Consider the following 59,854-nt stretch of genomic DNA (forward strand, 5'->3'; position numbering starts at 1 on the left):
TGGACAAGTATTGTTGGACGAAGGGAGCATCTACTAACTTTCTTACCTAATCGCTAATTCTCATAATCTCTAATACAGAGTCATGTCCTCGGTAAGGTACAATATGCATGTCATGTCTAATGACATCTCGCCAATACTTATCCAGCATACCTCTATTTCTCTTAAGACCCACTATAGCCAACTCCTCACACCTTTTCACTGGGATATCCGTACATCTTTTATTCACACTTTTTAAATAGAGTTAGTATTTATAGATTTTTAATCGATTTCTTTAGGACAAATACACAATTTGAGCAAAAGTTACTAGTCTCACGTTGACACAATACTTCAAAGTTATATCTTCCCTCCTTATTTTCATCATCTTATCCACCACGTAAACTACTCTCACCTTTATCATCTATATATTCATTCCTAATATACATCCACATATCCATCTTAACGGACTCAATTCCACTATTTTCACCTTTTGAACATGGCAAATCAATCCACCTATACTCTGTCGCATATATGTAAGATGTATATATTTTTGGTTCCTTTCAATACAATGGTGAAAATCGAGTGCAGTACTTTGCTCGTTTTTAGCAGACAAAGAATCAGCGTTTATTACAGAAGTAGTTTCCAACACAGGTGGATGACCCCAAAAGTTGACACGTGACTAAAATTCAAATACATCCACATATCCATCTTAACGGATTCAATTCCACTATTCTCACCTTCTGAACATGGCAAATCAATTCACCCATACTCTGTCGCATATATGTAAGATGTATAGATTTTTGGTTCCTTTTAATACAATGGTGAAAATCGAGTGCAGTACTTTGCTCGTTTTCAGCAGATAAATAATCAGCATAGTTTCCAACACAGGTGGATGACCCAAAAGTTGACACGTGACTAAAATTCAAAACAATATGCCTAGAGCTAGAAGTAAATTCCCCCCAAATTTTAATACGCCACAGCGGTGGCGCAGCCCATTTCCGCACCATAGAAAAAGGAGTGTAGTATTTTTAGGAAAGGAAATAAATCCTCGTCAGCGCGGCTTCGATGAACAAAAAATAAAAGGGATACCCAATGGCTCCCCAGTTGGTCCTCTTTTCACCCAAAAATCCAAAATCCTAGGGTTTCAACTGCGGCCGGCAAATCATTTCTTCCCTTAATCGATTCCTGTCACTCTCTCGGGGTCTTGTAGGACTCTGATCTCCTTCATCGGGGAATCGAGCTTAGCGCTGCATCTTAAGCTTCGCCAATTGGAATGGCGGGCTCTACTTCACTGCTCATTGGTCAGCTTACCATTGATCTTCCGGTAAAGTTCTTATTCCCATTATTGGTTGATTGTTTTTTCAATTGACTTTGAACTGAATTATGAATAAGATTGATGATTCTTTGTTTTGATGAGCATTGTATTTTGCGCTGAGGTGAGGGCTATCTGTGTTGATTTTATTGCTTCTAAGGAGCGACTGATCAGCCACGCTGTTTTTCCTAGAGCTCATTCCAGGCTGACGGCTATTCTAGTTTCTGGAATTAGGAGTATATGGTGCTACATTAATGGGATTTTGCGTCTAATTTGAGGCTTTGTCTTTTGGTTTATGATTCCTTGACCCAGTGCTGTTTGTGTTAATAGAAAGTAAAGATGCTTGGCATCTCTCTCGGACTTTACCTGTTACCAGACATATTGATAAGTGCAACAGCCCAAATTTAAAGTAAAAATGGGAAATTTTGCAGGAATGTAAGGGATCAACTACAACATACCCTATGTAATTGCACAAGTGGGATATGGTGAGGATAGAGTGTACGCATACCTTACGCTTACCTCTTACAGATAAAAAGATTGTTCCCGATAGACCTTTGGCTCAAAATTAAGCATACCCAAACAATTTGAAAAAGAACACATAAATAAGAGTAGTAACAACAACGAGATACTGTGAAATGAAGAACAATACACAACATACATAGAAATGAACCGTATGACAAAAAAATATTGTAATATCCGAAGCACAAAAACTCATATGATACCCAAAGGAGAAGAAACTACGAGTATAATGCTAATACAACTATTAAGAAGGGAGGTCTAAGAGCCTGTTTGGATTGACTTTTGGCTTTTGACTTAGGGGGTGTTTGGATTGGCTTTTTAAAAGTAGCTTATAAGTTATAAGCTAAAAGCCATAAGTTGGTCAATACCCAACTTTTGCCTTTCAACTTATTTTTGTGTTTTTTTGGCCTAAAAATAGGTTCTTAAAAACATTTTTGTCTTTTCCAAACACCTACAAAATTAAAAAAGAATTGAAAAGCCAAAATTTACTTAAAATAAGCCAATCCAAAACCCTCATAGGCCTAACTTATGACTTTTGACTTATTTTTACCACTTTAGCTTAAAATCAAGTGCTTATAAACACTTTTTTATTTACCCAAACACTCGAAAAATGCTTAATTGTTATTTTGACTTAAAAACACTTAAAATAAGCCAATTCAAATAGGCTCCAAGTATGACCACCAAGCTTATTCGCGAGAAAGCGAGAGGACAGTCAACTTTCAACTAACCTTCTATCCTAATCCGCGAACTCCAAACCCTTCTATCTAAGGTTATTTTCTCAAGGTTATTTTCTCGATAAGCAAAAAATGCGCCATGTTTTATCTAATTACCTTCCTTCAATATTTCCTCGACCTACCTCTAACTCTCTTGATGCCCGCCACCGCCAACCTCTCAGACCTCCTCAGAGGGGCATCTACATTTTCTCCTTTTACATGTCCTAATCATCTCAGCCTCGCTTTCCTCATCTTGTCCACAAGGGAGGCCATTCCTACCTTGTTCCGAATATCTTTATTCCTAATCTTATCTCATTTAGTATTCCCACACATCTACCTTAACATCCCCATCTCCGCAACTTTCATCATTTGAGTTTTTGACTGACCAACACTCCGTCTCATACAACATAGCCGATCTAACCACCACTCTGTAAAACTTACCTTTAAGTTTTGACGGTACCTTCTTGTTAAGACTGTGGAGGCAAGCCTCCATTTCGTCCACCCTGCACCAATCCAATGTGTAATATCATTATCGATCCCCCTTTACCTTGAATTAAAGACCTCAAATACTTGAGACATCCTCTTCGAAGATGACATAAGCATCAAGCATTACTTTCAAGCCAACCTCGCACATAGCATTACGAAACTTACACTCTAAGTACTCAATCTAGGTTCATCTCAACCCGAACCTTTTGAACTTTAGAGTTTGTCTCCAAACCTCTAGCCTCACATCAACTTTGTCGCGAATCTCATCAATCACTAGTATGTTATCTGCGAATAAGATACACCATGATCCCTTACCTTGAATATGCTGCGTCAGTACATCCATAACCCTTGCGAAAAGAAAGGGGCTAAGCGTCTATTCCTAGTGCAACCCATCATGATTGGGAAGTGTTGTCAGTCCCCTCTCACTGTTCTCACCCTAGTCTTGACTCTATTGAATGTGTTCTCAATCGCCCTAGTGTAAGCCACAAGCAGACCCCTAACCTCCAGGCATCTCCAAAGAACCTCCCTTGAGACTTTGTCGTAAGTCTTCTCTTGGTCGATGAACACCATATGTGAATCACTCTTCTTGTCCCTATAATGCTCCACCACTCTCCTCACAAGATGGATGACTTATGTGGTAGATCGCCCCTGCATGAAACCAAACTAGTTCTCAGAGATACAGACACCCCTCCTCACCCTCATCTCCATCATCCTCTCCCACAAGAATGTAAGGGATCAAATAAAGAATAATCATTGAACAATCACCTCATGAAAGGCGGTGAGAGGGAGAGAGAATCAAGACAAGACATTTCATGTTTTACAAAAAGAGAATCAAGAGAGATAAACAATATGACTTCTTGGTACCTGGTTAAAAGGGAGAAGGGAATCCCTTATCAACTAACTGATCTGGGGAAGGAAGTCCCAGCTAACATCCGAAAACTAACTATATTTGACTACTCATCCTTTATTACCCTGACTTCTATGAGTTGCTTCCAATTGCCTTGTAGGATATTCTGGTAAATCACGCTGCAGTGGTAGTAGGATTGTGCTTGTTAACCTAGGATTTTTGATGTGCTGAATATATCCATAAAAGAAATTTGGTTACATTAGTAAGTGCAATTTTCTTCTTGTTCTCTCTCGTTGGTCTTTCATTTCCATTTGATTTCATAGAGTATGGTGGCCTTTCCTGTTTCTTGATTGGACTTATTTATATTGGAGTGAACCTTTCCTCCAAGTATAGTGTTTAATACTTGACAATATTATTTAAAACCGTTGTTTCATCTCTTAAAGCGATGCAAAGCGAGGATCATAGCTTCATAGCTGAAGTCATGAACTTCAACAAAGTGTAAGCTTCCGAGTTGTCATGATTGGTGAATTGCATTATTTGTAACTTCACTTCTTCCATTTGGTTAGGTGCTGATTCTTTTCTAATACAATCCCTTATCATTCTCTAACAGAAAAAAACAAGGTGTAAGCTTCATATAAACCACACTGACAATTGAGTTGTCATAATGATGGTGTTGTCGGTTTTTTGTGCTTTTTGCTTTTAAAAATACTAGCAATTGAGATGTTACATTCTCAAAGAAAACCACGCCAGCAATTGAGATGTTACCTTCTCAAAGAAAACCACACTGACAATTGAGTTGTCATAATGATAGTGTTGCAACAGTTGAGGTTCGAACAAGACACCAGCCCTAAAAAAATGGCAGTGTTGGAAGTTGTGTGTGAATAGATTCATAGTCTCTTAGTCTTGGTGTTCCATTTTATTACCACATCTGTTGAAAATTGGTATGTAGAACCATAATTTCTGTTCCCCCAATATCTTTCTCATAATTATTTCCCTATTCTCAATTCCTTTCTGCTCACTGCATTGTCCTGGTGGCTTGCACTTTTGGCTTCGATGTCAGGAAAACTATGTGTCGATCTTATTCTCCGTGTTTGTCATTTTCTTGTCACCCTCAGTTATATAGTTATATTTCCTTTTTGTGACTTGTTATGTCATCCAATGCTATACTGCTCTGGACAGATTGATGTACCTGAAGGAAAAACTGTAGAATCAGTTACTGAATCTTTGAAGGAAGAATTTGCTTCTAAACGTGCTGATTATGTAAAGGTGTGTTTTACGAATTGTTAGTTTTCTCCCACTTCCCCCCAATGTTTTGTTGTGTATTTCGATTAAGGTGCTTTTACAAGGTTTGAACAACCAAGGAACTGTTTTGTATACTTCCAGAAAAGGAGAGAAGAGAATGCACAAAAGTTGTATGATGTGACGAATAATCATTTTAAGTTGTCAACAGAAAGAAAAAATCTTATAGTTCATGGTGCGGATGTTAGCATTGATCTTCTGTCTAAGAGACAGCATGATGCAATTAATATGCAAATTGGGATTGGTTCCAGCAATGGAGATAATGATAGCAATAGTTGTGAAGATGATGGATATGCCTCTTCTGAAATTCTTCCAGGATCTAGCATTGCCGTCAATAATGCTGGATGTCCCATTATACTTCCTAAAGTGGAAAGACTGCCTCGATATACTACATGGGTATTTTTGGATAGGTATGTTAAATTACCTTGATTGAAAAGTCATGTGGTCTTCAAGTTTGATTTGTGCCTGTTCTTTTCCTTATATACCCAATTTAGCTTGCTTGCTATCTAAAATTTGAGGTTCTTTCATCACTTCCAGTATGGCATGCTGTTGAACCTCATAAATGTCTAACCGTATATTTCTTGATAATCTTTAACTTACAATTTATCAATTATTTTCCTTATGGAGTACTTTTTAGGTGTTAACTGTTGCATCTGATCGTACAAGGTATGTATTTAGTGCTATTTTGAATCACCTGTGCTAACCCTTTACAGAGGCTTTGGTCTTAGCATCTTGTGTTTATCATCATCGGAATTTAATACCATGTTATACTTCTGTTATTATCTCTCTATTATTTTCTGTACTTTGATTACTCTATTTTATCTGTGTCGCTTTCGTTATTTCCATTATTTGCGTTATTCGTTATTTGCTTTCCCATATCGCTTTGAACTTCTTAGCCTTATCTGACCTCTTTTTATGCTTCTTTTGAGCCGAGGGTCTCTTAGAAACAGCCGTCCTACCTTGGTAGGAGTAAGGTCTGCGTACACTTTACCCTCCCTAGACCCCACGTTGTGGGATTTCACTGGGTGGTTGTTGTTGTTGTTGGTGGAATTTAATACCATCTGCTTCTGGACTTCTGTATAATTGCTGATCCTCTAGGCCTTAGAAATGTTTTATTTTGCACTATGGGATTTCATCTGATGCCTGTTCCCAGAAGGATGTCAGTTTGACCTTCTTGATAAGTATGTCGAATGCCATTTAAATGGTTTCCTCCTCGGCGGGAATAACTTTGAATATGTCATCCTTGTTTTACATATTAGTTTTAGTTTTAGCTGATGACCTATTGAGTTCGCCTCAATGTCCCCCTCTCTCCTTCCATAGCTTCTTTCTAATGAGGGTGGAAGTCTTCAGTTTGGTGTTGTCTTTTGATTTTAAATTTCCAGTAACATTGTAAATCACGATTCTAGTACTTGTAACGATCCAAAATTTCATCATTTTTGTTGAAGATTATTTTTCTCCTTTAACGTATCCCCCCTCCCTTGTTGTGTGGAAGACTCAGACTTAAATCCCTAGACTATAGCCTTGACGATTGTTGAAGATTAATAGTTTTCTTGTTATTTTGGAACTGTTCTGATCCTACTTTGATTGGTGTAGAAATCAGGGGATGCCCGTGGGTCAATCAGTGGTTGGTCGTAGTAGAATTTATTATGACCAGAATAGTGGAGAAGCTCTAATTTGCAGTGATAGTGAGGAAGAATTACTTGAAGACAAACAAGAAAAGAGGGAGTTTGTAGAGTCCGAAGATGTTATGCTGTGGTTGGTATAATTAAGCTACATGAAGTACAGGATTTTTTTTATTGTTTAGAAGTACTGGATTCAATTGTGCCCTCCTATATTTTTGCTTTTTCTACTGTAGTAGAATCATCAATCAGAACATTCTTTGCTCATGAAACTATGGTGTCATGTTTCTTAGAGCAGCCAACTTTTTCCACCTCATGACAATCAGATAATTTTTTTCCTGGGGTCTAGCTCCATATTCAGATAGAGATATTCCGTACTAGATACGTTATTTGCTATTCCTGTCTTTCTTTAGCAGTAGTGTTACCTATTATTTGCCCAGAACTATGACCTCACTACCATTTTTCAGATTACACTGTCCTAACTGTAATATAGATCATTGTTCAGTTGATGTCAAATACAGATCTCTTCTGTTTTAGCCTTTTCTCTTGCCATCCATCTTTGTGATCAATTAATTTTAAAAAAGCAGTTTCTTAAAAACTTAATTTCTTTCACAAAGATCCCCTTTGAAACTTATTTCAGGAGGTTTCAACTTGTACATATGAAATATATTTAGATCTTTAATTATCTGGAATATAGCATGCCATATGGAAAGGGTTCACATGGTCTTGAGCTTGGAGCATGGCTTATAAGATTTTCATTATGGTCTGCTATTTCTTTCTGGATTGTTTGCTAAATGTTTTTTTTAATGCCGGTAAAGTAGATTTTCTCTGGCAGTTCATATAATGTGCTATCTAATCCAATATGTGGCTAAGATGATGTATCGCTGTTTACTTATTTGCAGTTCAACTATCCAACAAATTGGCCTGTCCGATACAGTGTTAGAATTGCTAGGGCAGTTCTTGTCTAGAAAACCCAGTGAAGTCAAGGTACACACTTCGTTTAGAGGATAATTACTCTTTGTTATTCCTTTATAAAAAAACAAAACAAACTACACTCTGTTATTAAGCTCTCATTATCGAATAAAACTGCTCACAATGCGAACTCTTGTCCAGCTGCTTCCCATTTGTTTTTTTACTGGCTTTACAGAGATAAATCACCATCAAATGTCTATCTTATACAGGCAAGATATGAAGATCTTGTTAAGGACAAAAATGAATTCTCCTCAAAGAGTGAGAACATCCAAGGGACTCCAAATTCATTTCTTGACGAAGATCTTGATGCTGCTCTAGATTCTTTTGACAGCCTATTCTGTCGTCGATGCCTTGTATGTATATATCTGTTGTTTTAACTCTTGGCTGGTTCTGCTTCATACTTTTCCTTCTGAATATACTTTTTTCTTTTTTCTCGTTTTGTCCTCACTTGCAGGTTTTTGATTGTAAATCACATGGATGTTCGAAGGACCTGATTTTTCCGGTATGTAAATGGCTATTTAACCAATGTTTTAGTATCTCAGGACTTTGTACTTCAAAATGGATTCTTATAGTGTTTATTACTCCTTACATTCATAAGGCTGAAAAACAATTGCCATGGTGCCCTCCCGACGTGGATAAGGAGCCCTGTTGTCCCAATTGCTATCGCCTGGTATCTTGCTCCTCTTATTTTTTGTAATTTCTGTTGACATCAATTTTGCCCTGACCTGAATCTTTTACTTTATAAACAGCTATCATTTCTTAGTAGGGGTATGTACTTGTTCCTTACTCCTATTGTGGCAACAATACCTACTAACCTTCTGAGTTCTTTTACTCATTTATGGCCATCAAGAAGGAAAGTGCAGCTGGATTGACTTCCCCTCAGTTTGCTAATCATGGAGAAAACCATGTCCAACCATCTGATATTGCTAATAATACTCAGGTGCCTGGTACGGAGCATTTATCAAGGACATTACATTCTTGCGAAAGCAAAAGTGTTTCATCGAATGCGAAGAATATCTCTGAAAATATCGATTCAGAGCTTAGGCTGTTATGTGACATCACTACTGTTCAGCGTTCTGCTTCTCCATCTAACAGAAAATCTGATAGTAAAGTGGGGAAAACCAAATCAAAATGCAAGAGAATAGCTGAAAATGTTCTAGTTGCCACTAAAGAGCGGCGAATAAATATGATGGCTGTGGAGTCTGGCTATATAGCTTCTGGTAGTCTAGTGTCCAAAGACTTGAATCTCCAGTCTAATTCACATAAGGATGTCAAAGATGTTAGTTCATGTTCACAAAAAACACAACAATCTCAGTGTGATAGAAGGTCTAGGAGGGAAGTCTCTCCAGTATTGCACAGTAAAAATTCTTTGCAAGGTGAGGGTTTCGGTTGCCAATATAAAGAGGCTGCCAGTGATAAAAATGGGATGAATTATGCCTGCATTCAAGATATAGATGGTGACAAACCATGGAGACCACTTGAAAAGGCTCTCTTTGAAAAAGGTCTTGAAATGTTTGGTCGGAGCAGGTCAGTTAACTTCAAATTACTCTTTGCAATTAAATCTACTCCTGCTGTTGTCAGTTCTTTGACTTTGTATACCTTGTTTCTCAACACTATCTCTTCTGTAATATCTTCATAAATCATTCACTCGAATACTGGCTTACTTTTGTCTATAAAGAAATTGTTGTGCTAGCTTTTTAATCAAATTCATGCTAGTTCTCAATAGGCAAACTAGAACTTGCAAAATTTTCCTCGTTAAGTTCCTCCGAACTAAGTTGGAAATGGCAATTGGACTTCTCATGTTTGATGATTGTGTGTGCATTCATTTCCTGTTTTACTTGTCAATGCTCTCCTAGATGAATGAAAAGGCTAGACTTGTATTTTTTCACAGCTGGGATTATTTACCCGACTTAAGCACCTTATTTGTCATACAGCTGTATGATTGCTCGAAATCTGCTGAATGGTTTAAAAACTTGTTGGGAGGTGTTCCAGTATATGAACAATTCCGAGAATAAGCTATCACTAATAAGTGATGGGGTGAATGGAATGTTTCAAGGCTCTTTTAAGGGTGATGGCCATACAGTCATGGTTAGTATATTGACTTTGTTCATCAACATGTTTCTTTGCGTTCTTGTTGAACAGTAGTAATATTATTATTACTCCCACTTAAGTTGATACTTTTTTGAATTCAATGTCAGGGTAATCAACCACGGAGAAGATCTAGATTGTTACATAGAAGAGGTAGAGTTCGCCGCTTAAAATACACAGGGAAATCAGCTGGATATAATGCACTTAGGAAAAGAATATCTGAGAGGAAAGACCAGCTTTGCCGTCACTATAATCCATGTAATTGTCAAGCACCTTGTGGAAAAGAGTGTCCTTGTATCGTAAATGGGACCCTCTGTGAAAAATATTGTGGGTAAGACAGCATTCTTCTCGACAAACTCCAGTGCATTAATAATGTGGGATCTGGGCTGTAAATTATTCTTATGAAATCCACAGTGCTAAACCATTTTTATTGTCTTCTGGGTTTTGTCTGTCATTTTCTTTTTCTGTCTCTTAAACATCTCTTTAATCACAGTTTTGTACCTAAATTAATTCTGGTTCTACGCTTTGTCCTTATATTCTAGATGCAAGAGTATCAAGAATTGCAAGAATCACTTTCGTGGTTGTTTTTGCATAAAAGGTCAGTGTAGAAGTAGACAATGCCCTTGCTTTGCTGTAGACAGGGAATGCGATCCTGATGTTTGCCGGAATTGTTGGATCAGGTGAGCTCCCGGTAGTGCTATGCATTTATATTCTGTTTTTATCTAGTTCCTGAAAATTGGTGATATAAGTTTGCAGTGTCAAACTGGAAGTATTTCTAGTGCCTATGAGCATCTGTGCTTTTGGATTCCCCATCTTTAGTGTACCTTGTTGTTAGTGGTTGCTAATTTCCATTCATCTTGCATTTTTGAGATATCTTGTATCGCTCCTCCATGCTCTCAGACTTCTTTATTGACAGCCTAAACTATGATTTTCAATTTGCATGTGCCAAGCTAAAACACTAAAGGGTTTGTTTGGTTCGTGGACTGGTTATGCAAGGCTTGTAATGTATGAATTATTACGCATTGAATAATTATGAAGGGTTTGATATGCGGTGCATAATTGTGAAGAGACTGCTAGTCCGTGGATAGTAATGTCAGATTGTTAGCTGAGAACAATAATATAGGGGTTGTTATACAATATCTATTTTAAAGGTAATTTTATTGATATATACTCTTATTGATGTATTGTTAATATGGGTAGTCTTATTCTAAGTCCTAAACTACTACGCCTCAATTCCTACCAGCTTGGGATTGCCAGTATGAATCCTCACCGACCCTGCTGGTCCTATCTTAGACTATTCCTCCCAGGGTGAAATAATATTATAGAATTTTGTAGAGTTTATTACGGAAAATCAAATGCAACATTGGTTATGCAGAAGTTTATATGAAATTTTCAGAGGTTATGTTAGTAATCATAATTTTGTGATTTTCTTATAATGGTAACATTCTATATATTAACAAGTATACTATAGCAACCGTATAGTCCCCTTACAGACAATTATAAAATAGAGGAAACTTCCCATCTATGTTCGTGTACATGTAGTCTAAAACATCAAAAATATCTTTAGTTTTTACTAAACATTCCTGTTTACACCAAAAATAATAAAGGGTTAAGCAATTCATCTTCAACTTCTAGATATTGCATTGCTATCCTCAAAACACCTCTAGTTTCTCTCTACGCATCCTACCAAATACATGTTGGGACAATCCTCTATCTCTCATTTTGGTTGGATAAAATTCCTTCTCATCCCAATTGTCTAGTGCCTCCTTAACTCCTTTGTGTTTCTTGGCATTGGCATCACCTATCTGACCCCTTCAAATTAATGAAGATTTGCCAAATATATCTGCCCACTTGTAGCGTAAGAAGCATAATTTTATGTTGCAAATTAGACATTGTATTAGTTATGCAAAACTTTATTGTTGTGCGATCAATCGATTCCTAAAAGCATAAGCTATTACGACAAATTCACCGTGTTATCTTCATCTACCATACTTAACCAAACATTCTATGTAACATTTCTTTAGCTTTTTCTCTCCCTAAAATGAACAACCTTATTGATTTTTTTGATGGTTGATAATTATTTATTGCTGAGCAAGTGACAATTGACGGGCAAGCTTTTCAACCTCGAGTGAATATTGGCATCAATTTATGTTTCATAAAGAGTTAAAAGGTCGTTCTGTTGTAGTATTGGAGTAGTTAATTGCGACATAAAATCTCGTATAAGAAAATGAAGTGTTTGGTTGGCTGCGTAAGAAAAATAATCTCATTACTAATGCAACGTTTGGATGGTAGTTTTAAATTATACACGTATTAAGTTATGCAGAAATCTATTCATTATCTACACGGGACATAATTTGGAATAAAACTACATGTATAAGCAATGGGGATTAACCCTTTTAAAGACAAAAATGCGCTTTTGAAGTAAGTAATATATGTATAACAATCCCTCCATTATTAATCAACTTATAACAACCCTTCTTTATTAATCACCACATATAAACAATCGTTTAATTTTGTTCATTTCAACATCCTTTATTTTTTGTTATAAAGCTTTCACGTCTGTGTTATTTGGCTCTTGCAGCTGTGGTGACGGGACTCTCGATATTCCTCCACAAAGAGGTGACAATAATGAATGCGGTAACATGAAGCTTCTTCTCAAACAACATCAAAGGGTAATTATCACTATTTATTTGTGAAGGATAGTTTGTTATTTTTATCCAAGTTAGTGGTTGCCACTAAGACAAGTGATTGTTATTTGTTGCTCCCTCTGTTCTCCAAGGTTAATTAGATGGATAAAATTTGAATTTGGCATTATCAGCTTACATGTTCTAGTTTTACCAATCTTTTTAGTTGAACCTTTGATTCGTGTCAGAAGTTATGTTTTCTTCTAATGTGGTGTTGAATTAAACGAAGCTTTTTTCAGTATTTTAGGGTATTTCTTAATAGAGGAAGTTTCAAGTATGTTGGGTCCATAGTTCAAAGACGGGAAAATCGATGATGACGTTGCACACTAGATTGGAGTGGGTGGGTGAAATAAAGGGTTGTATCCAAGGTTCTGTGTGATAAAAATGTATCACCAAGATTTAAAGTGTAAGTTATAAAGAGTGGTAGTTACACCAACATTCTTGTATGGAGCAGAGTGTTGGCCAGTCAAGAACGCTCACATTTAGAAATTTGGGGACAGGAGTGCAAGTGGAAGGAAAGGGAAATTAAGGAGGAGATAAAAAAGGGCGATGGATTGTTGTGCGGGTGATAAAGCCTTGTGTCTCGATGGTTTCTCATTGACTTTCTTGAGCACTGTCAAAACTGATGTAATGGACACTATTGTCGAGTTCCATGAAAGAGGTGATTTCGAAAATGTTTGAATGATTCTTTCGTTAGCGCACTATAACTTTTTGTGCTCTGACTTTTGTTATTATCTTTCTATTACTTTCTGTACTTTGATTACTCTATTTTATCTACGTCGCTTTCGTTATTTGCGTTATTCGTTATTTGCTTTCATATAACGCTTTGAACTTCTTAGCCGTATCTGACCTTTTTTTATGCTTCTTTTGAGTCGAGGATCTCTCGAAACTCCGTCCTACCTTGGTAGGAGTAAGGTCTGCGTATATTTTACCCTCCCCAAATCTCACGTTGTGGGATTTCACAGGGTGGTTGTTGTTGTTGTATGTGGATGAAGGATTAGACTTATATGTCTAGTAATAAACATTTGTAAGGTTATTCCTAAGGTGCTCTTTATTAGAATTAAAAATGTGTTGGATAAGATGGTTTCTACTTCACAGAATGCTTTTGTTTAGGAAAGACAGATTTTGGATGCATCTCTAGTGGCAAATGAAGGGGTGGATTCTAGGAGAAAGCTTGGAAAGCTAGATGTGTTGTGTAAAGTTGATCTTTAAAAAAGGCCTATGATCATGTGGAGGTTCCTAGATTTCATCATGTTACAAATAGGGTTTGGCTAAAAGTGGAGGAAATGAATTTATTTTTGCATCTGCTCTATGAGATTTTCTGTGTTAGTGAATGGCAATTCGTGTAGTTTTTGTGGGAGCTCGAGAGGTTTGAGACAAAGGGATTCCTCTTTTACCGATAATATTTATCTCTGTCATGGAAACTTTGAGTAGGATGATGGATAGAACTATTCTAAGAGGTTACTTGGAAGGCTTCAATTTTGCGGTTAGGGGTGCAAGGACAGTCTTGGTGACACACATGTTTTCAAATGACACCTTGTGTTTTTATGTTGCAGTTGAGTCTCAGCTGGATTATTTAGGCCAAGTCCTTGGTTTCAAGCGGGGCACGCCTTAAAATTAATTTTGAGTAAGTGAGATTATTCTAGTGGGGATGGTGAATGACATTGGAGTTCTTGATCAAGTTTTAAATTGTAGTGTAGTGGCTTTGCCGACCACCTATCTAGGAGTTCCTCTAGGAGCTTCGAACACACATCTTGTGATGTGGAATTCAGTTGTTTAGAGGGTTGAGTAGAGGTTAGTAGGTTGGTAGAAAAGATACTTGTCCAAGAGAGCAAATGAAGTGTTCATTAAGACTATTCTTTCGAGTATTCCCCCTTACTATGTTTTTGTTTCTTGCTCCAACTTGATCACATACAAGTTGGAAAAGATTCAGACAAATTTTCTATCGGATGCTGCAGAGAGGACTTGAAATTTCATTTGGTGCGGTGGGAAACCTTTACATCTCCCAAAAATTGGGGTGGCCTTGGAATTAAAGATTTAAAGGTTTTCAACTATGCTTTATTAGGTAAATGGCTACGGAGGTTTAGGTTAGAGACACAAACTGTGGAGGGGGGTAATAAAGGATAAATATGGAAATGATGGAGAACTAGAGACATCACTTTGCCTTTTCATTGTGGTTTGAGGATGAATCTTTTGAAGGAATGGGATGTATCCCAGCTACATGTCATTGAAGGTCGGAGATGGGGCTGAGGTTAATTTTTAGGAAAATAGATGGTGCGGGGGTCATTTTGAAAGATGATTTCCTGCTAGAGAGATGGCAGTTCAACGAATTAGGGGGACATAAGGTGGAGACTTTTTGGGACTTGAACTTTTTTTAGAAGTTTGTGTAATGATTGGGAAGTAGGTGTGAGACTAAAGGTAGGGTATTATGCAAGAAAGCCTAGTTTGAGGGGGTCGAAAGGTTGAGCGTGGAACAGTTTCTTATTACATACTTTTTTTGGCTGTGTTTTTTTTTCCTGCCTAGCTTCCACCCTAGTAGAAGTTCGGATAGAATGAACTATAAAGGCCATCGTCTAAGGATCTGCCAGATTGCTGATCTCACTTAAGCTTTCGATGTCTTAAATAACAGTAAGAAGAGGTAGGCCAAGGAACACTCACATCACGACCTGCAAATTCGATGGGCTCAACTTCCACTGAAAAGAGAGGCTCGACCTCAACCGTGGATTCGAAGCCTGATGGTAGCTTCTTCTTGGTAGTACGGCTCCAAGACTATCTATCCCTTGTGCATTCATTGGGCTTTGGCATGCCTTCTCTTGGGCCGATTGTGGGCGAGGAGTTATTCGAGCCCTCCACACCCTAGTTTATGGCCATGTGCTCTAATTCTTTGAATTATAGGCCCTAACACTGTCTCCACTAGATCTGTTTTTGAGGAATTTTTCCTCTCCCCAACCATTTCTTGTTGAAGAATGGTGCGTTTCGAGGTGTGAAGTGGGAGAGAAAGGACATCACAATTGAGGTTTTGAATAAAATGACCTTTTGATTTTTGATTTTTTTCTTTTTCATCTTGATAAAGTAATCAGAATGAGAGGTATTAAGCTTTTTATCATCCTGGCACCGAGCTAATTTTTCGCAGGACCTTTCCTACAGTATTGTCACCGCATTAGAGTTTAACCACCAAGTTCGAGATGGATGTTAGTCTTATTACATAGGCAAGGCAACCTGGTTGATAGACGCATGATGGTGGAGATCGGGGAATAATGGCGTGTTTTCTGTGTAAACTTTCTATGAGAATCTGTTGGTTAGGGAGGAGCAAGTGTGTCCATATAATGCAATATGGATCGTAAAGGTATCTAGTATGGTATGCTTTTTCACTTGGTTAGCTATAAGAGGGGTGATTTTGATAGTGGAGAACTTGAGAAAGCAAAGGCTGTATGCATCAACTGGTGTTACATGTGCAAGGAGGCGGGTAACGATATTGATCATCTTCTCTTACATTGCGGTTTGACAATGAGATTATGGTAGGATATGTTTAGATGGTTTGATACTCAATGGGTGATGCCAAAAACGGTAAAAGAATTGATATCCAACTGGAGGAGTGGGAGGAGAAGAAAAAGACCAAGGGCATGGAATATGGTGCCACTTGCATTAATGTGGGTTGTTCAGAGAGCGAGAAATAGATGTAGAGTTGAGTTCCCTCAGTTAATAAGTAGTCTTCATTCTCTTATTTTATTTGGGTGAACTCAGAAAATTCCATATTCTAAATTCCATATTCTATAAACGATTGGGTGGAGTTTGTAGAGAATTAGTTGATTGTATAGATTCTTTACCTTTTGATATACCACTTGTATATGATCGTTTTATGGCTTTGTTTATGATATGAAATATGTTTACCTGGTCAAAAAAAATATTGCGGAGATGAGGATACTCAAATAAATGTTTGCATATCATGAGAGAGATGATTAGAAACAAAATTATACGGGGAAATGTGTGAATGACCTCAGTGGCGAACAAGATGAGGGATGCAAGACTGAGATGGTTCGAACATATGAAGATGAGGTGCCTGGATGCACCGTAAGGAGGTTGGAGAGGTTGTTGGTTATAACAAGAGAAGTAGAGGTAAGCTGGAGAAAAAACTGGGGAAAGATAACTAGACTGGATTGTCACTTATTCAGCTTACTGAGGATATGATCCTATATAGGAAGGTCTGAAGCCCAAAAATATTACAGTAGAAAGATTAGTATGTATCCGAGTGTTGTTGCATGGCTTGTGGGAGAGGCAAGAGGCCTCTTCTTCTCTTCTCCTTATTAGTTGTATTATTTAGTAATTACGTAGTTTCTTTTCTTCAGTGTTTATTGATATTTGTTGCTTCATGTGATCTGTGTCATTGCTATTTGTCGCTTTATTTGATCTGTATCATTGCTATTTGTCGCTTTATTTGATTTGTATCATGTTATTTTGCCGTCTTATTTCCTTGCATTCCTACTTCAATTCTTCTTTTCTTTTAAGCCGAGAGTCGATCACCTTTCTACCGCGCAAAGGTAGGGGTAAGGTCTGCATAAGATTTCGAGGAGCAGTTAGGAGTTGAAGTCCCATCAAAACACATGCTGTTTCTTTCCATCCATATACACCAAAATATACATAAAAATACAATCAACTTTATCAACAAAAAAATATACATAAAAATATTATTGAATTGTGTCTCTACATTATTACACAGAAATCCTATTTGTAAACAATATAACACAATCCTTTACCAAAGACTGTATATACCTATTCTTATTCTAACACTCCCCCTCAAGCTAGTTCATACAAGTCATATATACCTAGCTTGTTACAAATGTAATTAATATGAAACCCGATGAGTGGTTTGGTGAGATATCTGCAAGTTGATCACTCGACTTCACAAAATTGTCAGTCAATCTTAATGTTCTTAGTCTTCTCATGAAATAATGGATTTGATGCATAATGTCAGTCAATCTCAGTGTTTTTAGTCTTTTCGTGAAATACTGAATTTGATGTATAATGTCGATAAAACACAGAGTGATAAAAATACAGTGTTGAACTTTCTAAACGAAGCTTAAGAAGATTGTTTTAGATCATAGAGTGACTTACACAATTGACATACAAGGCTACCAAGCTCCCCCCGACCAATAAAACTAGGTGGTTGCTCCATATAGACTTCTTCCTCGAGATCACCGTGGAAAAAATATTGTATAATGTCGAAAAATTTGATGTATAATGTCGATAAAACACAGAGTGATAAAAATACAGTGTTGAACTTTCTAAACGAAGCTTAAGAAGACTGTTTCAGACTATAGAGTGACTTACACAATTGACATACAAGGCTACCAGGCTCCCCCCGAGCAACAAAATCAGGTGGTTGCTCCATATAGACTTCTTCCTCGAAATCACTGTGGAGAAAAATATTTTTAATGTCCAATTGATTAAAAAGCCAATGGACATATGCTATTTTAGCAATGGGAGAGAAAATATCACTGCAATCACAACCTAAATATTTGAGTATACCTTTTTTTATGGCAAAAGTAAATCCAAAATAGAAAGAAAACATTGCACGAATACTCAAATCTGATGGAAATAATGTAATGGTCGCTGAAAAGTTCCCGAAATCTGGTATAAAATTTATGGATCGTCTCGAAATCAACAGATGGGTAGATTTTAAACAAGAAAGTCACCATAAAACTGGCCAGAACATGTTCATGCACCGGATTATTAGATTTGATGGTTGAAAGTGGTCACAATCAGTGAAATAAAATTATATGGGTAGGGTCGGAATGATGGCATGACCCTACAAAGAAAGAGAATTATATGGATAGCGTCGGAATGATGGCACGATCCTACTGAAAAAGAAGAATTATATGGGTAGGGTCAGAATGATGATACGACCCTACACAAATAAGAAAGTAGTCACCGAAAAAATGGTACGGTGCAAGTTGGAATGATGACACAAATAAGAAAGTAGTCACCAGAAAAATGACACGGTTCTATGCAAATCAGAAATGAAAAAATAGTCAGCGGAAAAAAGTATGGTGCTATGCAAATTAGATATGAGAAAGTTGTCAATGGAAAGATGCATGGTGCTACACAAATTGGATATGAGAAAGTAGTCACCAGAAGATACATGGTGGCCCATCTTTTGCTAATATAATCATTGGCCTGACGGGCGACATATATGGATAATAGGCCTCCCCCCCTCCCCCTTCTCGGGCAACGGAAGCTATTTGATTTTCTGCCAAGATTGTAGAGACTCTGATACCATGTGAGAAATATAGGAGAAAAATATTATTGAATTATGTCTCTACATTATTACACAGAGATCCTATTTATACACACTACAACACATTTGTCAATTTTTTTGATGGATCCATCCACTTTCCTTGAGCAACAGCTTCCAACCCTTCTTTTAGAATGGGTGGTGTTGACGAGCTGATGCCAAAAACTGCAAAATACCTGGATCAAATATCTGCTGCCACTAGCCAAATGTAAAAACAAATGGTTCTCTGTCTCCTGTAAGATGGCGCAAGAAGCATTTATTGGCTATTAGGGATGGCAATTGGGGCGGGGAGGGGCGGGGGGATAATTAAACAGGGCAGGGTGGGCCGAATATTATTTTCTGAAATACATAACGGTGCAGGGCAGGTAACGGGTCAAGTTGAATTGCTGTTTTCTCGGTGCTTTACAGGGCACATTTACATTGTACACATCTGCTTGTATAATTACAAAGTGCCTCACGTTTACGTTGAAGCACATCTGCTTGTATAATTGCAAAGTTTATGGCCAACAATTGTTTGGAAATAAAGCAATATTCAAATAAGAAAAAGGAATAAATAAAAAACATTATCTTGGAAATACAGAATTATAAAACAGGAGATATCACTTACTTGTAGTTCTGTCTTGACATTCTAGCCACAAACCACACTTTCTATTTGAAAGAAAAGAATAGTTCAAATGTTAGTGGCAAATTTAAGGTGGATTCTGCGAGTTCAACTGAATTTATTATTTTTGATTTAAATTATATGTATACATATATAGATACAAAAAATTATAATCATTTTCAGTTCACTCAATACTCGTATTCTGAATTTTCTCTAGTGACCAGTACAACACTTCTCCAGGATATACCTGATATTAATACATTGCAGGCAACTATTATAAGAAAAGACTAAAAAATATGCATGACAATTACCCAATAATTACAAATGTTTCTATGGTAATTAGAATATTTAAGATTTATGTTCCTCAGGAAGATAAATAAAGAAAACAAAACAAAAAGAGGAACAACTTAAACGGGGCATGGAGGGGCGGGGCAAAATCATGAGAGAAAGCTAAACAGGGCTGGTTAAAATCTTAGCAGGTCAAGCCTCGCCCCGCCCCGCCCTAGCCATCCATATTGACTATCTGAAAACCCTTCTTCTTGAGATTGTCTAGAGTGAGAGTAGCATTTAGAAGAGCTGTTCAGGTGAAACATTTGATTTTTGGAGGGGGATTAGTCTTCTAGATTAGCTTCCAAGGCGAGTGTCTGTTAAGACATTTGGGATGTTAAGTCTGTTGTAGCCTTCTTTGACTCTGAGTAGGTTCCTTTGCTTGAACCATTGCATTTCAGACTGTCTGGGATTTGAGGATTTACTGAGCAACCTTCCAGCGAATTGTACAAATCAAAGAGCTCACTCAATTCCCAATCTTGCAAATTCCTTCTGAAGTGCAAGTCCCATATCTTCCCTTCTTTGTTGTTTGCAACGGTTGAATCTGGATTAGTAGCTAGTAAGAAGAGCCTTGGATGAGAGTCTTTCAATTGAAGATTAAGTAACCACTGTCCTTCCAAAATTTGATAGTGGTGCCATTCCCAGTCCTGAAGGACACCTTTTGAAACAATTCATCTTTTGATATTGGTCTTCTTGGTGCACAAGTTGTCTTGCCTTCCATATTTGACAATAACCACCTTCTTCCATAGGGTTGATTCTCCTTGGCTGAATCTCCCCCACCATTTCAATAGAAGGCTCTTGTTATGTTTGCTTAAATCTCTTATGCCTAATCCTCCATGATCCTTAGACAGTAGCACTTTTTCCCGTTTCACTAGATGAAGTTTATGCCTCTCATTGTTCCTTTACCAAATAAAGGATCTTCTCAGCTTGTCCAACTTACTCAACACCTTGGAATGCTTTGGTATGAGGGACATAATATATGTAGGTATGCCTATCTAAAACACTGTTGATGAGTTAATCTTCTTCCCATGTATATGTATTGCATTTTCCAGTTCACTAACTTTTTCTCCACCTTTTCTATCACTCCATCCAGACTTCTTCTTTGTACTTGCTCCAATGGCAGACCTAGATTGGTTGCTGGTAATAAACCTATTTCACAGGCCATTATATCAGCCAATTCCTGGAAAATCTTGCTCTTCAACAGGTTAATATGGAGCCCTGAAATGATTTCAAAGAGCATAATAGTCAGTTTAGATACTGCACTTGGAACGGTTTTTTTTGAAATTGGTAAATTGTATACTGCACTTGGAACGTTTCTGCCCCACCCAAATATTAAAATCTCATCTGCATAGAGCAGGTGAGAGACACTAATAGAGTGGTTTGGCCTGCTTTCTACCTTGAATCCTTTAATCCAGTGATTGAGAATTGCTTTGTCCAGCATCTTGCTGAGACTTCCCATGGCCAGTAAGAATAGAAAAGGGGAGAGAGGGTCCCCTTGTCTTATTCCTTTCTGAGGAGAATAAAAAGTCAACTGGCTCCCTGTTAACCAGTGTAGAATACTTGACTGTGGTGAGACTATATTAAATCCACCTGCTTCCAAATCCCATTTGACTCAATAAGGAAAGCAAGCAAGACCAGTTGATTTTGTCAAATGCCTTCTCCACATCCAACTTACACATAATCCTAGGGTTCCACTTTTGAGTCTCCCATCAAGCATTTCATTAGCAATTAGAGAAGCTTCAGTAATCTGTCTATTCTTCTGGAAGGCATTCTGTTCCCCTGACACAAGCATTCTGTTGATTCATGTCTTCTTTGCTCACTGGCTAGTTCTTAGTTCACATGCTACCATTTTACTTGTTCTCGATAGTACCTTTTTTAATGTTCAATTGTTTTGAAATCTAGTAATTGGCTAAATTCATCCCCTTTCTTACAATAGTTGATCTTATCTTGCTGATATTTTGATGCTCTAGATAGGATTAAAATATTTTAATATAAGAATTGAAACATGCGGTGAAGAAAATGGACCTTATAACTAATTTAATGCAAAAGTTAGCTCATGAAGTGAGTATAACCGGTATTATGAAAAGCCAATAATAGGGATGAGTTTGGCTCAGAAACCATGTAAAGAAAATGAACCTTGAACCTATCTCATTCTCAAAAGTTAGCTGTTGAGGGAGGATTGCCCAAGACCATGAAATGGGATAGTGACTTATTCCTCAAAGCCCGAATCAATGTAGGACATTTTAACAAACAGAAAGATGGAGGTATGCTGCAGTCAGTTTAATGGATCCAACTTTGTTTGAGTATTTATTTTTATGTCTAGTTCATTTTGTATGCTTCTGACAATATCTTCATATTTGTATTCTTAGCGAGACATTGTAATGGAAAAAAGTTGAATAAATGTTAATTTTATATAATGTATCATCTCACTTTAGGGTCTTATGAGGCTTTAAAAAATGTGCTGCTCCCTTTTCTTCTTCACCCTTCCTGTTCATGTATTATCTTTAGAGCTGCTCTAGTGTAAGAATGAAGGTTTTAAAGTTCCAGTTTTAGGCTAATTGGCATTCCTTACATTAATTTTTGCAGGTTCTTCTTGGACGGTCTGATGTTTCTGGATGGGGTGCTTTCTTGAAGGTAATAGCTAAGAACAGTTATGCTTTTTCTCTGTGTATCTGCACATCGTTGTTATTTTTGGGCTTATGTTTAGAATTACTCACAGAATAGTGTTGAAAAGAACGAATACCTTGGGGAATATACCGGTGAAGTAATCTCACACCATGAAGCTGATAGGCGTGGAAAGATTTATGATCTTAGAAATTCTTCTTTTCTCTTCAATTTGAATGACCAGGCATGAGAAATGACTTCCCTTCATACCTTGATAAGTTAGTCCATAGGGTAGGGCCTCAACTTTGGTCTGACGCGAATCACTTGTCTTGTGTACATGTAGTTTGTGCTTGATGCTTATCGGAAGGGTGACAAGTTGAAGTTCGCAAATCATTCTCCTGATCCAAATTGCTACCCCAAGGTATTTGCTGAAATTTTTGTAGGCACTCCCTAGATTGTTTGCCTATGGTAGATTCAATAATGCTCAATTAACTCTTTGACAGGTTATTATGGCTGGTGGAGATCACAGAGTTGGTATATTTGCCAAGAAAAAAATTTGTGCTGGAGAGGAACTCTTCTATGATTATTGTTATGCGCCAGATACACCACATGTCTGGGCAAGAAAGCCTGAGGCACCCACTACAAGAAAGTAAGCTTGCAACGACATTTTATAAATGTCGTATTAAGTTACATAAGACATATGTTTTACATTTGGCATAAATATCTGAAATTTTAATGTCGGGAATTTTCCGACATATAAGTAAATGTCGGTAAAATATTTACGACATTTCAACTTTACCTTTATCAAAAAATAAAAATAAATTTACGACATTTATTTATGACATTTGTGAAATGTCAGATTAAAATTTCCAACACATAAGTTAATTTTGCTAAACGTATAATGACATTTCTTTACGACTATTATCATATTTCAGCATTATATGTTTTTAGCTTATTGTTTGCGACATCTTTAAAAGTGTTTGGAATTATTGACACTAATGCAAATATTTTTAACACATCCTACAAATGTCAACAATGGTTTCTCTTAACTTTACAATTTTACATGAAATCATAAGCATCCAAATTCAAACAATACACCATTATACCTACAATTTTCGTTAACCATAGAAGACAAACGGGGATCATATATTGAAAAACAGAAGTTCTCTTCACCTAATTCCAAGAATAAAAATCTGTAATCTCTACAATAAAACAATTTTATTGGTTTCTTTTAACTTTAAATGAAATCTTAACCATCTAAATTCAAATAATAATACCTACAAACTTCATTAACCATAGAGAACATAAACGGTGATCATATATGAAAAAATAAGAGTTCTCTTAACATACAAGCAAAATCTAACTAATTCTGGAATAACAAGAGATGTCTTCATTCTACAATTATTCTTCTACTCTTTTTGCACCTACTTCTATATGTTCCTCTCCAATTTAATTGAGTTAGTTTTCTTGATAGCCTCTTGGATGGGATTGGAAGTGACTAATGTCGCAACCCGTGTTTTGTTATAAAATGCAAAGCAAATTAATTAAGAAGTAATTAAAAGCTAACAATAGACCTCATAGTTACTTACACGAACATTTTCATTTAGCGAATATTATTAAAAGTGCAGCTTCCTTAAAATCATCCTTCTAATTATGCAGTGAGACAACCAATAGTGGTCTATGAAGTCGGAAACAAAAACATTAGGTGATTTCTTTCCATCTGTCCTAGTCTTGCTGAATATAGTTCCTTGGTACCTGATGTTGGTGGGAGGTGATAAATTTCCTATGGAATTGATCAAGTTGCACAAAACCTAGCCCGGACACAACAATTGTCAAAAAAAAGAGGCACTTTATTATGTATTGTCCGTTAAAGAGGCGCACAAATAAACTATGAAGTCTTATAAACAATACTCGGTAATATAAACAAATTACAATTGCATTACTTTCGATTTATGATGAACTAGCATATACAACCTACTTTAGACCTATTAAGGTTGCTAGATCCCACATTGGTTGGGGGAATGAACTTGTAGTCTACTTATGGACTTGAACAAACCTCCACTTATGAACTAACTTTTGGGGTTGAGTTAGACCCAAGTCCTATATCTTTATATGGTATCAAAGTCAAGTCCATCGCCGTTAGACTCTCGGTCCACACTCTAGTTGGGTCTGGGCGTGAAAGGGGTGTTAGTGTGGCTAGATCCCACAATATGGTGGTCTGCTTGCTTATATGGACTTGCGCAATCCTTTCTTTATGAGCTAACTTTTGGGGTTGAGTTAGGCTCCAGTGTCGTATCTTTACAATATCCACATAAAAAGAAAATAAGAGTGGTTGAATGAGAATAAAAATTGTGATGCATAAATGTTTTTCTTTCTAATGACTTTTTTGGTTATTTCTATTTTCTACCTATTAGTTTTATGAGCAAGCAACTTGGTACCCTTCCATAATGAGCGCATCGACACTTAATATTTTCTTTACAGAATGTGATCTTTAAAATTTAAAGAAATATTAGATCTTAACCCATAATTTTAAAGATGCGCTGTATTAATGCTAAGAATTTTAAAATTTGAACCATCAAATTAAAATTATGGATTTGCGTCTCTTGGTATGACGTGTAAAATGGAATAATCATAATAAACGGAAAAAATGACTTAACACGCTAATTTGATTTTAGAATTTGATCTTCGATATTCTGTATGCCGATCATAATTAAGGATGGCAGACAATTGGGAAATCAAGAGCTTAAAGTTTAAACCAGAAATTTTAATGTGAAAAAATATTCATTGAAATAAAGATTGCATTTGGCTAATGTAAATGGAAATTGGCACAAAAATGTTCATTCACATATCATATGGTTCAACTTTTTCATTTTGACTCCTTACAACTACAACAACAACATACCCAGTGAAATTCCACTAAGTGGGGTCTGGGAAGGTAGAGTTTACGTAGACCTTACTAAGAGGTTGTTTCCGAAAGACCCTCGGCTCAAGTGTCTCAAACCCAAGTAAAAAAAAAAGAAACAATGAAGACAACATAACAATTAGTAAGAAAGGCGAATGTAAATTCTACAATAAAGAAACAACAATAACAGCAAAATAGTGTGATAATAGAGACACAATACACAACAAAATACACTAATCCTTCACCTCTACGAACCTTCTACCCTAATACGCGTCCTCCACTCCTTCCTATCTAGGGTCATGTCCTCGGTAATATAGAGCTGCGCCAAATCCTATCTAATCACCTCTTCTTAATACTTTTTCGGCCTACCTTTACCCCCTCCGATTTCCCTCTATAGCCAGCCTCTCGCACCTCTTCACTGGGGCGTCAACGCACCTTCTTTGCACATGTCCAAACCATCTCAGCCTCGCTTTCCTCATCTTGTCCGCCACAGGAGTCACTCCTACCTTCTCTCGAATAACTTCATTTCTAATCTTGTCGTTCCTAGTATGACTACACATCCATCTCAACATCCTCATCTACGAAACATGCATCTTTTGAACATGAGAGTTGTTGACTGGTCAGCACTCCACCCTATAAAACAGGGACGATCTAACCACCACTCTGTAAAACTTCCCTTTAAGTTTGGTTGGTATCTTCTTATCGCATAGGACTCCAGAAGCAAGCCTCCATTTCATCCATGCCACCCCAATGCGATGTGTAACATCACCGTCAATTTTACCACTATGCTGGAGTACGGACCCAAGATACTTAAAAACTCTCTCTTTGGAATAGGTTTTGTGGCTTGCCTCACTTTTGTGTCTGCTTCATTTTGACTCTGAGAGAACTTCTAGTCTCAACTTTTCAGTATTCTTTCTCGATTTGTTTTATTTCCTTTTTTGATTTCTTACAGAAACTTGGATAATAAGATCTTAAGAAAATTATTTTATGATTTAGAGACCAATCACATAGATTCGGAGAGAGACAAACTACTCAAATATTCTTTACTAATTGATATTACATATTGCAAGCTATTATAATTTGTATCAAATATCATTGTAAATAATTATTATTATTCTGGACCAAAATAAATAAATATTATTGTTATAGTAAAAGTATCACGCAAAGTTCTCAAGTATGGGAAACAATAAAAAAATAGATAACAAAAACAAAGTTCAAACACTTCTGTATATAATTTGTTGACAAAACCCGCAAGCAAATATTTGTGCAACTTCTGTTACTTTGTAGCACAAGAAAAGAAGTTAGATGAATGAATTTTCTATTTTTTATTGGTTGTTGGTCCACCTATTTCTTACCTTTTATATATATTTTTCTTTTTTTGTTGTTTCTTTCACACTTTTTTCCTCCTCAAGTTCCTTCTTCGTCAAGTTTAAAATGTTGGAAGATACAACATATGAAAAACAAAGAATTTACTCAAGTGAAATTAGTCCATGAATCAAATCGATCATAGATGCAGCTTGTGCATTGTATCATAAAAAGAACATAAATATCATATGTGAACTAAATATCTGCATCTTTTTTCCTTGATTGGTTGTTAATAGCATTGTTATTTTAATACCATAACTAGGGAATCAGAAATATAGTGAAACCAACCTTTGCCCTTTGTTTCTAGGAAATAAATAGCATGCATTTAGTAGCGTGCAGCTGGTGCACTATACCAGTCACCACACCCTATGGAGTAAGCATCTGGAAGTCAATCAGTGCTCTCACTGGAAAGACTTTGCAAGAATTTTTGAGATCTCTCCTGGAAATGGTAGGAGAATTTCCTTCTGGTCTGACCTCTGGATTGGACAAGAACCTTTAAGAATAGCTTTCCTGATATTTACAGTATTACCTCAAGGACAGAGGCTATTATCAGTGAAGTTAGGAATCTAAATGGTTGGAATATCACTCTCAGAGGAGGACTCAATGACTGGGAAATGGAGTTAACAACTTTTCTGCAAACTATAGGAGGGATATCTCTGAAGTTGAAGACACCATGATTTGGAAGGGCAGGGGTAAGAAGATATACACAGTCAGGGGAGCATATGCTTATTTTGGAAATGAGGGCCAACATGAAACAGATTGGCCCTGGAAGCAGATTTGGAGAGGGCCAAAGTTCCTTTCAAGGTCAACTGCTTTTCTTGGCTAGTAGCTAGAAAGGCCTGTCTCACTTGTGAGAAACTTCAGAGAAGGGGATGGTATCTGAGCTCTAGATGCTTCTTATGCAAAGCCACTGATGGGAACAACAGCCATCTCTTCATCCGCTGTGGTTATACCTCACAATTTTTGCATCGTTTTCTCATTCTAGAAAACTTAAATGGGTGATACCTGGGAACACTTTTGAGCTTCCGATTACTTGGGACCAAGCAGGGATCAATGTTGGGCAAAAGATATGGCGGAGAGCTATTCCTACTTGTATTTGGTGGACTATTTGGATGGAAAGGAATGACAGATGATTTTAAGATAAGAGCAATTCTATCCAGTAAGTTAAGAAAAACTGCATTTTGAACTTGCATTTTTGGTGTAAAGGATTTTGTATAGAGGAGGCTGACTCCATACTAGACTTTCTAGAAGCCTCGTGAAATGTACAGAGTCTTTCTACTTTTGCTTTACAGTGGCCAGCACACCTTTAATGCAGATGAATATATGTTACCATTGTAAAAAATAGAAAAGAACCAAAGATTCAAGGGTATCACCTCTGGAAACTAAACTAGACTTGGCCTAATAATCCTTGAGCAAATCTAGTGTAGATCTAAACATTTAGTCTTCCAAAAACTTTAAATCTAAACTTAGGTAGGTAGAGAACCCAACATTCTTGTTGCAACAACACGATGCTTTGAAGGAATTATGACAACTTCATTCTAAAACAGATTGGGAAGATAAAATGAGGGAAATAGTAGGATATCTAAGCAAATTTGGAGAATTTGTTTGCTATAACTTCTTCTGCAACCATGCTTATGTTTTCTTTGAAACTCCAAGCCTCATCAAGTTAAGCCTTTGAATTTGAAGGATGGTTCCTAGTTTAAACTAGAGGTCACATGGGAGAAGGTGACCTAGCTAGATTTATGTTCACATGAACCTTGGCCTTTCATACCCTTCAAAAAATTTACTTAGCAACTATAAATTACCGTTAATGTTCTTTTATTCAAAAGAGTAATGACTATTTTGTGTTCTTGTTTATTCATTTTTTTTGGATAACAAGGGAAATCCACAACCGCTATACTTTGGATGCGCACAGAGTAAACCCCCCGCTCCTATGCAATAGCTCGCAAACCACATAGGAGAGGTAACCCGCACTAGGCATGCCCGATGCGACGCGCTCGATCTAGAAAGCAAACCTCTTGCTTTCGCTGGCAAGGCGTTTCGAACTTGAGACCTCCAACATGGAAGTCCCAAGCCCAAACCACTGGGCCACTCCGAAGGGTTCTTGTTTATTCATATTACTTGTGTGTATAACAATTTTTATGGAATTAAATTTAGTTTGAAGGAGTTCAATGAATATAATTTTCTTAAAAGTTACATAAATAATATTAAGAATATGTTATAAAAAAATTTAAGAAAAATTATTAATTCTTGAGAACAATGGATGTTGAACATATTTAACTAACCAACATATGAATTGCATTTTGTTCCTAAGGGGTCGTTTGGTAGGATGCATTAGAAAAAATAATTGCATGCATTAACTTTGTGTATTACTAATACCTTGTTTGGTACACTTTTTCAACATATATGTATAACTAATACACTTTATTTTATATTATGCTATATATTATTACGTGAAAAATCATGGTATTAGCAATGCAAAAGGTTTTCATACATGCATTAGCATGGTTAAAGACACAATTGTCCCTCTAAACCTCTTTTCCACCTCCTTTCCACCGTAATTGTGGAGGGTATTTTTCTAAACAATTTTTTTTATAAATTATGCAATGCATATTATTTTTAATACACCAAACCAAACACTGCATAAAAAATAGTTTCAGCATAACTAAGCATAATTAATACCAACATTACTAATACATAGACCCTACCAAACCACCCCTAAGTGTGTTACTTTTTGTTATAGACATGGGTGTTCCTAAATTCTTGAATATGATGAATATTGAGCTTATTTAACGGAGCTCCAACGGAAGGGTAATAGTAAAAAGTATACCAATATTGAAAGAAACCTAAAGATGATGTTGCAGTAGTCCAGAAAGATGAAAGCATCTAATCTATTTCAAAGAGTTCATTCTACTTACCTATCTGTTGCAGATGCCTTCTGAGCAAGTAGATCAAATTTAAAAAGCGATGATCATTAACGAAATGTCGGACTTGACCAAATTGATAATGTTTTAGAGAGAACAATAAAAACCAAATGAGAAGTGAAAATATATTGAAGTGCCAACTCAAAATTACACTTTTATAAGGTGACACAATCTCAAAAGGCCATACATAAATGCTAGTACATGTTAAAAGACAGTATATTAGTTCTAGTACCAGTGGAAAGCATAAAGATGTAATGTTGGAAAGTTAAAAGGTTTGGAATATAAAAGTAAAAAATAAGATAGTTTACAAAGAATGTGAAAAGTTACATGGTAAGAGAATTAAACTAACAAAACAAAACTAACATGTCAAAAGACTGATTAAATAGCAGAAGATGAAAATCTCTTCCCATTAAATAGTAGACTGATATTAAGTAGTGATAAACCTTCTCTTAGTTTAATTTTTGAAATATTTCTTAATGATGCCATGCCAATAGGGTTCATGCCAGAAGTAAAAGAATGTGATGAAGAGATCACAGAAAGTGAGCATGAAAGCTAATAATATATCACAAGAACATGCTTTATTATTACCAGTTTTACTTATTTAGAAGCAAGCGAAGAATTATATAAATATTGCTGGAAGATGAAAGCTCTCCAAAACAATGAATAAACATGATAATTAATGGAAGATGAAAATAGCTCCAAGAAAGTAAACTGACTATGGTAAGTGCTTTGGTAGATACATGATACTTTCCATTTCATTGATTTACCTCCCTTTTAATTGATTCATTTGTCATTGATTACTAGGTAAATTTACTACTCCCTCCGTTTCAATTTGTTTGTTTGGTTTGGAGTTGACACGGAGTTTAAGAAAGTAGAGAAAACTTTTGAATCTTGTGGTCTTGAACTAAAGATATGTAGAATGTACTAAAATGCCCTTTAATCGTGTGGTCTTAAACATGTCATATGGAAAATTAGAATTAAAGAGTTGCCAAAAAAGTAAAGAGACATTCTTTTTTAAACGGATTAAAAAGAAAAGTATGACAAACAAATTGAAACAAAGGGAGTATTTGGTATTAAAATGGTATAGGAGGAGTCTTTAAACGAGGGATAAAAATGTTGTTCAACTGATAATCTTCAAGACATTATATTAAAAGAAAAAAAACACAACCATTTCAAACACATTTAGTTAGAAATTCAGACAATTGACCAAAATAGAACTAAAATAGAGGTAAGCACTTACCCAAAAATGTAGTACCCTTTGATCAGAACATTTTAGAATTATCAATTGTTGTGTCTATATCACTTACTGATTCTCAATGACCTGGTGAGATTCGTGTATCTGCTTATGGAGTGCGACTCTGAACTTTGAGAAATTGATCGGTGTGCTGTAAAGGGATATGAAGTAAGTCCAAAAGGAAATTCCCTGTACGCTTCATGTGTTGCTTTAGATTTCCCAATCAACAAAAACTATCTTCCGATAAAGTCTAATCCATCGGCAGCTAGATAAACAGAGCTCTTGCTTCTCTTTTAAGAGATTCCAAAGGAAACAATCACCGGCGAAAACAGTTCCAGTTGACATCACTGCCACCGAGGATTGAGATGCTAGGGTTTTTGAGTTTTTGAGAGAAGAATGCTAGAGTTCTGTTTTTTTTTTTTTCCTTTTCCTAAGAGAAATGTAGATGGGTCTGATATTTTTTACTTTCCATTCGTAAAACTTTAAAGTTATAAATGTAAGAAAATTTCCTCTATTTGTTTGTATATGTCACTAAATGCGGACTAATATTGTGACATTTGCATTAAAACTCCCAATAACTTAGACATTCTTAATCAAATGTCACTAATTTTATGACATTTTTTCTAATAAATGACATTTAATATACATGTCCATAATTAAATGTCGTCGTAGGCCTACTTTCTTGTAGTGTCTAGGGTAGAAATGAAGGTTGTAAAGTTCCAGTTTTAGGCTAATTGTAATTTCTTACATTAATTTGCAGGTTCTTCTTGGAAGATCTATGTGTCTGGCTGGGGTGCTTTCTTGTAGGTTATCTCTAAGAACAATGGTTATGCCTTCTCCTTTTCTGTCTTCTCATCTTGTACTTTTAGGGCTCATGTTTAGCATTGCTTACAGAATGGTGTTGGAAAGCGCGAGAACCTTGGGGAGTATACTGGTGAAATAATCTCACACCATGAAGCTGATAAACGTGGAATAATTTATGGATCGTGAAAATTCTTCATTTCTCTTCAATTTAAAGGATCAGGCATGATAAACAACTTGCCCTTCATACCGTGTTAAGTTAGTCCGTAGGGTAGGGCCACAACTGTGGTCTTACGTGAATTACTTGTCTTGTGTACATGTAGTTTGTACATGATGCTTATTGGTGGAAGGGTGACAAGTTGAAGTTTGCAAACCAGTCCCGTGATCCAAGTTGCTACCCCAAGGTAATTGCTGAAATTTTCGTAGGCACTCCCTGGATTGGTTTGTCTATGGTAGATTCAATAATGCTCAATTAACTCTTTGACAGGTTATTATGGCGGCTGGTATCACAGAGTTGGTATATTTACCAAAGAAAGAGTTTGTGCAGGAGAAGAAACTCTTCTATGATTACCATTATCAGCCAGATACAACACCTGCCTGGGATAGAAGAGGAGCTCTTCTATGATTATCATTATCATCTGTTTCTAGGAAAGAGTTGACTGTTCCTTCAAGTGCCTTGCTTTTTTATTGGCTCATTCTTCTTCCAACATTGACCACCTGATTGACCTTGTGATCCATTCTTTTTAGGGACTTTTGTTGTTGTTATGCGCAAATCACTTGGTTCAAACTCCGACAAATGGACAGAAGACTAGACAATGATTCTAATCCATATCTTACACAGGTAATTGTTCATCTAAGATTTGGGCGGATCATGTATTGGTAATTGTATAAAATTGATATTGCTATACAAACTGACAGGGAGCTAAAAGGAGAAGCCAGAACTATCCCACTTTCCATCTTTCCAGACAGCACAAACTTTTAGTTTATCCTCCCCTTCATTCAGGAGGCCATGGAGGATGCCTCTAATGGTGTCATGGTTGGAAACCCATTTTATCATGCAAAAGGTTGACATTGTTGCCATTAAGAACAGACCACATATGCGCTCCTAAACTATCCTTCCAACCATTGTCAAACTTATTTGAAAAAAATATATTTATAATTAGTCATTTGATTTTTCATATTGTAATTTTTTAAATTATAAAATACAACTCATCCTGTTTCAATTTGTTTATCTTATTTTTTAAAAAAATTATTTAAAATAAAATTTCTTTTGGCATATTTTTAATTCAAGCTTTTCACGGAGCATGTTTAAGACCATATGATTCAATGACATTTTGATATATTTGACATATCTTTAATTTATGATCACAAATTAATTTAATTTTATTTTTTAAAATTTTATGTCAATCAAAATATTATAAATAAATTAAAACAGAGAGATTATTATCATTATGAGGAGGATTTGAAAGTGAATCAAGAGTTGGGCTAATTAGTTGAAAAAAGAAACAACCTAAAATGAACCTACGAATAGGGGGAGACAAAACTTGACCTTTTTATATTAAAGAAAAATTTCATTAAATGCTTTAAGTATTAGCTGTAAGAATTTTTACTTGTTTTTTGACTAATTAATAAATACGACTAGTTTGATTTTCTTTGGGAATAACGTAGACCAACTGCGTTTTTTTATATATAGTATGATTAGCGAAAGATAATTGTTGTAATTAAATAATAGAAATATTTTGTTATTTTTATTTAGCGTCAGGTTAGCAAAGAATTATCCAAAAATCCTAATTGGTTCTGATCAATGTATGCATTGAGCATACCCAGCAGTGGCACTGAGTCAGGCGCGACATTGAGGATTACATTGTATGCATTGTAGTGTCTGATCAATGTAAACATAGGTTGTTATCTTGCACGTTGCAACCATACATCTAGGATTGGTTCGACATGGGTTGTTGATCTTCTTTGGGGATATCACGCGTATATATGAATTTGCAGGTTTCTATTCTGAAACATTTTGTAGGTTTATTTACATGAAAAAACAACAATTTGTTGCCAACCGAGCATCGAACGAAGCATGTTCCAGTTTCGGATAGTAGCTGGTTTTGGCCTTACGATCCAGTTTCAGATGCATGCTCCACATGATAAAACAAAACAATTCATCGCCCGACGAGTGAATGTTTGAGACAATTAACATGTTAGAAGAGTCGCTAAAGCAATTAGTCGAGTGACTCCAACGTTTATATGTTCAAAACATATGTCGGGCATACATCTAAAGATTTGACATAGCAGCTGTTTTTTGTCTGTCTTTAAGGTAAAATCTCAATCTATGAATTCAGCATTTACTGTTAATACTTGAGAAGTCTTTAATTTCCAATGTTGAGAGTTATAAATGGGGAGTGCAATATTTCAGATTAGTTTCTTTAAACTGTTAAATAATTTGATTAATTCAAAAGTTGATTATATCCATCTGCTTGTTTAGCTTCAACAGTTCTATGTTCTTGTTCGGTAGAATTGTGTTGGTGCAATTGATGGGACATATGTCCAAAAAAATAAGTAGCAGGCATGTCTACCACAAAAGATTTACTTTGCAAAATGTCGAATGTGATTTTGATATGCACTTTGCGTTTATTGCAGCTAGTTGGGAAGGTATTGCACATGAAAGTAGAGTGTTTGAAAATGCGATTGTTGATCTATAGGCAAAATTTCCGTTTCCACCCCGAGGTATATGACTTGAAATACATTTTTAAAAAATTATGTTGTAAGCTAGTTTGAGCAATTACATTTATTTTATTTTGATATCTAACTTGAAATACATTTTTAAAAAAATATGTTGTAAGCTAGATTGAGCAATTACATTTATCTTATTTTGATATATAACTATTACATTGTTGGTGTTGGTCTCTGAAACACAAAAGGGTACAAAAGGAGTGAAAGAGAGCCTTAAAATGGAAGAACTTAATGGAAAAGATTCTTCAACTATAGGCATTCATTTTTGTGCAATGTGATTGAAAAACATTTGAATCACAGAGAAGTAGATTTAGAATATCACGACTAGGCATGAACAATTATGGTGTAGGAACAAAAGTTATGATTATAATTGCTTATTTCTGTTACATAATTTTTGGCAGGAATATAAAAGCAATGGTGTAATATTTTCAGAGTATGAACATAATATAGCTGTTGATGGCATTGACAGGGATTAACAATGTTTTTTTGTCTTTTAAGACAGTTGATCGAGAAATATGTATTATTCACACAATATAGGAGAACCATATCAGAAAATAGCTATTTATTAGTGTTGTTGACTTTTTGTACTAATGACTCTTTGTAATAGTATTAAAAAATAGTCAAAGTGTAATAGTATGTAGTAGCTCGTATAAGAGATTTTATCCATGACATTGTTTGATTTTCATAACTAAACATCTATTTAATGCCTAAATTTGAGTCGAAGTCATATCTAGGTGCAAATAGAGGCTAAGGCGTGCATTTCTTGCTGATAATATCTGCTGCCAAAACATGTTTCTTACTATCATATCATCTGATAGATGACGGCAATAATTTTTTTAAAAATTTCCACTAGATATACCAAATTATAAATACATTACGTTTGTGCACCTTTTAAGTTCTATGACCAACCATGGTTGACTAATTACGTTTGCACCTTATTTTATCATCCAACTATTGATAAGATAATATAGTTTGGTGTAAATGAAGCAGTGGATTATCCTTGTTTTAATCAAACTCATGTAAACCTCATTGAAGTCGATGCTGGCCTCATGTCTCACCTGTAGCCCAACAACTTCTACGTGTTAAAATTGCTTAAGTGTTTTCCGTGGTTGAAGCGTCACTTGGTTCAATTTTCTATATGCAATCCAAAGTTTTGAGCATTATGTGTAGGGGTGTCAAATGAATGGATTGAGCTGAATTTGAGAATGTCAAAAAAAATTGAGTTAACAAATGGGTGGATCATTGACCGTGTATGCGCTGATGCGGGTTAAGTTGAAATGAACTATAGTTTATTCAATTTTTTTTATTATTATTTGTTTGAGTATCTAATAAAATATTTTCCCTTATAATATAATTATAAAAAATATATGTAACAAATAATAATAAACGAATTTTTAAAAAATATTTAAACAAAATTACTCACGAGTCAATCTAGACTACATGAGTTAAACTAAGCTAATTAAAATAAATTTATAACCAGTCATCATTTTATTTTAATTTTCATAATTTTATAGCCCCCTTAATTATAGGTTTACCGAACTGTTCATTGTACAGAAAGTGGGCGCCGTTCTCATTTGCAACATTGAAGAAAAATAATTGCCTCCCCTTTTTTTTTTATGTTTTTTAAAATCAAGTCCAACAAATTAAACTGTGCCCCACCACCACGTGAAAAGGAAACCCCACTAGAACTTACTCCTATAAAGATAAGCCAATAATATTGGGCAGCTGCACTAGCACGATTGAATTAGGAAGTCAAAATGGTACTAATTAGTATAAAATTATGACATCTTCATACTTGAAAATCACCACCCAGATAATAAAAGATAACAAGACAGTGAAAAAATTACAAACTTGAAGGATTCAAACTTTTATGCAACAAAAAAAAGAAGAAGAAATTGGTAATCAAGATCCTGCTCACTTTACCACAGCTTATGACGCTTGCAATTATTTTGCCGGTGCCTTACAAGAAAACCAAAATGAAAAAAATCAAATGATAATATACTATTGTTGCTAAATGGCAGGACCCTGTTATTTATAGGTATTGTTATTTTTAAACTTGGAGATTAGTCAATTCTAGCATTTAGGCTTAAGTTAACTGCCCTTGCCTAAAGTAAAACATTAGTTCTAACCACCAATATACGAGTAATAAAGTTGGGTTTAGCACTTGGGAGACATTGATAGAGATGCACAAAAATTGGCATCTTCTTTGTCGTCTCTCATAAATCTCATTATTTCTAATTCTTGACTTTTTGCCTTTCTCTTTTCTCTGTCTTCTTCTTTTCTTCTTTTTTATACATGCGACTACATTTGTTTTATCAAAACTAGTATTTTTCTTTCAATATCTCGACAACTCCCATGCTGTCGTGTTTCTCGGAGGAGCACAGTATGTGGAGAAGACACAGAACAGGAGGAGGCGCAAATGGTTACCTCATTTTGTTACTCTGTCACTTAGCTGTCCACTGCTTACTCATCACTTCTTCCACTGCTTGTTCAAATGGCAATTGCCAGGTTCCTCACTCTTTCTTGCTGTATACCTTATGCTAAAAGGGAAAAGTACTCATTTTCTTGTATATTTGCGGTCTGTAAACGCAATTCTTGTATGAATTTGTGAACCCCATTTGCAGATCCGTGCAATTTTGAATTTTTATTTGTGGGTTTCAGCTGAAATTTCGTGAATATTACAGCTTCTTGATTCATGTGCTTCGGCTGCGGACTGTGGACCTGCTTTATACTGTGGTAATTGCCCTGAATTGGGAAAGAATCAACCTTTTTGCATCAGAGGACAAGCTATAGAACCTACTTCCATTGTAAGCTTCTTACTCCTTTTTAACTTTCTTTACTATACCCTGCAGTTTCTTTTTCTTTTTTTTGAGTAAGGGTGTATTCTGAGCGGAAGGTCTTTCGAAAACACACTACCTCGCTTGTGGTATTGCAGTGAGTATGTTGTTGTTGTTGTTGAGTAAGGGTGATGTATAAATGTTTTTGTTCTCTTTTTGGACTTGGCAATGAGCAGATCAGTGGTTTGCCCTTCAACAAATACTCATGGTTGGTGACCCATAATGCCTTTTCAATTGTAAATGCACCATTATTAACAGGCCCGCAGAGAATTACATTCTATAATCAAGAAGACACTGTCACAAACCAATTGAGAGTATGTGTGGTTTCTTATATTTGTCCAACTTCATTTTTTCGACATTCCTGTTCAAGGACATGAGTTTTTATGCTGTTTACATAATTGCTCTTTATATCATGTATCTTTTTAGAATGGAGTGAGGGGATTGATGCTGGATATGTACGATTTCGAGAACGATATATGGCTCTGTCACTCATTTCGTGGACAATGTTACAACTTCACTGCCTTTGTAATGCTATACAATCCCTCTCTTCTTTTGCTGTGAGATTGCTTTTTAGTAGCTCTTCCGATGTTAATCCATAAAATGTGCTTTCTAGGAACCGGCAATCAACACTTTGAAAGAGGTGGAAGCATTTTTGAGCGCAAATCCTACAGAAATAGTTACCATCATAATTGAGGATTATGTGCATTCCCCGAAGGGTTTAACAAGGGTATTTGCTGATGCTGGGTTGGACAAGTATTGGTTTCCTGTTTCTAAGATGCCGAAAAAGGGTGATGATTGGCCCACCGTGAATGATATGGTTAAAAAAAATTATCGTTTGTTGGTTTTTACTTCTGATTCTTCCAAGGAAGCTGCTGAAGGAATTGCTTATCAGTGGAGATACATGGTTGAAAATGAGCGTAAGTACTAAATCAGTGTGCCCTTTTTGGTGATTCTGGTTTGTGGGTTGGTTCTTTAGCAATTATATGTGGTAATAATGTTTCAGCTGGAGACCCCGGAGTGGTGCCTGGATCATGCTCCAGTCGCAAGGAATCGAAGCCACTTAATTCCAGAAGTGCCTCGCTGTTTCTAATGAATTACTTTCCCACAGTTGCCGTACAAGACGGAGCCTGCAAAGAGCATTCAACTCAATTTGTTGATTCGGTTGGTGCCTGTTACAAAGCAGCAGGCAACATGATGCCCAATTATGTGGCAGTAAATTTTTACATGGTATTAAAATGTTTACTGCTTACTGATGCTAGTGCAAATTTACTAATGATTTTCAACAATGACTGATGAAAAGAAAATCCTGCAGAGAAGTGATGGAGGAGGAGTTTTTGATGTTTTAGATAAAATGAACGGTCAGACATTATGTGGTTGCCCGACGGTCACGGCATGCCAGGTTTTCCCAACTTTTCTCAAATATTGGATATTTGGATAGGCATTTTAGAACTGTAAACACGTGTCTATGTGGCAAAGGTTCATTCTATGAAGAGAGTTCAGAGGACAAACGATGTTGAAATTCTCTTTATTTGCTGATTCTAAGTTTGAATTATGTGACCTGTAACAATTGATACAATTTTTTTCAATACATGGTAGAGAAAGTTGAAGTCCACAATTATAAAATAGAGAAGAATGCTTCCAGATGAGAAATAGCTTACTACTTATGTGATTTATTATATCACAGGAGCTTGTAACATCAATTGCAACTTCTTTTTCTGTGAATTTAAACAAATTTGATGTATTATTCACTGTAGAAGTGGTGGGGCTAGCCCATGATATTTAACATTCTACTTGCATGAATAGATATTTTTTAGAACAATTAGCAGGAGTGTTGACTTGCACCATCTTTGCCTCTTTATGGTCAAAAAACTCTGATATAGGATGTTCTTTCCTAGTCTCCTTTGTAACCTACATCTGAAAATAATAATGTGCAATATTATGACAACCCTGGAAGATCTGATCTTAAACATGACTTGATGAATGACGCGATCTTTTGATACTTATCTTTGATAAGATTTGGAAGATTTGTGTGAGAAGGATATCCACATATGATTGAACCAACAAAATTCTCTAACATTGACCTGGTTACATAGCTTCATTAGCTGTTATTATGATAAACTGCTTTCACCTTCATGGATATTGCGAATATTCTGAAGGATCTATTTTATGTAGAGTTAAGCTTAAAGAGTTTTGTTGGTCAAACAATTCTTCAGAAATATAGGGTCATCATTGAGATTCTCAGCAGCAGCCTTTTAAAGAAATACACATCTCAATGTAAAAACCAACTATATACTTGACAATTTCTTCTCAGATGACATATCTGAGCGTGTCTCATTACCACTCTGTTGGTTCCAACTGAAATGTCTTAGCTTGGTTTAACTTTGTTATTAAGAGAAAAATTGGGACAATTAACTGTTTATGATTTATTGGAGGCATACATGAGGCCACAGGTTCACTTTTCCTTTTCAGAAAACAAAAAAGAGAAAAGTTGTATTAAGATGAGTAAAAATAGGCACCGTGTAATATTTTCAAAGCATACCATGGTTAAAGTTTGTTTTTCAGGAAAGCTGACACTATATTGTAGCAGACCGAAATGTAAAGGTTGACATTCAATTTGGGAAGGAGGAAATAGTTTGCATTTGGGTAATAAACTGTTCTGGAAGATTTAATAAGTACCTCTTGAAGTTTAGGGAAAAGAAAACATGGTTGTACTTGATTTTTTTGTGGTGACAAAGATGCAGCCTTAAAGTTGTTTCCAAAAATTAACATTGAAGAACTTATGCTTAAATGGACTTCCTTTTTTTCGCAGGCGGGGGTACATTTTGGAGTTTGTAGGAATACTACTGCAGCGAATGCAACTCCCACAGCAACCAATACTGCTGGAATGTTTTCAGGGTCCGTGCAATTAACAGGCCATGCTTCAGCACTCCATTTTTCCAGTATCTTATACCTATTTTCGTTGTCTTCAGTAATGATGTTGTTTCTATTATGAGAAGAAAGAGAGAGAGTTTCACGCAGATATTTACATGAGTTTCATCCACGGATGCTCAATTTCTACTATATTTTCCTGTGTAGAATTATGGAGTTGGAATAGGTACAGTATACACTAGAATCCCACTCAGCATGTTAGAAATGATGAACATTGCTTGACATTTTCCTAGTAAAGAAGAACTTGTAATTTTATAGAAGAGTTCGATGTAGACGTAGGCAATGGGTTGGAGAAGAGTGAACACGTAGCAGGTACTCTATCCCATGTCATTTTCTACCTGCCAGGTTTTTCCCTTTGGTATGTCAACAATGGTAGTCTTATTCAAGTGAATTTTGGTTAATTTCCAGTATGAAATGTAACTTTTGCTATACTGCCTCTCTGAGTTTCTTGAATAAGTTTGACAATTGAAGATGACACGCATGAAAGCAGATGTTGTCTATTTGTAGGACGTGATAACTGAAAATTCTTTGGTATTCAACTATTTGCATTTGATTTTCAGTTGAGTGGTTACTGGTTACTACTTTTAACAGTGTGACACTGATCTTGCTTCCAGACCAAGTCTGGAGTAGTTCCAACGTTTTTGCCTAGTTTCAATATATGTATTTTAGTTCTTTAGGGGGATTTTATTAGTCATTTGAAAGTGTTAATATGCTTAGGCTTTTATATTATCAATGGATACAAGTATACGTATTAGTGAACTGTTATCTGACACTTAATTTCTTTATCTTCTTTAATATGCTTAGGCTTTTATATTATCAATGGATACAAGTATACGTATTAGTGAACTGTTATCTGACACTTAATTTCTTTATCTTCTCTTCAGGTTTTTTTTCCAGGTCTTGTCATGTATTGTTGTGTGTAAGTGAATGATAGTGTCAATCATGCAATCTTTTTTCTTCTTCCTTAAAGTTTCTGCCTGCGGTTTAATGTTGATAACCACCATCACAATTATTCAGTGTAGCCACTTTCTAGCTCTGAAAATAAAACTAGAATATAAAGTAGTAACATTTTAGACCACTTTAATACTACGATAAGGTTTCTGTCATAAGATACTACTTCAGTGCGACGAAAGCTCTATGAATTGGAATAAATTCTTAGAATTTTAGATTGCAAATGAATCATTTGACAAGGAGGAATAGCATTTTAATATTTACTAGCAGAAAGGATCTTTCCAGATGCACTGCTACAGGCAATGTACAAATAAATACAAAGGAGAACCAGAAAAGCAAGCCGTACAAAGCATTATTGTTCAATGAAACAATTGACAAGCTGTACGCAAGATATAATGCAATAAGAATCCAGGTGGATGACTCCTTCATACAAAGGTGCCATAGGAACTCAAAGGCTCCTCAAAAGACAGCAATATTAGGCAGCATTCCTTTAGGTTCTATTTGTAGAGCTGGGCTAATTGTGAGTAGGCCAATAAAGCAGTCCACAGTAACCCTCATGCCCCATGCATTAATAGACTCTAGTTTGCGGCATTTATTTACCAAAGCTAGAAGCCCATTCTCAGTTACATGTCGGCAGCCCCACAGCACAATAGTCTGTAAAAGAGATGGACAAGTATTAATAGCTTAAAATCCCATGAGTGTGAATTTTCAGACTGTATCTTATTACAGTAGAGAAAGAAAAATGTGTAAGAAACCACTAGTTGAATTGGCGATGCATTTGCAGAAGTGTAACCTTAAGGTATGGAATTTTCAGAGGCTTACCTTCAGGGCTGGGCAGCTACCAGCAATTGCAAACAAGGATGTGTCTGTTATAAATGTACCACCAATATTCAGATGCTGCAGAGAATTAGCTCTGGAGATCTATCATAAAACCCAAAACTAAATGAGGCAACAGTCTACTTGAACTTTTCATAAGCAGCGAATTTCACCCAAACGTACAGGACAGGAAAAGCCTCATTGTTACAACCTTTGCAGTGCATTGTGCTTCATAGAAGGGAGATATCAAATTTAAGAGCTCGCTAAGAGTGGAGCAACACACAAGCTTCAGAACTTTAGGGGGTTATTCAGAATTAGAAGCTTTGAAAACAGATACATAAGAACCAGGATGAGTTTTGGTTAACATAAAGTGGAATATGATGGCTTCCTAGAGCCAGATGCGACTATAATTTCCAAATATTCTTCAGTTTCACTTTGTATTTTTGTAATAGAAAGATGTCAATTAGAGTTTGGGAATCCCACCAGATCAACAAATGAAACTCATAACATTTTAAACTCATCATTCCCCATAGATTGATCAACTATTTAAGCTGCTTCATCTGTATTCAACAAGTCATCACAATTCTTGTCAATTGCAGCCTCTAGGACAAAGAACATTAACCTTCATCAGGATTTTAGAGTACAATTCTTTCCCATTCTTCGGTTTGTTTTTTTAATGTAAAAGAAGAGATTCAAACGGTATATTCTAAAGGGAAGTGTAGCAGATTTAACAGATGAAGAAATCTCTCCTCTAATTAGTATAAGATCCCCTTGCTTATTCTTAAAGAAATTTTTAAGTACACATTGAGGTAACCAGATAGCTTCAGCTCCTCATCCATCAGCCTTTTTTCCTAACAAACATCTCCTTATTTGTGGAATCAAAACATATGCACGCAAATCCACAAAATTAAAGGGGCAAAAGATCAAAATGTCATTATCAAAATATTTTCAAGTAAACATGATAACGATAGACATAAACCTCTAAAACCACCTCATCTAACCAAACCTACTTAATATCAAGATCAAGGACACGATAAACAATGAGGATGACATACCAGCTGAACAACACCTGTATCTGTGATCCCAGTAGTGCCCCATAAAGATAGTGATGAGAGATTGCCAACACATTTAGCAGATGACAATTGGTATAGCCCGCGATCCGTTATTTGACAACCCCAACGGCTCCTCGAACTGAAGAAAGTATACAAGTCAGAACAGTACCAACACAGAAGACCTCCCTAATCATCAAGATATTGCATTTTTGAAGACTAAAGATCCAAAGTTAAAGCAACCAAAAAGCACCAAAAGGTTGCAGATATTTGTGCATCGACAATTACTCAACAAACGTTTCCTTGTCAGTTGTTAGTAGCATAAATTAATGCCAAAACATAGCATCTGCAAGAATACCTCTAAATTTGCCCAATTATGCTTCAGGATGGTTAAGAAAGCATATAACTCGTATATTGAAATGAAACAACAATAATAATAACTATAACTCAATCGGGTCTTGCAGAAAATAGGATCTCATATAGAGCTTCAAATGTATAGCCAGCTCTTTATTACTAGGCAAGATTAGATGTTTCATGGATCTAGTGGTTGAGTGAGCAAGCAGCTGCAACGTATGATGATGTGGTGAATCTATTAATGGCACATAGTCTAGACCTAGCCAGATTTTCAAAAATTGGAAGTGCAAGGACAGCTTTTAAGCTTTGCTCTATCTTACTTGAGATAGATTAAAAGAGCAATTGATTACTCTGATTGCAAAAATTGAAAAGAAGACCATCAATGGTCCAAACACTACTATAAGCATTCTCATTTCTGATACCTCAAAAGCCCTTTTTGATTCAATCATTTTCCTCCTTTTTAAATTGAGTGTTTCATCAAATGTACCACAACCGATCGATATTTTAGTCCAAAGAATAAATAAATTAACTTGTAACAAGGATAGAGTACAAAATTACTATTATAAACTCAAAGTCATACATACATACATACATGTCAAGTTCCTTGAGACTGTAAGCATGAAGCACGAGGCGAGTAGTTGAATCATCATCCACTTTCCATCCAGAAAAACTCAATCTTTCTCTTCTAGCTAACGATTCTTTCACCCCCTGTCTCCATTTCCTGCACACAGCACTGGTCCTACAACAAGTACCAAAAAACGACAAATAAACACAAGACCAAATTAACCGCGAAAGGGGGGAAATAAAGGGAAGAAGAACAAAGAAGCTGAAATTAACTGAGCCAAATCCTTGAAACAAGTAAGCAGAGCAAAAATGTGTGCCAAGAGGTCAAAGGGGAGTCTATCAATTGGCCTGTTTTGATCATCTAATTCTTCAACCCCTTTTCCTTTCATGATGGAAGAACCAAATTAAAGCAAAATTACAGAAACAACTTCAAAATTCAACTAAACTCAGAAAGAAGAAAATCTCTAGAGAGGAGAAGGGGTCGTAGTTATGTAAAGCTGTGGAACAGAGAAATAGTACAAGTAGGAGAGAGAAAGAAGAGGATGAAAATATAAGTGTGGTCATCTTTTCGTCATGTCAATTCATACTACGATAGCTTTTAGAATCTTCATAAAGAATTCGACTTGTAAGTTGTAACTGAATCAGATTACTAGCTTAATAAACAGGTTGGAAAAAGAGAAAAAAAATAAATCTAATAAACTAGCTCGTCATTTTAGTCCAAATATGAGAACATTTTGTACTACTAAATTGAATAGATGACGGCCAGACTAAAAATTGAATTTTCTTTTGCCTAACGTAACTTACCATTTTAGAGCATATTTGGATTGGTTTGGTGATTAGGCGTTCAATTTAAAATAATTATAAGAAATTAACGTTTGAATATGCGATTTTATTTTATAATTTGAAATTATGAGATGAAATTTTGATATTCTCCAAAAAAATTAATTTGGGAATTTTATCTAATGATTTCAAAATTTTCAAATATGAAAATTAAGCCAAAATTATATTTTTTTAAAAAAGAACACTATTTTCCATCTACATATTCTTTTACCGAAAATAGATGAAATATTCACGGAATATGAACATGATGATATTGTTAGTAATGATATTGAACAACAAACGACTCAAAAAGTAACAATATTAAAGAGCAGTAAACCAATCATGTTCAATTTTATTTTTTTATTAAATTAAATTTCGATCAATAAATGTTGTAGTTTTTTTAGAATAATTTTGTGATAGTGTATTATACTTTGGTTATGAACTTTTACTTATGAGGCTTTTTTTTTTGTTTATGAACAAAAAATACAACTAAAAAAATTCAAATTGCATGTCCAAACAAAACTTTATCTTCATCTCACGTGATTTCATATCATAATTTCAAATCATTATTTCATCTCACATGACCAAAGGAATTTAGAGTACTTTTAAATATTTTCATAGTATTTGAATAAAATAAAATAAAATAAAAAATTAAATATTTTTTAAAACTTGCTTATAGTTAAAAGCTTATAAGACTCCGAATATATGATTTCTCCCATGCCGCTTTCTCGCTCGTGGTTCTGAAACTCGTCAATTCAAACCGATTCTTACTGTTAGATATGAAATTATTTATTAATAACATTTACTAATTTATTTTAGATTAGATGTACATAAAATATACTTTACCCTCCTCAGACCCCACGATGTGGGATTTCACTAGATTGTTGTTGTTGTATGTACTAATTTATTTTAGATTAGATGTACATAAAATATACACTCGGTAATTTAGAAAGTATTTAAAAGTTGTGCAAGTATTGCGTCTTTGCGTAATCATCATAAGTCAGAAGGGCAGCTTTGACTTTTTGTTTCGTAAATAACGTTACGTTTAGCTTTCGTGTGTCGACTGATTTTGGGCATTACACGTGGGTTATGGGTGGCCTTCCCTATTTGCAAGGAACTCTCATTTTTCTTTCAATTTAGCACTCCATCTATTTTATATTAACTAAATTTTTAAGAATTTTTTTATCATTCAAAATAAATAAATTATTTAAAGTTCAAGATAAATGTTTAAATTTTTTTATATATTTATCCTTTCATTTATTGAAGTTTTATATTTTTTAGAAGATAGATTACGCTACTTGAAAAGTTATATTTATGATTTTACAAAGGACATAATGGAAAGTATGGTTTAAATTATCTCTTTGAATGTTTTTTTTAATATGTATACATTGCTTCATAAATTCACTTTAATATGGAATGGAGAAAGTAGTATTATTTATTTTTTCCTTCCTCCCTTTCCATTTATTAGTATGGTAACTAAGTATTATTTATTACAAATATATATGGTCTTCACTCCTCTATTTTGTAAAATAGCACGACTTGATTCCTTTTTCTTGTTTAAAAGAAAATCAATCCACTCAGCATTGGACCTCCAATTAAGCTAGGCTGGCCCAGAGAAAATGGGTTGCCTATCAATGGGTTACTCAGAAGCCCAAAATCTCAACCTTATTTCCAATTTCCAAACAAGTGAAGCTGAGTCCCAAATCCCAATCCTACTCCTCCACAGCCTGGTTAATCTGAAATTGAGAATCTGGTCTTCTTCTTTGGGAAATGACGACTTCTACTTGTTCAAACTTTTTCTTTTTGTCTGAAACTGCATTTTGCACCAATTTAGTCATTGGTGTGAGTCTATGACCAGTGGCGGAGCCAAAATATTGATTGAGGGAGTTCAAAATGTGAAGAAATAGATACGTGAACTTGCCGAAGAAGTTCAATATATATACACAAAAAATTATTTTAATCATGTATAAATAGTAGGGATCCATTAAGTGGCTCCCCGCGTGTGACCTACCTGATTCCCGCGACTAGCCCAATTACCAGATGACATGTTGAATCTTAATTTACTTGAACTTTTGTTCTTATTTATGAAAATACATTGTACAATTAATCAAGTAGGTACATAGACAATGACCCTTGACCAGAAAAGACAGAATTAAAAATAAAAGACAAAATAATGAATGATTCGAAACATGGAAATTTCAAAAAATAATTAATCCTCCATTGACATGAGCCAAACCAGTGTCATGCCTTCTATTCTTCAATAAATTTTAACTGATGCGGCGACACAAGGTGATGCCATCACCAACAGGAAGCTGACAGATTTCGATTCTGGGATCTGCAGCCAAGGCCTTGTTGAGTTCCAGTACGAAATCTCTATAATACCTAACGTATTTTCTGAGTGGTGCATCAGGTGGTGCCACTACCGATCCGTTCCATAGGGTGTTGTCATAGCCAATTAGTCCACCAACCTTAACCAAGTCGATTAATCTCTTGTGATAGTTCAAGTAATTGTCCTTGTCAGCGTCCACAAATATGAAATCGTATGATCCATGATATTTCCCCTGTTAATGATAAACAAGCATCAACATTAGTAATCATAGACAAGTTTTCAATTTATTGATTTATTGTAATGTTCATGGAACTTTATGTAAACTTACATCTTCAATCATTTGGTCAAGAACGGGAAGTGCTGGGCCTTCTCTGAATTCAATTTTGTGAGCTAGTCCAGCTTTTTCAATTACTGGAAGACCAATCTCATAGTTATCGCGGTTGATATCCATGGCTAGAATCTGAATCAATTTTAGCAAATTAGTACAAATTTATAAGTTTAAATATCTGTCATCTGTAAGGCTACGAGAAATTGGTACAAGTTAAATACCTTGCCATCATCGGGAAGAGCCATGGCAGTAGCAAGAAGAGAGTAACCAGTAAAAACGCCAATCTCCATGGTGTTTTTGGCATTGATGAGTTTGAGAAGCATATTCAAGAATTGCCCTTCATCAGCAGAGGTGGTCATAAGGTTCCTGTTTTTTCCCACCAAATGAAGATTTCATACTTAGTTCCATCTACAATATTTAAGTATTCAATTTGGATGAACTAAAATGGGGGGGAAAAAGTACCAAGGGTGTTTTGCAGTAATCTCTCTTAGCTCTTTCATGGCTTCAGGCTCTCTTGGGTACACGCTTGTTTCAAGAATGTACTGTTCAAACACAAATCAAACAATTCATTAAGACCAACATGACGCTCATAAAAAGTTTTGCACAAGTAAATTAATTAATTTCTTGTATGACAATATGAATGAAAAGTGGTATGTGGGCTTTAATTTGAATATTTTACTACCTGATAAAGGGCATCACTTTGCAAGAGACTCTTGTGTCCAACTTCTTGATGTCTTCCATTTTCTCCATTGCTTGCCATTGCTAGTTGCTAGTGGATATTTTTTAACTATCTTTTTGTTTCTGAAATAGATAAAAGTCTTAAGCAACCTGCTTTTGTAGAGACGAAAAATAGCTGAATTTATAGTAGTAGAAAACAAGAGAGACATAGGGTTGTTTGGGTGACAATGATTGTAAGTTGGTGAAGTCTCCTACTCTCCTTCCTCCTTTTACAATTTGTCCAATTGACCAACTCCTTTTTTTGACTACCCAACACCAGCCTCTCACTTTCCTTATTTTAAATTAAGATACTTTCCTTGACGAATTCAGAATGAAAGGAATTCTTTATTTGAAGAGCTAGTCATGTCAAGTGGACATTAACATTTAACGCATTGCATATATTTTCTTAAGAAAGCTCTAGGCTTACCAACTCTGTAAACATAATGTAGTTGGTTGCGGACGACTTAAAACTGGTAATTTTTATGTGGTTGTTGTCTTACAAATAATGGACATGTAATTATTTACTATGTTCTTAAGTTTGTTGGTGTTTGTTTAAGTGAAGAATATTTTCTAACAACACATTGTTAAAGGTGTAATATTTATTTATTTATTTTGAGTTCTGAGAAATTCAAAACTATATGTCGTATTCTTTTAATTTCTCAGAACTCAAATGGTATTAATTGTTATTAGGCAACGAATTTCTATTCTCTTATTCTGGATACAAACTAGTATCAAATATATTTGAGATAAGGAGTATAAATCAAAAGGTTCAACAATAGAAACCTAAATAATGCTCAATTAAAAAAAAAATTACCTAATTACGCTCCTTTATTTACCATATTTTTCATTACTCCCATCTATTTCAAAAAATTTCAAAAAACTCTTCTTTCCATCCGGATATATTAATTCAGTAATCCGGATACATTAATTCTGATTCATAAATTATCTTTATGTTCAATGTATCATGCTTTAAATATTACCTGCTGATACATATAATCCTAATTAATGTATCCGGATTACTGAATTAATGTATTCGGATTATTGAATTAATGTATCCGTATTATTATATTTTTAAGGAATTTCTGTAAATTGAAAAAGAATTAAAAAAAAGTGATAATTAGCCTTTTACACTATATGATTTATGTAAGTTATACTTAAAAAAAAAAGTTACTCCTTTGTTTTATTTTATATAGTGGTGTTTATTGGCCCACAACGAAATTTTAAAAGAAAGGCTTTTGATACACATTAATAGTATAATTTGTGGTTTCAAATATACCATGACAATTCTATAGCTATAAGAGCATGTCATTGAGAGTAAATTGAAAAGTTTGTGATTAAAATTTTAAATAATAAAATATGTCATTTAAAAAAAATGAAAAAAAAAAGTATCACGTAAAATAAATTAAAGAGTTTTGTCTTTTGATATTATTAGTCAAACGCCCAGAATCTCAAGTAGGCTACTCCTGAAGTTGGGAATTCAAAAATTTGCACAAATAGAATATTTTGCAGGTTGGTGTATAAATTTTGGGGACAATTCCAAATATATACAATAAATTAATTAGTTTATAACAAATATAGTCATGTTTTATTTACATTACTTATACATGAGCTATACACTGAATATACATTATGATACATTCAAAAATTGAATATAACTTGACTATATATGCATATACAGCGAATGATCATTTTTTTAGTAATTAGTTTTATCATATGGAGTAATTATCCCTTAAATTTTATCCCTGTAATTAAAAGTTTTGCATATAAGACAACCAAGTGGCATAATTTTTCAAAGTTATGTTGGCATAAGTAATGTCGCACGCCAATTCAAAGTTATGTCCACCTAGTATAATTTTTGAACAAATTATGCCTCGCTCCGACATATTTGAGCAAGTTATGTCCCGCCAAACTACTCTTCTAAATTTACACAAAAACAGGGGTAGAAATTTAAAAATAGCTTGAAACAACCCTATTTGTGCAAATCTCCCTTAATTTGGTTGATTTTAGTGTATTGGTTCAATTTTGGTGCGAAACTGCATACCTACTAGGTTTGGTGATCATGCGTGTCACGTAACAGATTAATTCCTACTAGCCCCACTTGTGACCTGTGAAATTTTGAACTTGAACCCTTTTTTTTATTTATCAAAGTATATTGTGAAACAAACAGTAGGTAATATACATAATGCAATCTTTTAATAGAAAAGAGAACCCCCCAAAAAAGGAACACAAAATAAGGAATGATTCAAAACAGGGGAATTCCAGAAATAATAAATCCTCCATTGCCATGAGCTAATCCACTAGTGGCATACCTTCCGTTCTTGGTTGCCACAAATCGACAATTGTGCTGTATATTTAACTAATGCGGAGGCAAAGGGTAATGCCGTCACCGACGGGAAGCTGGCAAATTTCGATTCTGGAATCAGCAGCCAAGACTTTGTTGAGTTCCATTACGAAATTCCTCTAATACCTAATGTTAGTTTTACCATTTTAATATCAATATTGAGTGATATTAATTTGCATAAGTGACATATGTTATAATTCTCTCTTTAGTGCATAAAAATGTCTTTCATTATCATCTTTAAACTCAATTCTTTTTCAGAGTTTGTTGAGTTATATTTTGTGATAAGGCTATTGTATCCTGGGGAGACAAGTTAAAGAGGAATACCGCTGAAACGGTAGAAAAATTTGTTGCAGTAGACTTGAATCGTCTTAAAGAAAGTAAAATATTCGCGCCTCAGCCAAGAAGTGAATTTATTTTCTTCATTTATTTTTTTTAATTGTAATTTATAATGTTGTAATATCAACAACACCTAACATATTTCCTTAATGGTGCATCAGGTGGTGCCACTACTGATCCGTTCCATAGGGTGTTATCATAACCAATTAGTCCACCAACCTTGACCAAGTCGATTAATCTCTTGTGATAGTTCAAGTAATTGTCCTAGTCAGCATCCACAAATATGAAGTCATATGTTCCATGGTATTTACCCTGTTACGAAAAATTATTTTAGAAAAAAGATTAACATTAACCATCGTACACAAGTTAACAATTTATTTATTTGTTGTTATGTTCAAGGGACTTCATGTAATTACGTCTTCAATCATTTGGTCAAGAACAGGTAGTGCTGGACCTTCTCTGAATTCAACTTTGTGAGCTAGACCGGCCTTTTCAATTACTGGAAGACCAATCTCATAGTTATCGCGGTTGATATCCATGGCTAGAATCTGAATCAGTTTTAGCAAATCAGTACAAATTATAATTAAGTTCAATTATCATTTGTTAGATTGTGAGCAATTAGTAAAAGTTAATTACCTTGCCATCATCCGGAAGAGCCATGGCAGTTGCCAGCAGAGAGTAACCAGTAAAAACACCAACCTCCATGGTATTCTTGGCATTAATGAGTTTAAGAAGCATATTCAAGAATTGTCCTTCATCGGCTGAGGTGGTCATAAGGTTCCTATTTTTTCCCAACAAATGATGATTTCATACTTACTTCCGCTACAATATATAAGTATTCAATTTGGATGAACTAAAGTGGGTGAAAAAAGTAGGAGAAAGTTACCAAGGGTGTTTTGCAGTTCTCTCTCTTAGCTCTTTCATGGGTTCAGGCTCTCTTGGGTACACACTTGTTTCAAGAATGTACTGTTCAAAACATATCAAACAATTGATTATGCACAAGTAAATTAATTTCTTGTAGTAATTTGCATTTATTTTACCTGATAAAGGGCATCACTTTGCAATTGACTCTTGTGTCCAACTTCTTGGTGTCTCCCATTTTCTCCATTGCCTGCCATTGCTGATTGGTGTTGCAGTAGATATTTTAGCTATATTTGTTTTTGAAGTAGATAAGTCTTAGGTAAGCAACCTGCTTTTAGAGAGATGTAAAATGGCTTAATTTATTGTGGAAACCAAAGAGGCATGTGTAAAGAGTGGAGGAGACAGAGGTTCAAAGTTGGTGAATATTTGGATCTTTTTCCTACATTTTCTTGGAGAATACAGCCAAAACGACCAACTCCGTTTTTGACTTGCATAACCATTACCTAACAATATTCACCACCAGCCTCTCACTTTCCCACTTTCATATTAGGCTCCCTTTCGTTGACGAATTCAGAATGAAAACTAGTATTTTCTATTTGAAGGGACTCATGTCAAGTGGATAATTATTCATTGCCGATGTTTTCCCAAAAAAACTCTAGGATTACTAACTCTTTGATTTTTGAACACAATGATAAGTAAAATACTCACTTAAATTAGTTGGTTGCTGACGTAAAGCTGGCAATTTTATGTAAATACTTGTCTTGCAAATAAGGGGAGAGAGGGCATGGAATCGTTTTAGTACTATTTCTTAAGTTTATTGGCGTTTTGTTGAGTGATGAATATGTTATAAAAAAATTTATGTCATTAATTCATAGAAAAATGAAAAGTTCATAATTAAAAAATTAAATATAAAATTGGGACATTCTTTTTAAAATTGACAAAAATAAAAGAGCATGATATAAAAATAATTAAAGAGCTATCTTAGAAAAAAGAATCAGCTTTCTAGATTCAATATAGGTTGTGGTGGGATGATTGAGATTCCTCTGTCTTTATCAAATTTGAACCTTGCGAATGTAAAAATATTTCTTTTGAGACCCTACCCTCAGAAGTAGACTCTGTAATGCTGAAATAACAGTGTAAAAGCTGAAATAATCCTATTTGTACAAATCTCCCCTGAGATCTAATTTGGTTGATTTTAGTGCACTGGCCAAAAAATAGAACAATAGTCCCCCTTAGAAATTATTTTGATCAATATGATTTAGGTTTGGAAGCCTGTTGCCGATTCTGATTCTGATTCTTCTTTCCCCTTTTTTTTTAGGGGGAGGCAGGGTTTGGAAGTTTCTATTACCGAAAATTTGCACCATAATATGCACCAATGCATCAAATGATGAACGAAGTTTGAAACTGCATTTCGCACCAGTTTGGTCATGGGTGTGATGTAACAAATTATCAACTAGCCCCATTGACCTACATCAACAACCCAGTGAAATCACACAACATGGGGTCTGGGGAGGGTAAAGTGTACGCAGAACTTACTCCTACAAGTTAGGACGATTGTTTTCGAAAGATACTCGGCTCAATAAAAGCATAAAAGAGGTCGCTAAGAAATTCAAAGCGATATGAAAAAACAAAAAACAAAAGCAACGCAAATAAAATAAGGTAATTAAAATACAAACAGTAATAGATAATTGTAATGCGCTTACTAATAAAAAGAATAACGAGACTATGTACTAGTCTTCTACCCTAAAGTGGGTCCTCCACAACCTCTTATCTAAGGTCATGTCCTCGGTAAGCTGTAACTGTGTCATGTCCTATCTAATTACATCTCCCCGGTATTTCTTCGGCCTACCCCTACTTCTTCTGAAACCATCCATGGCCAACCTCTCACACCTCCGCATTGGGTATCTGTGTCTTTACTCTTCATATGCCCAAACCATCTATTGACCTATGATCGCAATTTGGACATTCGATCTCAGAACTTGAATTTTGTTTATATATTTATAAACATACATTGTGAAATACAAACTAGGTACCATAGACAATGCAACCTTTGCCATTAGACAGAACTAAAAGGAAAAAAGTTTAAAATAAAAGGAATGATTAAAACAGGGGATTTCAAAAATGATAAAATCCTCCGTTGCCATGAGCCCTGGTGGCATGCCTTTGGGTGTTGGTTGCCGCCACTTGTACTGTATGAATATTTTAACTGATGCGACGGCAAAGGGTGATGCCATCACCAACAGGAAGCTGGCAGATTTCTATTCTGGGATCAGCAGCCAAGGCCTTGTTGAGTTCCAATACGAAATCCCTATAATACCTAACATATTTTCTGAGGGGTGCATCAGGCGGTGCCACCACTGATCCGTTCCAAAGTGTGTTATCATAACCAATTAGTCCACCAACCTTTACCAAGTCGATTAATCTCTTGTGATAGTTCAAGTAATTGTCCTTGTCAGCGTCCACAAATATGAAGTCATATGATCCATGGTATTGGCCCTGTTATAAAAAATTATTCAAAAAAAGTTCAACATTAACAATAGTCGACAAGTTATCAATTTATTTATTTGTTGTTATGTTCATGGGATTTTAGGTACTTACATCTTCAATCATTTGGTCAAGAACAGGAAGTGCAGGGCCTTCTCTGAATTCAATTTTGTGAGCTAGACCGGCCTTTTCAATTACTGGAAGACCAATCTCATAGTTATCGCGGTTGATATCCATTGCTAGAATCTGAATCAGTTTTAGCAAATTAGTACAAATTTATAAGTTCATTATTTATCATCTGTAAGACTAGAAGAAATTGGCTTTAAAAAAAAAAAACTACCTTGCCATCATCAGGAAGAGCCATGGCAGTAGCAAGAAGAGAGTAACCAGTAAAAACGCCAATCTCCATGGTGTTTTTGGCATTGATGAGTTTGAGAAGCATATTCAAGAATTGCCCTTCATCAGCAGAGGTGGTCATAAGGTTCCTGTTTTTTCCCACCAAATGAAGATTTCATACTTAGTTCCATCTACAATATTTAAGTATTCAATTTGGATGAACTAAAATGGGGGGGAAAAAGTACCAAGGGTGTTTTGCAGTAATCTCTCTTAGCTCTTTCATGGCTTCAGGCTCTCTTGGGTACACGCTTGTTTCAAGAATGTACTGTTCAAACACAAATCAAACAATTCATTAAGACCAACATGACGCTCATAAAAAGTTTTGCACAAGTAAATTAATTAATTTCTTGTATGACAATATGAATGAAAAGTGGTATGTGGGCTTTAATTTGAATATTTTATTACCTGATAAAGGGCATCACTTTGCAAGAGACTCTTGTGTCCAACTTCTTGATGTCTTCCATTTTCTCCATTGCTTGCCATTGCTGCTTGGTGTTGAAGTGGATATTTTTAGCTATATTTGTTTCTGAAAGATTAGCCTTAGGTAAGCAACCTGCTTTTGGAGAGACGAAAATGGCCTAATTTATAGTAGTTGAAAACAAGAGAGACATAGAGTTGTTTGGGTGTTAATGATTGGAATTGGTGAATATTTGGCTCTTTCTCCTACAGTTTCTTGGAGAATACAGCCAAACGACCAACTCCTTTTTTGACTTCAAATCCATGACCTAACAATACTCACCACCTGCGTCTCACTTTCCCAATTCCAGATTAGGCTCCTTTCTTTGACAAATTCAATTGAAAAGTAATCGACTCATGTCAAGTGGACAACGCATTGCCGATATTTTCTAAAGAAAACTCTAGGATTACTAATAACTACGTGAACAGAATGATAATCATTAAAAGTACTTGGTTGCCGACTTAAAACTGGTAGTTCTATGAAATTGTTGTCTTACAAATAATGAGTGAAGAAGTTCTGCGAAAAAACATTTGTTAAGGATGATTATATTTATTGAGTTTAAGTAACATACATCGTGGTTAGGTCATGGTTAGGTCAGTAACATATGGATGGTGGACCAAATAAGTTTTTGAAAGTGAGCGGAGTGAGACAATTGTGTAGCAAGTAGGATATCCTATTTTGGATAACCCGATGGTGAAAATATGTAGAACTTAAACTTATATTTATTTATATTGAGGTTGAGATTAATTTTTTTTATCTATTTATGTTGAGGTTGATTAATTTGTTTATCCCTTCCTAGGAGCTTCCGTCCTTTTCTAATTCCTTGGTTCCTCGAACCCACAATGTTAGAGTTGGAGGTGAGAGGTATTTACCATACGAACAACTCCTCTTGTCGAGGTTGAGAAATTCAATCTTATATGTTGTATTTGTTTAAATTTCTCAGAGTTCAAATATTATTTTAGACAACGAACTTCTATGAGTAATCTTATTCTGCATTGGTCAATTTGTTTCTTATAGTAATACAAATTAACGAAATGAATATATTTCAAATTTTAAAGTTGTATTTCAAATTTTAAAAATCAACTCATAATTTATTTTCTAGCTCACACATTCAAGCATGAACATCATTCCAAATATTCTTTGAAGAATAGTTTTTTAGATTGTTATTTTGTTATAATGTTGTGTCTTATGTGCTAAATATTGCAAGATCAGTTCCTAAACTATAAAGGAACATTGATCAGTTTGTTTTTATAAGTGTGTTGGGTTCTTGGTTAAGTGTTGATCTAGAATCAGTGAGTTGAAGTCTACATTAATCAAGGGGTAATTGTGTAGTAGGCAATAGTCTTATTGCTTAGATTCCAAGTCAATGCTAAAGTTAGCCTTGATCGGAGTGTTCAAAGTCTACGTCAACTAGAGTTAGTTGGGGTAGTGGGCAATAGTTATATTGCTTAGGCTCAAAGTCTTATAATAGAGGTATTGCAAGCCGAGAGGTGGAGAGGGTTAGTGTCTAGTTACAATAGGTTATAATAGACTACTTTGCTCTTGCATCTTTAGTGAAGTTGGTTGTTAAACCATGTGGGACAGGTCATGATTTTTTTTTCCTTGAGCAAGGAGGTATCCACGTAAAAATCTTATGTGCCTTTTAAGTGCATTAGTTAGGGTTGCTTATCAGATGGATTGGACGAATAATTTCACTTAACGGTTTGGCCTATCGGATATCGGTTTTTAAATTTACTAATCTGCTAGCCAACCTATAAGATATCAGTTGGTTCGGTAACGAATTACTAATTATCGGACGGTTATCGGACGCTGTATCGGCTAACTTCTTATCACTATGGTGTCTTTTTTTTATGAACGCGCACCTTACAAAAAAAGATTTTTTTCACTATTTAAATGTAGTGAGCAGTGATAGAAAAGATAATAGTACTAAACACTTAAAACTTGCCTCACAAAGTCAAGATCGATGCTAAAAATATTTAACACTTGTATCAATATATATTTCAAGTCAAGTGTTACTAGTTACAAAAACATAAGAGCAATATTTATCAAAGGGAATAGGGATAATGACTACTAAGCAACTCAGTACAAAGTTTTTATTAACTACAAGCAACTTAATTAAAACAAGTTTTTACTGAACAAAAGTTGATTAGTTCAGAATATTTTGAGCAGTAACAAGATAAAATGGATAAATTAATGCAAATTTTTAACTGATTGTCTCATTTTTAATGTCCAGTGAAATCATTACTCAGTACCAACAACAAGAGCGAAAGATTAAGCAAATAAACTTGAGATTTGAGAAGAGATGAAGAGACCTGGGGTACTTACGGGGTTAGACTTTAGAGCGATGAAAAACAAAAATTCGGAATAAACAGAGCTTCTTTACAGTTTACATTTTTACATCTTTTAAGGCAAAATATATAATTATAGAAAAGTAAATAAGTTTAGCCTTTAGAAGTTAAGACTAACAAAAGAAAATATATAATTAGTTAATTACTCTTATATATTATGGTAAAATATTAAATGAGGCTAATATACCTAAAATAAAAATGTAAGTATATGGTAATTCTTAACGGGTTAACGGTTTATCCGATAAAAAAATTTAATAATCCGCCTCCAACCAATAAGCCGTTAATTATAAAATTTTAATCCGCTTCCCAACTATTTATTTATTAATCCAATATCAATAAGCCAATTTTGCGGTTGGCATATCGGTTACGGTTCAATTTTGAAAATCTCTAGCATTAGCTATCTTTACATTGTTATTCTGTTTAGGGACCTAATCCTTGAGTGATAGTGGACGCATCCATTCCAACAATTGGTATCAGAGCAGGTATCCTTTATACGGTTAACACCGAGAGAAGGTCCTACAAGCTGAAAGATGGCTGCTCCACCAAATCTTGAAGATGGAGAATCTGCTTACCTAACCAAAAGATTTCACAAAATAATGAGAAAACGTGATGGAATAATGAAGAAAGGCAGCACAAGCTGAACAACAAATAACACTAACTTGTGTCACAAATGTGGAAAGCCAGGATATTTTATCAGAAATTATCCCATGCAAAAAAGAGAATACAGAGACAAACAACAGAACCGGGTCCCTAATAAAACAAAAAGAAGAGCTATAGCTGATTATGTAGTGAAAAGGGCTCTTACTGTCTTGGAAAACTCCTTAAGTGATTCTGAAGAATCTAAATATTCAAAGAATGCATCCATGCTAGTAATGAAGGATGATGATGAAGTCTTCACACACTATTTGCCTTCATGGCAAAGTTTGATGATGAAGCTGAAGAAGAGGTAACAATGCATGATCTTAAAGAAAATCTGTATCTTTACTCTATCAAGAAACTAAAGAAGTTAGCATGTGTGTTGATTGATTCTCTATGTGAATTAACTGCTGAAAAGGACTTTCTAAACAATAGCATTGATATTTTTCAAGATGAAAAGACCGTCTTAGTTCTTCAAATATCAGATTTGAAAGAAAAAAAATCTTGAATTGAAAGTTGAAAAAACTGAACTTATGAAAATGTTAAAAGTAAGTTCTAAGTAGGGAGAATAGCTTAAAGGCATGGCTAGACTTATTGAGTTGGAACTTGAGGAAAGACTAAAATATTCTAAGCTAAAACTAGTTATGTCACTGGAAAGAAATGTTCAATTAGAAAGGGACCTGGTCAAACTAAAAGATGAATTGGATGAGTCACTTAAGTGGACAACATCCTCCAAAATGTTGTCTTATATGACCAGTCAGAGGAATAGCAATGGAAAGGGTCTAGGCCATTTGAATATGATAGATCCTCCCTTTAATCATCATAGCAAGTATATGTCCATATCAGGTAACTTGTTGTGAACTTACTTTGGTAGAAGTGGACATCTTAATATAGACTGTCTGGCCTGAAAAAGAACTGAAGAAAGTATTTTTAAGTATTCTAGACAAGAAACACATTTGTTACTCCTTTATGTGCTTATTGAGAACTCAGACTTAAATTGGTTCATAAGCCTAACAAGTGATCTATATGCAAGTAAGTGAAGGAAACAGGTGACAGTGTTGGTACATGGATAGAGGCTGCTCAAAGCACATGACTGGAAATTTTGAAAGCTTCCTTTTCACTCAAGGCACTTTAAGGTGAAAGTGTCTCAATTAAAAAAAAAGGTCAAAATATGTATGTGGCTGATTTAAGTACCGTCAAAGGAGATGACCTTACTTGTGTCAATGCTCAAAGTTGAAATGCAGAGCTATGGCACAAGATGTTGGGTCATGTCAGCACTTATTTGCTCAACAATCTTATAGCTAGGGACCTGGTCCATGGTTTGCCTAAAATGAAGTTTGCAGACAACATGAGTTACGAAGTTTGTGTAAAAGAGAAACAAATCAGATCCTCTTTCAAGCAAAATAAGTAAGTTAGCATAATAAGACCTCTGGGATTGATTGATATGAATCTGTGTGGATTAGTTAAAATCCAAAGCAGACGTGAAAAAAGAAATACATTTTGGTGAACATAGATGATCATTCGAGATTCACTTAGACCATGTTCCTAAGGTCTAAAGATAAAACTTTTGAAGCCATGGTAACATTTGCCAGGAACATTCAGGTGAAGCTGAACTATAAGATTGTAGGGATTAGGTCCAACTATGGAAAAGAATTCGAAAGATGCAAAGGTGGAGATTTTGTGCAGATCATGGGATAAGTTACAACTTTTCATCTCCTAAAACTCCTCAATGAAATAGCGTGGTTGAAAGAGAAAACCTTGGTTTTGACATTGCTAGAACCATGCTAATTGATGTTGATCTTATAAAGAATTTCTGGACTAAAGATGTCAACATTGCATGCTATATCATTAAGAGAGGCTTAATCAGGGCCTATAATAAGATATTACTATATTTTGAAGAAAATGGTCATGTCATCTTCGGTGAGACGAGAGATATGAAGAAACAGAAGTATCTGATCCTCAACAACTCTCTGAGTCTTTTATTTAGGGGTGGACCTGGTATCATTCA

At 35.2% G+C, this 59,854-nt stretch overlaps 5 protein-coding genes, 1 long non-coding RNA gene and 1 pseudogene across 13 annotated transcripts; 3 read left to right on the top strand and 4 right to left on the bottom strand.

Moving 5' to 3' along the window:
- Positions 1-940: 940 nt before the first annotated feature.
- On the top strand, positions 941-32,829 carry LOC129874729 (histone-lysine N-methyltransferase CLF-like). 6 transcript variants are annotated; one of them, XM_055950070.1, is made up of 22 exons: positions 941-1,300; positions 5,033-5,119; positions 5,237-5,562; positions 6,746-6,907; positions 7,674-7,758; positions 7,953-8,096; positions 8,198-8,245; positions 8,342-8,413; positions 8,594-9,270; positions 9,678-9,831; positions 9,942-10,162; positions 10,374-10,511; positions 12,413-12,503; positions 22,322-22,369; positions 22,455-22,583; positions 22,683-22,760; positions 22,843-22,988; positions 31,525-31,571; positions 31,659-31,788; positions 31,889-31,969; positions 32,053-32,406; positions 32,484-32,829. In XM_055950070.1, exons 1-19 carry the CDS (start codon positions 1,250-1,252, stop codon positions 31,700-31,702), a joined length of 2,748 nt encoding a protein of 915 aa, XP_055806045.1. In that variant the 5' UTR covers positions 941-1,249; the 3' UTR covers positions 31,703-31,788; positions 31,889-31,969; positions 32,053-32,406; positions 32,484-32,829. The 6 variants fall into 6 exon arrangements, with proteins under 6 accessions (XP_055806045.1, XP_055806043.1, XP_055806044.1 ...); XM_055950068.1 differs by having other exon boundaries at positions 31,525-31,567; XM_055950069.1 differs by having other exon boundaries at positions 8,597-9,270; positions 31,525-31,567.
- A 128-nt stretch (positions 32,830-32,957) lies between these two features.
- LOC129874730 (uncharacterized) lies at positions 32,958-34,964 on the top strand. Its single transcript, XR_008762950.1, has 3 exons — positions 32,958-33,879; positions 34,203-34,289; positions 34,697-34,964. It is a non-coding gene; the product is annotated as an uncharacterized LOC129874730 (long non-coding RNA).
- Positions 34,965-36,425: 1,461 nt separating this feature from the next.
- LOC129874080 (PI-PLC X domain-containing protein At5g67130) lies at positions 36,426-40,491 on the top strand. 2 transcript variants are annotated; one of them, XR_008762833.1, is made up of 9 exons: positions 36,426-36,803; positions 36,980-37,102; positions 37,309-37,446; positions 37,559-37,657; positions 37,746-38,049; positions 38,136-38,359; positions 38,445-38,531; positions 39,695-39,775; positions 39,942-40,029. XR_008762833.1 is itself a non-coding variant. In XM_055949304.1 (8 exons), the coding sequence occupies exons 1-8, from the start codon at positions 36,651-36,653 to the stop codon at positions 40,122-40,124; spliced, it is 1,311 nt and encodes a 436-aa protein (XP_055805279.1). In that variant the 5' UTR covers positions 36,426-36,650; the 3' UTR covers positions 40,125-40,491. The 2 variants fall into 2 exon arrangements, 1 of the variants encoding a protein (XP_055805279.1); XM_055949304.1 differs by lacking the exon at positions 39,695-39,775 and having other exon boundaries at positions 39,942-40,491.
- A 751-nt stretch (positions 40,492-41,242) lies between these two features.
- Positions 41,243-44,437, bottom strand: LOC129874773 (F-box protein At5g67140). 2 transcript variants are annotated; one of them, XM_055950126.1, is made up of 5 exons: positions 44,068-44,437; positions 43,823-43,969; positions 42,883-43,018; positions 41,834-41,908; positions 41,243-41,665 (listed from the first exon to the last, which is right to left on the bottom strand). In XM_055950126.1, exons 1-5 carry the CDS (start codon positions 44,181-44,183, stop codon positions 41,471-41,473), a joined length of 669 nt encoding a protein of 222 aa, XP_055806101.1. In that variant the 5' UTR covers positions 44,184-44,437; the 3' UTR covers positions 41,243-41,470. The 2 variants fall into 2 exon arrangements, with proteins under 2 accessions (XP_055806101.1, XP_055806100.1); XM_055950125.1 differs by having other exon boundaries at positions 41,834-41,932; positions 44,068-44,426.
- A 2,235-nt stretch (positions 44,438-46,672) lies between these two features.
- Positions 46,673-48,098, bottom strand: LOC129873009 (caffeoyl-CoA O-methyltransferase). The gene is made up of 5 exons (XM_055947983.1): positions 47,953-48,098; positions 47,733-47,812; positions 47,492-47,636; positions 47,271-47,402; positions 46,673-47,174 (listed from the first exon to the last, which is right to left on the bottom strand). The coding sequence occupies exons 1-5, from the start codon at positions 48,028-48,030 to the stop codon at positions 46,881-46,883; spliced, it is 729 nt and encodes a 242-aa protein (XP_055803958.1). The 5' UTR covers positions 48,031-48,098; the 3' UTR covers positions 46,673-46,880.
- Positions 48,099-50,110: 2,012 nt separating this feature from the next.
- On the bottom strand, positions 50,111-51,801 carry LOC129873011 (caffeoyl-CoA O-methyltransferase 3-like; annotated as a pseudogene).
- Positions 51,802-53,162: 1,361 nt separating this feature from the next.
- On the bottom strand, positions 53,163-54,970 carry LOC129873010 (caffeoyl-CoA O-methyltransferase-like). Its single transcript, XM_055947984.1, has 5 exons — positions 54,811-54,970; positions 54,591-54,670; positions 54,350-54,494; positions 54,124-54,255; positions 53,163-54,021 (listed from the first exon to the last, which is right to left on the bottom strand). Exons 1-5 carry the CDS (start codon positions 54,886-54,888, stop codon positions 53,728-53,730), a joined length of 729 nt encoding a protein of 242 aa, XP_055803959.1. The 5' UTR covers positions 54,889-54,970; the 3' UTR covers positions 53,163-53,727.
- Between the last annotated feature and the right edge of the window lie 4,884 nt (positions 54,971-59,854).

This window comes from Solanum dulcamara, chromosome 11, assembly GCF_947179165.1.
Source record: "Solanum dulcamara chromosome 11, daSolDulc1.2, whole genome shotgun sequence".
In the NCBI taxonomy this organism is placed as follows: Eukaryota; Viridiplantae; Streptophyta; class Magnoliopsida; order Solanales; family Solanaceae; genus Solanum; species Solanum dulcamara.

What these genes read in the sequence shown, in the direction of transcription:
- LOC129874729 (XM_055950068.1), top strand. Translation starts at nt 1,250, where the DNA reads ATGGCGGGCTCTACTTCACTGCTCATTGGTCAGCTTACCATTGATCTT. An exon ending in AACGTGCTGATTATGTAAAG is followed by an intron (nt 5,120 to 5,236) that starts GTGTGTTTTACG and finishes GTATACTTCCAG; the next exon opens with AAAAGGAGAGAAGAGAATGC. An exon ending in GAGGCACCCACTACAAGAAA is followed by an intron (nt 22,989 to 31,524) that starts GTAAGCTTGCAA and finishes ATTAATTTGCAG; the next exon opens with GTTCTTCTTGGAAGATCTAT.
- LOC129874080 (XM_055949304.1), top strand. Translation starts at nt 36,651, where the DNA reads ATGCTGTCGTGTTTCTCGGAGGAGCACAGTATGTGGAGAAGACACAGA. An exon ending in CTATAGAACCTACTTCCATT is followed by an intron (nt 37,103 to 37,308) that starts GTAAGCTTCTTA and finishes GGCAATGAGCAG; the next exon opens with ATCAGTGGTTTGCCCTTCAA. An exon ending in TGGCAGTAAATTTTTACATG is followed by an intron (nt 38,360 to 38,444) that starts GTATTAAAATGT and finishes AAAATCCTGCAG; the next exon opens with AGAAGTGATGGAGGAGGAGT.
- LOC129874773 (XM_055950125.1), bottom strand. Translation starts at nt 44,183, where the DNA reads ATGAAAGGAAAAGGGGTTGAAGAATTAGATGATCAAAACAGGCCAATT. An exon ending in AGTCTCAAGGAACTTGACAT is followed by an intron (nt 43,019 to 43,822) that starts GTATGTATGTAT and finishes TACTTTCTTCAG; the next exon opens with TTCGAGGAGCCGTTGGGGTT. An exon ending in ATACAGGTGTTGTTCAGCTG is followed by an intron (nt 41,933 to 42,882) that starts GTATGTCATCCT and finishes GTTTTATGATAG; the next exon opens with ATCTCCAGAGCTAATTCTCT.
- LOC129873009 (XM_055947983.1), bottom strand. Translation starts at nt 48,030, where the DNA reads ATGGCAAGCAATGGAGAAAATGGAAGACATCAAGAAGTTGGACACAAG. An exon ending in AAAGTGATGCCCTTTATCAG is followed by an intron (nt 47,813 to 47,952) that starts GTAGTAAAATAT and finishes GTGTTTGAACAG; the next exon opens with TACATTCTTGAAACAAGCGT. An exon ending in CTCTTCCCGATGATGGCAAG is followed by an intron (nt 47,403 to 47,491) that starts GTATTTAACTTG and finishes AAATTGATTCAG; the next exon opens with ATTCTAGCCATGGATATCAA.
- LOC129873010 (XM_055947984.1), bottom strand. Translation starts at nt 54,888, where the DNA reads ATGGCAAGCAATGGAGAAAATGGAAGACATCAAGAAGTTGGACACAAG. An exon ending in ATTACTGCAAAACACCCTTG is followed by an intron (nt 54,495 to 54,590) that starts GTACTTTTTCCC and finishes GGGAAAAAACAG; the next exon opens with GAACCTTATGACCACCTCTG. An exon ending in CTCTTCCTGATGATGGCAAG is followed by an intron (nt 54,256 to 54,349) that starts GTAGTTTTTTTT and finishes AAACTGATTCAG; the next exon opens with ATTCTAGCAATGGATATCAA.